Here is a 71,758-nt window from a genome sequence, read left to right as displayed (position 1 = left end):
GATTATTCTTTCTCTCTCTAGCAAATCAGCCGCACTTAAAAGAGTGCATGCATGCCTACCTCTTCCCATTCCCAGTGTCTCATCAGACCCACAATGCCACAGAGTATGACTCTGCTATAAGTAAGTGCCTGTGTCCTTGTTTACATTTACCTCTTTTCACAAACTGAGGCTGTGCTCCTCTGTGATGTCATGGCTTTTTGTACAACTTGCTAACAACTGTCGTCCAGTCTACAGAGGCTTCTGGAGCATCTTCATGCTCATTGGCGTGGCAGCTGTTGTGCTCGGTGGATTCATCATCATCTGTGCGGCTCCATTCGCAAGCCACCGTCTGTACAAAGCAGGGGGCGGCCTCTTCCTGGCATCTGGTGAGGTTTTGAAATGGTTAAATCAATTCAGTTTATTTATTCAACTTCATTTCAGAGGGAAATATTGTACTTTTCACTCCACTACATTTGACAGCTCCGGTTACTCTTCAGATTAAGATGTTACATTAAGAACATTTTATATGTTGATGAAATACTGTGCATTGCATTGCCAAGGATTAAACCTGCCTTGGCTTGTGACCCTTGACACTCTTGACAAACTGCTCCTTGTCACATTTCAGATGTTAGTGTATTGTCAGCAGTTCCACCAAAGAGACATCTCCCTGCTAAGCTCCTCAGGTTTTCATTCAATTAAATGTTTGAGGTGCAAAAAGATAAGACTGGACAGATTATTATTATTATTATTTTTTAGATTTCTTTTCCCTTTAATCATCTCATTATTCCTCATATTTATCTAACGACCATTTGAAGGTGGTGAGAACCCTACAATGGGAACTATTAGGAACCTACTGGAATAAATAACTCAGACTATGTATATCAAGTTGTTAAAAGAACTTCCATCTTGATCTTCTAATGGCATATATAAGGACACATCAGTCACAAGGGCCAGTTTTCTGCAGAACAAGTGCTTTTGATTTTGCTTTCGACTTCATTTAGTTTATGATACACCTGTACTTTAACTGAAGTAAATGCATGACTTTTACTCATCGTGGTGTAATTATACAATAGTGTGTTTGTACTCTTACTCAAGTAAAGGATCTGAATTCTCCACCACACATTTAACCACTGGTTATTAAATATTTATTTTAAATATAGTTGTGGATCATCACAGTCTTACATTTCAACTTGTGTTGCTCTTCTCTACAACAGGCATTTTCCTGCTTTGTGTGGTGGTGATGTACGTACTGTGGGTGCAGGTGTTGGATGTGGTGAATGTTTACATAGACCACCAACGCTCAACGGTGTGTCCAGACTTCCAGCTGTCCCTCAGCTATGGTCTGTCTTTCATGTTTGCCCCCATTGGCATCTTCTTCTGCCTCCTGGCTGGCCTTCTCTTCCTCCTCATTGGCCGAACCATCCAGATTCACTATCACTGATTCTAACCAGCAGTAGTTTAGAGGAAGAATGGGGTCTCGAGATGTTTGGAATAACAGTGTTTTTTTCTCTTTTCTTTTGCTCTTCTTCTTTTTTTTTTTGTTACCAGATTATATTTGATATCAATGTCTGCCTTGTAAAAGCAGGAGTCTGTAGATACAAAGTGGCAGCTTTATACTATAAATGATGTGACAGGCCTGGACACTTTGTTCCAGGATAAAAACATTGCAGTCACTGTTGAGCTCAGAAATATAATAAGATTATCATAATCACTCCACCCTGAGCCACATTCAACTGAGCTTTGTTACATACAGGTCTGTGTTCTCTGTTGGTAGTAGACTATATGAGGATCTCAACAAACCTGATCACACACAGTACATATACCTGTGGTGTGTAACATTTTTTTGTTCAAATCTTGTGCATCGATGGTTATGAGGCTTATGAGTGTATATTTTTGAAATGCAAAATTAACAGAAATTGACTAATGATGAGGAAAATTTTTATTAATTGAAGCATCATTTGCATGGGAACATGTTCCCCAGTAGAACTTTGTATAGTGTTTTAAAACAACAAAACAACAACAAAAATGTGTGCCTGGTGAAAAGCTTGTAACGTGTCATGATCATTTTTATATTGTATATATACAGCAGTGGGAGTCAGTGTTTTTGCAAAGAACACAGGCCCAGCAGCCTTTTCTCTATTCACTTTAAAGGATTAGGCTGATGATACTCTGTATTTTTGTTACTGTCAGCAAAACAGTTTGTTAATCTCTCTGTACTTTATGACTTCCCTTCTTTATTTATGGCATTCAGCTCCAGGTCCATCCATTTACACTGAAAATGTAACTCTTTAGAAACAGATACAGTTTCATGTTTTTTTTTTTGTTTTGTTTTGTTTAGGAAAATTAGGTCCCTGAAATGGGTGGCCAATGTAATATTTAGCAAACAGGAATAACTAGAACATGTGTTGGGGACAATTTTTAGCTGTGGATTAGAAGACATTTGCTACTTTGAGTATTTATGACAGCAGAACAATCTACGTGCACCAGCTAAGTATAAGCTACAGAGCCATGTCAACATGTGCAACAGTGTGACACAGTTATGTGTTTTTAATAGCTTCTGGACAACAGCAGAGCTCTATGGCACAGAGGAATAAACTATATCAGTGATTGGCTGCACAAATAATATTTGTTAGTGATTGTTAGTTTTGTTCTTTTTGTGGATTTTTTGACACCAAGAAAAATCAGGAATATCATCAGACTTATCCTTTAATATCATCAAATATTCACATTTCACTGAATGTATCATGCTTAATTTTTTCTGCAGTATCATTTTACTATTTCTGTACATAGCTTGACATTGTGCTGTTTTTTGGTTGCCTTGTTCCAGTTTGACCAGTTTATGGTTCAGCACTTTTAATTCTAAGTTCATCTTGAAGCATGGATGAATTAATTTTTTTGAATGTTGCTTTTCTGTAACTGTTCTGTGTCCATGTTGTTTTGTGATTGTCCATTTTCTCTGTTAGTTGTTAAGGGCTGCGTTGTGAGATTCTGACATGACATCAATCGGTCTGTGATCCATTTGCCAATAAAATGACAAGGTGAAGATGAGCTTTGATGCCTGAAATCAATCAAAAGTTTTGTCGCTGTAACAAAGCCAAAGAATTGTCAAAGGGATTGTGGGATAGTGGAGGATGTGTTTTGCTAAGTAGAGTATCAGGCAGACACCAGCGACTAATTGGGAAAACATTGTTTCCACATGGAATAAATTATCTTTTTGCATCTTAAATGATTTTTTTCCTAATAGGATAATTGTATCAAAAGTTTGGACAAATACAAAAGAATCGACCTAACTACCACAAGATGGCACTGTTGTTTCACTTGCTCTGCATATCTACTTACACCCTGAGAGGCAGAAATCCCATTTTGCTTATCTACAGTCAATGTGGAGTGTATGTGGCATTATGCATTTAATCACAACTTCAGAGGTAGGATCTGTAGATGAAAGAATTCACACCTTGGCTGACAGACGGATGGTAATTTCACTCATGAATGGAGCATTTGATCAGGATCTGAATGGACTCCTGTGTCGGTTCTCATGTGTCTGTATCAACTCTCTGCCTTTCGAGATTTATAATATACCTATCATACATAAGGAAATGCATCTGAGGTTTGCCTTAGAATGCAGGAGAGAGTGTCACAATGTAAGGCACTGATTACTTTGTGAGATTTATTTTGCCTTCAGGGTAGACTTGTATGATGGAGATTCATACTTCCAAATTTCTGAAATTTTTATTGCTGTCCTTGTGAGAGTAGCCACAGCAAACTTCAGCTCAGAAGCTGAGAAGCTACACTGCAGTAAACCACTGCAGGTCATGAGAAGAGGCCACAGAGGTTGGCAGATGCTAATAACTTGTAAGATAAGATCACAGGCTTTGTCCTGATTCACGTTGGAGCTGTCTTTTTAGACAAGCCTACCTTAGGAAAGAGAGTTCCTGGTTTAAATGAAATCCTAATAAGATAATAAAAAATGTTTAGTAATTTCTCTACCCATATCCAAGTGAGAGTGTGTGTGAGAAAGAAAGAGTGTGTGTGTGTGTGTGCATGAGAGAGAGAGAGGGAGGTTTAATGCAGGTGAGGAGCAAGCTACCTCCAGAAGAAGCCCAGGCCGTGCAGTCAGTAATGTCATCAGAGTGGGAGTCCCAGCTGAATTCAGCACTGTTCTGCATGATTGCCCATGATAATTGTGTGTTGATAGGGAGCGCCGGAGATGGAGTATAATTTCCACCGAGAGATTCCTAAACAAATACCTGTGCTCAGCAGAGGGATGGAGTGCAGCAGGAGGTGAGGAGGAGAATAGCGGATGAGGGGAGATAGAGGATGAGAGGGTAACACTTCCAGGGGAGGAGGAGGAGGAGGAGGAGGTGGAGGAGGAGAAGGAGAAGGGGGGATAGGAAGCAGTGGTCTCACTGCAGGTCCTTATGGTCTGCACATAATGCAACCAAAGCAGGACCTTTGAAGATACTGTCCTTTATAAAAACAAGATGGAAATTCTCTGCACTCTGATAAGGAGACTAAAAAAAGAATAGAACAAATAGAACAGAGTAGACACCAACATAGTCTGTAATATTACTCATGCCAATGATCTGTCATTATCCAACAGATTCTTCATGTCCAAAGCCAAATAAAGCTATGATAAAATGCCATATGCCTCAAAATGGAAACAAATCTATTTTATCTATCTATTCTATCTATGCCAGTTTGAGCAAATGTGTTGCTTGTCGAGGAATCGTAAAAACAAAGTTGAGGGAGAAGCAGAGAGACACTGTGGGACATGTTGAAGTCCTTCACTCGTCTGGTCGAGAAAAGAGGATAAGTTCGACTCTCAGTCAACACTTGTATATTTAACCTTGAGGGAGGTTTAAGTTAATTGGAAGACACTCTTTGCCTGAGTGCTCTCACCTCATGGCACGTAGCGTAGTTATCATAGCTTATCTTCCAAATGTATCATAATCCCACATGACATGCAAGTCAGATTGCATTTAAATCTGATTACTTTCAACTCTCAGAAAAAGCAAAGTATTTGAATTGCATGAACAATATGGCAAGTCATATTACACGCTGCTTTCCTCTTTAGAGATAGTTTTACATAATTTCCCATTCGTTTTGAAATAATGAATAGACAATGGGCTGTATAATTGTGAGAATTTACAATTCAGAGGACTACGTCGTATAATCACCATGCATAATTCAGAGAGTGGAGCTCATAGGTCACCGGTGGCAGTGGCACAAAAAGTAACTCAGGTCTTCAAACAAACTGTAGAAAATCAACACTTTTATTGTCACTCAGCTTGAAACATCTCTTTGATGAGGCAACATATCCCTTCAAGATTATGGAGGAAATATAAAGTAGTACAAGCAGGGCATCCAATTATCTATATACCTCATATACTTTCTTTTCAGCAGTGAGATTGTTTCAGTGGTGTCTGTAAGTTCAGAGGAACTACTGATGTGTAAAGAGGCAGTGGTATTAAAAAGAATGGTCATTACATTGTTGGCCAGTGAAAACTACACCTGTACTGAGTGGATCCTTTCTGCCCCTTTAACGTCCTCTGGCCTCACACCTCAGTTTGTGCATATAAATTACATTCCAAAGTGTGTATGGATGGCCCTTGTTCATACTCAAGGTCTCTTGTTTCAAAGGCATGCTAATGTCTTTCACAGTGAAACTCCTCTCAGCGGCTCTCTTTTAACTGCCAGGGCAACTGTGTAGGAGATGATTGGGACTCTTCAACCGTCTCTCCTCTTGAATATTCATACATTTTTTAATGGAACATATATACTGTATCCACAAGTCCTAAACAAAGAGACGTTTCGTACAAGTCTGGGCTACCCATCAGAGATTATTTCAATTCAGAGAATTTTTATGCCATTTTTTTGTGCACTTAAAACATTGTCAAGTGTGTCTGTTAAATATTAAATGAATGAGTAAAATCTTTCAGTACTGACATACTGTGCTTTCTGAAAGATCCATACTGTGTTAGCACCCACCAGTCACAAATTTCTCACTTTTTAATTCTTTCTTTGGGATTGCCACATTTCAACACCAAGCACTTCAGCTTCTTATTTGGGTTTAGCTCCCCCTCAAGCAACTAATTAATGCTACAGTACAAACAGCCTTTGGATTTGGTCATGAATATTCAAATATACCGCTTGCATATCATTTCTTATGCAGTGTTGTAACGCAGGGCGTTGATGAGGAAGGAATCTGGGGTTCAAAGCCATTTGAGGTTTTCTGTATCACTGGTATCTGTCCCAATCTGAACAGCAAGTCTGTCCCCACCTTTATCTGACAAAGTGAGACTTGACAAGGTCTCATGCTGAAATGTGACATATTAGACACAATGTCATCACTGTGACAGTTAAAAAGGTCTTTGCTTCACTTTCTTGTTTTGTTATCTTATAGTTTTAAATATTTTTTTGTTTATATTACTTTTATATTTTCTTTTAAATCATGCAGTCATCATTTATAAAACATCTTTGATGCAAACATCTTAAACTGTCTCTAAGGATTACCAAACTATAATTAATTGTCATTTTCTCAGCAAAAGATGCATGTGACTATTCATTTAGGATAAACAGCCAGTATATTTAAAACACCAACAATTGTTAAAACACATTTACACTATTAGTTGGAGTTTTAATAATTTTGATCATTGTTAATCTGATTTTGAGGTTTATTTCCCTTTTGTAAACCTTTTCTTTTTCACAAAATGGAAAAAAAATAAAATGTATTAATTTATCATTTCCCCCCTCAATATAAATTTTAACTAATTCATACATCCATATTCATTATCAAATAATATATATGTCTCACAATCTGACCAGAAACTAATAATTTCTACTAAATTTAAAGGGAATAAAGAAACTCCTCGTTCACAGGTTCACTTCATGCTACAGCATGTCTCAACGGTACAATAGAAATATTTGTTGTTCCGTTCTGCTGGAACCACAATCCCTCACATGTTTATTAATGCCATTTTACAAGAGGGCATTGTCAAATTTGTTAGCCTTAAACATGTCAACATGCAAAAAAATAAACAGGCACAAGCACTGTTTATCATATTTAATAGAAACGAATATACAATTCTAATGTAAGTATTCAAATGATTTGTTCTCTCTTTGTTTCACTCTTCATGTGAATTCATAAGAGTTGCTTAATATGCAACCTCACTTCATTAGAGTAACATTTATGAAAATGATGTATTATGTATTGAAATTACAGCAAAGCAAACATGGGCCTATTATTAACACTTGAACTACATCTGTACAGACATTAGAATCACATCGCCTGGTTATTAACAAAGGTGACGTCTCGCTAAAGTTTCAGCAGCACAAGCAGACTTCTCGTGCTCAGATTTGAACAAAAAACCACCACAGCACAGACAAGAACAGGAAATTTTTCAGTGGCTTGAGGTAATATATGTACAGTGCAGTAATGTGGCTCTGATTAGGAGAGGAAATACTTTGAAAAAAGTAAAGAAACAAATGAAAAAACAGAAAAATTCCAAAATAAAAGATTACTTTTGCAGTGTTCTGCCTGCAGTTTAAGAATTATCATTGAAAACACTGTTAAACATATTTGCAAAATTTGAGGTGTGCTGTACAGTTCACAGGCATGCAGCAAATCTGATACAGAAACAGACAGTGAATGTCAAATTAAAAGACACAGAAAGCAACACAATAGAAGCCAAGAGAAAAGGAACTACAATACAGAAACAAATCATCTGTTCAGACACAGATTGAATGTTTTACCTGCTGATTTCCTTTGAAATTTTGCAGCAGCTTTGACGACAAACAATCCCTTTTTTTCAAATCAAATTAAAGCCTACTGTAAGGAAGAGTAATGTTACAGTCCTTTTTATTCAGCCTTGCTTTACGTGTGTCTTCATCCTGTGGCTGCCTCTGTGCTTTTATACTAACTTGCAAAATTATACCTTTGACCCCAAGTAGGGCTGACATTCCTTGAAAGTAAAATCCTGTGTGAGGAGACTGTGGCGTTTGGTTTTGCAATGGTAAAAGTAGACTTTATATTAATTGAAGTATAATGATATCTGTAGCTCGGATGTTGGGGAAAGAGGAAAGCAGTGAATAATGTATCTCCATGCAGATGATAAATGAATATGTTCATATATTCATTTATTAATTTATACATTTGAATTGCAATTTGCCTTTATACTTTACATTACTAAAGAACTTTTTAAGTCTATCATTAAATGCACTCTCTGCAATATATGTTTAGTTGTTTTCAGTTGTTTAGTGTGACACTTTCGAATAGGATCTCTTAAAAATTGTATTTTCCACTCTTCACTTTGTCCTTTACTTTTTCCCGTTTGTGTGTGTACAACCATATGTCTCCTTTCTTTAAGTATTCCCCTCTCCGTTTCTTTCTTGTTCATATCTGAAGAAGAACAGAGGAGGAAAGAAGCACCCTGACAGACAGACAGCAAAGTTCTGCGAAGTTTCACAAAGTAAAAAGGAAATGCCAGCTGAAAGAGACACAGCCGGGCTTCAGGCGATTGAAGTCACCCGCCAGAGGGACCATACAAGGGCTGGTAAATGTTACCGTTGATAAATAAACATTATTTAAAAGATCTGTCAGCTCTTGTTAGAACGTAGCCGTGGTTCATTTGTTTCACTGCTCTGAGGGTATAAGGAATATTTAATCACTCCTCTGAATGACATGAATAATCACTGATACCATTTTCCGGAAGCCACAAGCACACACACTGATGATGACTTGAGCTCTGAAGTTTAAGATTTACATACAAACAATCTGAATTTGAAAAACAATATGAAGTTTGCATGTTACATGAGTGATTATCTGCACAAAGCATCATAAGCATCAGGCTGAATTATAGACTGTGCAGCTTTCAGTAGGGTTTCAGAAAACCAGATTTAATACATTTCTAACCTTAAAATGATTCTAATATTCAATTTTAAAATGATACATACAGACTCAAAGTATTTTGTGTTTTCCGTTGCTCTGACCTAATAAATCTGGACATTGCAAAAGATGCTATACAGAAGATAACAAAGTGAAACTGAAAATATAGAGGACAGGATGTCAATGTTTTTCCTCAAGCAAATTCATTCTGCACTCATTCCATTAACTTAGACATCTGCTGTAAAGAATGCTTTTATCAACTATTCATTTGATAGTTAGTAACATTTTATGGAGAAATATTTTAAAGATATCTGCATTTAAAGCTGTTATAATCGCTATTCTAAATGAATCACATGATGCACTTATGTGCAAGGGACTGTCTGTCGTGACAATTCCACAGTTAATTATCACCTGACTCTCTCCGTACTTAAGACATTTTTAGCATCATCTAAGCTCATTGTTTTGGTTTTTTACACCCAAATCTTTTCTGTTTTGGTTCACTCTCATAATGAGCTAAGATGCTTTGACAACCTCTCTGTACACAACCAGCTCAGCTCCAAACAGAAGATAGACAACGTCAGCAACTGGCTGATGAACATAGCAGAGCATTTATCCACAGATATTTCTCTGGTGATAGTGGAGAGAAAAAACAGAGTTAAAAGATGAATGAATATTGGAAAGTCTAGATTACATTTATTCCCTACTGAAATGACCTACCAGCCCAGGACTGACCTCAGCCCTGGTAAGTCCTGTTGCAAGTTGCTGTACTGGGTATATTATATATGTTTTACGATACAAGAAATTGATGGCTGTTTGTAAAACTGAAGCATCCCTTCTGAGTTGTTGTTTCGTTGTTGAATCTATTTTTTCCCTGATTTGGTGTTTGTGTCTGTTGTGTGCCATTACTGCACACAACAGACACTGTGTGCAGAGGTGGTAGACCTATTGTTTTTCCTTAAAGGTCCAGTGTATAATATGTACAGGGATCTTTTGGCAGAAATGGAATATAATATACAAAAACATGTTTTTATTAGTGTGTAACCATGTAAAACTGATCATTGTTGATTGCTTTGTACCTTTATGTGTTAAATGTCGGTTGTGTTATCTGTTCTATCTATCTATCTATCTATCTATCTATCTATCTATCTATCTATCTATCTATCTATCTATCTGTTATGGGGTGGTGGGTTGTCCTGCGGGGTGTGTTGACATGGTTGTATAATAATGAATGATAATTACTAATCTTGACTTTATAGATACTTAATAATGCCTGTCTCTCCTCCTCCTCTGCTCTGTGTGTGTGGAGGAGCTATACATGCACACATGTGAAACATGACGACGGGAGATACGTACATAAGTGACAATAAAAACGTAAAAAGTATATGTGATAGACTCTCAACACTGAGCTGAAATGAAACAAGTGTGCATAAATCAGGTAAATAACATAATAACATAAATAACATAATATTTAGTTTAGCTTGACAGAGTTGCCTAGCCAATGCGGTCGTTGACGCCATTTTATCACCTGATGGCCACCATAGACTCTCCAACATGCTACCACATGATACCACTGAGAATCAACAACTCTGCCAACAATGTATAGAAAAATAGCAAAAATGACTCCAGACTTTACAGGGCAGTAGACATACTTAGTTACTTTGCTGCTCTGTTTGTATCGATCTGTGTCTCTGTTTGTTTTAGCCAGTGTGTAACCGCGGTCCAGTCCCTCCCTTGCCCCTCCACGCTCAGCAGAAGATGTCATGCTAGTCTCTGGCATATTGGCACATAGGACACCTGCTTGTTGGCATGGCGACATTTGTGCCTCTGGGACGAGCAAAGGGGCATCTGTTCAGCAGACAGAGGGGCTGAACGGGTTGCCCTTAGCAACAGGCTTCAGAGCAGGCCTTGGCATCTGCACATACATTGGATAAATGAGGAGGGTTTTCACACTGTGATTGGAAAATTATTAGATGTTACAGGGCTGCCATAATGCAACATTATCTATCTATCTATCTATCTATCTATCTATCTATCTATCTATCTATCTATCTATCTATCTATCTATCTATCTATCTGTGTATAACTGGGGTTAATCCAATATGCAGTACATCAGTCTAGATTTGACCTGTAATTAAATGAACTATACCTGTGGTTTTCATCACACATTTCATCTCACATTTCATTGATTCATAAATTGTTTGGTTGTGTGTTTGACGTAAATTAAATCTTGAACACAACTCTGAGGCATTCAAGACAATTCTCTGCTCCTGCTGTTGAACTGATGGCGTTTTTCACCCTGATAACTCACATAAAAGAATTTAATTAATACAAATTTAATGAAGCGTTTCAGTGAGATGTGATGGTTGAAATCCTGCTTCGGAAGCTCTTACACCCTGCTGAGGAAAACAATCCATAATGATCAGATTACAGTAAAAAATTATAGAGTGCCGGTGTAACTTGACAACATCTGTCTGAAAACATCTGTATTTGTACTGGCCTGGAAAAAAACCCCAACATCTCAGGCAAGCTCTGTTCTACACGTTGTCTGAGACTGCAAACACACCCACCAGTATTTTGTGCATGTGCTGTGAAGAGATTCTCATTCTGCGTCTGATCTTTCTGTGGCTTTTCTTGCCCCTTTTCATTCCTTCTTGTTTGAACTCTTCCTTTCCCGTCTTTCCATCTGTTTCCTCAACACGTTCCTGTTGCTTATAATGACTTAACAGCCTTGAACTTTGCAGAACATATTATATCAGTTTAATTTGTTTCATTTTATTTTGGAATTGATGTTGCTGTCAGTGTGGATTTTGCTCATGTTGATCTTCATGCCAAGATACAGACTGAGATTTACAGTGACTATTTAAAACCATGTGCGTGTTGTATTTATTTGTGGAACCAGCGCATACTGAAAAAAACAAGCTGACATCATTATACATTTAACATTCACCTGCTTTATTGCTAATAATGATTTGCATGTCATTTTCCATTGCAATGTGCCATCTTTTTGGACAAATTCACACACATGCACCTCGCCTAGGTCTAATGAAGTCAAAGTCCATCAGAATATGAATGAATATTTATTCCAATTGTCAGGTTTGAGGATGCATCTTCTCCTTTTCTAACCTTCACTACCTGTAAATGCTTAAGCAGCATTTTACTCTCATTTCAGTCCCTGGGAATACATTTTCTCAGAGTGAGTTTAATATCTTTTTTTGCATTATGTGCCACAATGATGGATTATCCTGATTGTAGATCCAAGCATTGACATGACAGAGGGGGTGAAGAAGCAGGATAAACCGTCATTTGGTGGCGTTTGTCCAGCTACACAGACCTGTCAGTGCAGGACAATAAATCTTCTGAATGCATATTTAACATTGAATCAATGTACAGTGTAGCTTGAAGGTTAACCTGCTATTTTTTTTTTTCTTTTTTCATCAGATTTGTTATTCAAATGCAGCCTGCCTGACATGGTAGCATTGTCCATTCACAGCACTTATTCATGGTTCACTGATTGTCTTCTCTTACATCAACAGCTTCTCTATTCTCTGAAACAGTAATACCAAGCACCTCCATTTGTGTCTAAACATGAAGATCATTATAGAAAATTCCTTGACAAAGACTGAGCTGAGACTGCAAAGCCACTTAATGAACAATAAAGGACTAAAGGAAAAAATGCAGGAAAATAGGCTGAAATGAGGTGTTAGAAAATAAAATTCACTAGAGAGAACGACGTATTCCTTTAACACTGTCGGACTCACGGTGCAGCACAACCAGATATATTGTCTTTTTGGTCTCTTCTGCCATGTCAAAACCTGCAAACGCCTACATTACCCACAGTACAGCTGGACTGCTGACAGCCGGTTCCAACAGTTCAGATGCGTTATGCTAGTAGCGGTTAATGAGGCCTCGCGACGCTAGCTACAAGCAAAGATGAAGGGCGAGAAACAGAGGTCTGTTAACTCTTCACCCTCCGATTTTTTTCACTCACAAACTTGTAGTCTTCAGCTCCAGCCGACACTGACGCCAGGTGACACGACTGGAGGTAATTTATTAGTTTTTACGCAGCTTCGTCTGTAGGCGCAAAGGGCACAGCACAACTTCTGTTGTTTTTTTTCCCGTTTTTTCTAAATATGCAGTGGTGCAGTGGTGCTCCCCAAGAAATGTAAACATACTCTAATGTAAATTCCTTTATGTTGGTCATCCATTCACATATTGTTTTAAAAACCAGTAACTACAGGAAACTTTACCTTTTAAGACTTTTTTATAGCATTTAAAAGACTGACATTAATCTGACATCCTATGAGTAATATTTAAGGGGTTAGAGACTATGGTTTTATTTTTTATCAGAAACAGGATGAACAACAACCTTACACAACACAAAAACTAAAAGCCTGTTTTCCTAAGCAGCACATACAAGAACTACTTTGAGGATGAAAATGGAACCTTGCGACTTCTTTCCTTTTATAAGGAACACTGACTCTAGGTAAAAGTGTTTTTCTCATATTGACTTTTTATTTTTAAATCGACCAGAGGCAGATAAACATGAATGGCACTGGTATTCCACTTTGAACTGGAGGACCTGCTCCACAAGCACCACAAGTGTCTTGTCTTGGGATTATGAGCCCCCTGTTCTGTTAACAAGGTGCTGTGGTTATGAATCAGAGCTGCTAATGACTTAAAGAGCATATCAGCTATGGCTCGTTTGCTGAACAGCAGAGGAGCACTGTGCTTTGAGTTTCTGCTTTAATTAGGGATTGGCCAATACTCCTGTGCTCGGGGCTATTAGTGCTTTAAACAGCTCCACAAGGACTGCAGGTTATCCCACTGTCCAATAAGTAATGTATGAAAGCGTAATGTATCTTAAGTATTCTGTTGACAGTGCCTGTCTGTGTGCATGACAGAAGAGGTGTGTAATGCATTTCCTGTACTTTGTATTCGATGTATGCGGGTATTGACCAAGTTCTGTGTGGAGGTCAGAAGTTCATCTTCATTCCTGAGCAGACGTTCATATTCTTATGTGGGGGGAAAAAAACAGTCACAGCCTCTCTCAATCAATCCCTGATCAAGCACAAAGGCAGATCCGACTCTAAATAATACATGACTTGCCTTCCCATACACACTCCCCACTGATACACTGAAAAGAGGGTGTAGGTTCAAACATCTTTCCTCATCTTCAAACATTCCCCCTTCATCTCAGCTACTGCCAGATTCTCCGACATGACTTAGTCCTGGAAATATCAGGAAGGAACACCCGTTAAAGGGCAATACCGTTCATTTCAGGGCATGACTGTTTTTGACTGGAAGACCACTCAGTAACATGCTGATTTGAGAAGAAATGCAAGATGGACAAACTAAATGTTGGAACATATTTTGATCATTTTAGGGGGTTAGATTTTCATGTTCAGATTTATTCCTTGACAAAAAAGGACAACTGGCCACCATGTCAGCAGAGCTGTGCCATTCCTTTGTTATAAAGTTAAGCATCTTAGAAAATATGAGCTCCTGTAGACCTTCAGGGACTGTTAAAAATAAGAAATATTCCCTCATCGTGGGCTAAAGTAAAATGAGATCTTGCCGGTTCTCTTTCAGAAGTAAGAAAACCTTATTCAAAGTCACATGTACATTTGTGATAAGTCAAATTACTTAAACTCCTACCCTCAAGCATATATCTCAGATTTTATTTCTTTTGTCCAGGCATTTATTTAATTTGTTGTTTATTTTTTCTCTCTGTTTGAATCAGCCTCTAACAAACCCTATTTCCCATACGGCCTAGACAACTGCAGTAAATTCTGCATTTGCACAATGTCAGCAGAATTTGACAAACGCTGAAAGCTTTTGTTAATATTACTTGGGAGTGTGCAGTACTCCAACATGTCCAGCCCTAACCCTGTTTTCATATCATTAAAAAAATATTCTGATCCTGGTTTGTTAACAGTGAAAACCAGATACAAATAAACTGTGCATAGCTCCTTTTTAAGGCTGAATCGATTGCATTAGTATTAATATTGGGTTTTATTTTGATGTACAGAAGCTGCTGATGCTGACACTCTTTTCGCCACATGGGATACGTCCCCACCTGCAGAAATTCCTGATTCTGGCTTCCTGAAGAAGCAAGTCCACAGGTGAGTCAAGTGGCTGCGGCTCTTTCAGGCAAGAATAATAGCAGGGCAGACAGACATGAATGGTGTAGAAAATTTCTACAGTCATGTCATACAAAATGGATTTAGAAGAGAGTTTTTGTGGATACCATAAAAGGAAGTTATGATGACTGCATGCTGTAGTTTTTTATTAAGTTAATGATTGTTAAACTTTAGTGAAATCAAACAATTTCTGTAGCATGTATAGTAGTAGGTGGTAATTTATCTTAGAATATGGATAGTAAAACCCAAGAATATGTTTCACTTTTTCAGAAAGACTGATAAAGAAACGCTCAGTGAGAGATTTCACTGACTGAAAAGCTAATGGAACAGAGGCTAAACCAGAGGTGGTGTCAGGACTCAGGTTTCTATTGTTCTCGTCATTGTCACTCTTCATGTTTTTTATGCATAGCTATTGGGTGATGTTACTGAACCTAAGGTAAAACTTGCAGTGACTTGCAATGAATAATTATCTCTGCTCTTTCAGTGGTGTGATTTTGCACAGAATGCAAAATGCTAATTGAGGTCTCTGTTAACTTTTCTTGTCCGATTCCCAGTCATTTGATTGGAACAAAATAATATTCCCTCTTCTTTTACTTGGGATTGCACTGACACAGACGCAGAAGGCAGGCGGCTCAGTGTTGCTGCTCTTTGGCTGGTGATAAAGATTCAGCCTGTTCCTTTAGCTCCAAGTGTAGTCATGTGTATAATTGCTCTGGGACTGGAAATGCACCATGTGTGAATATAAAAGAAGGGCCATCTAATAGGAGACACTGTTCAAACAACATAGCTTCAGTTTGTCTAAATGTCCCATGTCACAGAGAAGCTGCAGAGGATGGAGAAGGATTCAGGATAGCAGCAGCGGGCGGTGAGAGTGCACAGAACTAACAGGGAAGAACAAGAAACCAGATAAAAAGTGACAGAAAGCTGCTAATCACCACAGATTATTAAAACAAAACAAAGAACTACAAAAAAGGATGGAATTAACTTGACAGGTGGAGGTGGGGAAAAAATGTCACTGTTCTCCTCTGTAATCTAGCTCATCGTTTGGATGACATTTCACTAGGACATTACATTATAGACATTCAGCAGGACTAGCCAAAAGAGAATACCAGTATATATCTGTAGCTGACATCACAACAGCTCACCTGATGGCTTTAATTTCTTCTGTCATCACATTGGCTCCCAAATAGACCTATATGTTGGTGTTAACAAGCTCCCATATTACCAAAATTTCACTCTGAGCTTATAAATCAAATAGAAGATAAAGCAGCTCTACACACACACTTTAAAAATAAAAAGATTTCACTCCAGACAGGATCTAAATTACTGGAGGACCAGTTGGTTCACCAAAAAACAGTAATTGTGGCACTAATAAAATTACCCACATACACACCCAAGGAGATTAAAGTCACTGACCATCACAGGTAATGTTGCAATCATCCACCTTCCCATATATCCAAGTCAAATAAGGCATTTGCTAATTTAAACCTGCATTAAGTGATTTTCTGGTCGCTCTGGAGCAGAATAAACATGCTGTAAACAAAGTACTGACATATTTTCACCTTTTTAATTTGATGTAACGAAGCTGTTAGCAAACAGTTGTTTTTACACATCCAGCCGTTACAGAGAAATTTAGCACTCATTAGGACTTTTAGTGTTTTTTTGGTTTCCACCAAGTCCCTTCTTTTGCTGCTAAATGTTTCATCATGTTGACCAGCCAGTTGATGACTGTGTTTGTCTGTTGTCTGCTTGGCAGGCAGTGTACAGGTCCATCAGAGCTTTCATTGAGAATAGCTGCTTTCAGAGGCTGGAAATGACACTAAGAGTAAACTTAAACAGTTAAGTTGCTGGCAATAAAACCAAATCCCGGTTTTTAGCTGCTCCGTTATGTTCACCAGCTGAGTTTCTCTGTTTCTGTTTGGTTTTCAATAGTGCGCAGTGGGTTTCAGAGCTTTTCCTGTTGAAATAAGTTGCTGCTCCGGTTTATTTCCGCTTATCAGGACTGTCTGCTCCTGCTGCGTCCAAAGCTGGTGAGACTTGACCTAAACAGTAAAAATGTAGGACGGAAAACTGAAACAATTAGCTCAAAGAAGAGGGAAAAGTGACTGAGAGAATAGTTGTTGTGAGAAAATAGGCAACATAAAGTGGGGGTTGGGGAAATATAGGGGTATTGGGGCATGCACTCGAGTGACCAAGCGAAATGTAAATGTCTCATTGATTGTTTGGCTGAGGTGCAGAGACCCTGCTCCTATTGATCAGCTCAAGGCCAAGGGCAGGATGAGGCTGACAACTCAGACACTGACCTCTGCCACCTTGACCTTGGCCTAAAGCCAAGAAACTGCCCTTTAACCTTCATCATATGACCTCTGGCCTTCAGGGGGCCCCAGATGTGACCTGAGCAGAGTGTTTTGGTGTCCTGCCTACACTTCCTCTCTCCTAGACCGATGACCCTGAGCCACAGGAACATCTCCAGAGAGAACATGAGGAAGGGGGAGTGAATGCAACTACACCTGAAAGCTGTGGGGGTTAGAGAGAGAGAGAGAGAGAGAAAGAGAGAGAGAGAGAGATAGAGAGAGAGAGAGAGAGAGAGAGAGAGAGAGAACAGAAGGGGAGAGGGACAAAGTCAAATGTTTTCTGTACACTTAAGAGGCAGTTGTAAGGTTAGTAGCTGCCCTGTTGTATTGATCAGGTAATTTAATTACATGAGCCTGCATTAAACACACATACAAAAGCAGAAACAGAGAGGTGATGGATCACAGCATCAGACAGCTTTTACTTTATTTGTTTTAATATACCTCAGGGGAGGAGTTAACAGAGTCAAAAACGCTAAATACTACCCTTAATTTAAGAGTAAAAGGTTTTTAGGGAGTTTTTCCTTGTCTGAAATGAGAGTTTGAGGATAGAGGGTGCATTGTACAAACAGTAAGCCCATCAAATGTCCTTTTTGTCTCTCGTGCTGTGATGTGGTGTGGTGGTACCAGGCTAAACCAGATGCAATCAATAGACCATCAGAGAGGTTAAAGGTGAGAGGTCACTGCCAGTCAGGAAGCACTGTTGATTCAGCATACCAAAGACAAAGCAAATATCTGTTTTCCCGAAATTTCTTTTTCTCCGAGTAGAGGACGTGTGCGTGTGTGTGTGGGGCGGGGTGGGGCGTTTGGCGGATTGTGTGGGTTATTGATCACTACCACCACCCACCTTATCCAATTGGAGGGAACACCTGAGCCTCTAATAAATCCATAATGACTTTAATAGTGGATGAATCAGTGAGGAAAAAAATAGATGATAGCCGTGTTATAAGAGGAAATTTATTTCAGTTAGTGAAATTACACACTAACAGTCTGCACTTTGATTATGCTAAGGCTCTCTGCATGGGGTATAAGGCAATAATGACTAAAGCAATTAACTCAACTGATCTTTTCAGTAACACCTGCAGCACAGGGGGCTCAATCACATGTTTTTTCAGAACAAAACAAGGAACAATTTCCATACTGCTAATTGTCTTGTTATGTGGTCCTGGTGTGTTCAAGTCTTCGTACTGTAAGTTCACAGCCCCGTCCCATCTCCAGTCGCTCCACATTGTGTACTTATTGCCTTTATCAATCTACTGGAGCCCAGAACAAAGACCTTCGTGTTCAAACAGCAATTACTCTCTCATCTCCTGAGGCATCAGCACAGGCCTAATTGGATTTAAATGAACCCCCAAATTTCCCTTTGTTACAGCAAATAATATGCAAAGCTTTTTAATTAAGATCCGATACAAGCCCATGTGGAGGGTCCATAGTTGCTTTCATGTCCTGCGCTTCAAATAGAGGTTTGGGCTTGCGTGGTGGACAGTCAAGTGCAGAGTTTGGCTCAGTGGGAGGTTGCATGTGGTGGAAGTGTTGGTGTGTGTGTGTATGTTGTGGGGCGTTGCTGTCAAGACAGGTGGATGCAGTTAATTAAAGGAGCTCTAATGTAATTGATCAACTTCTTTCAGAACTCTGAAGACACAAGATTTTTTTTGTCTCTTGTATATTTGTTTAGTCTGTCATCTTAAAAATTTATCTATAATATTGTCATTTACTATTCTTACTTGAGTCTATTCTGTAGGCTACGTGCGACATCTTTTGCATGTCTGCCCACTCTGTAAGAGGGATGCCTCCTCTGTAGCTCCTTTTTTCTCAGTGAATGGTTTTTATTTTACCTTTTATTTAATTTTTTGAGGGCCGATGGATAGAGGGTGGTGTATGCTGTACAGATTGCAAAGCTCTTTGAGACAAATGTGTGATTAAAGATTTTGGATGACTGTATATTAATAGAATTAATAGAGTTAATAGAAAACATTATTTGGTCACAATTACAAAAAATTCTTGTTGCAGTTTAGTTGTATGTAAAAGTTATTTTTAGGAGACAAAGTTGTTATTTTTGACTTCTCAGTCCCTGTCTTTGAAACTCACTTTAAAGCCCATTTGTTCCTCCTAAAGACAAATATGTAGTTTTATTTATTTTTGTGTTTATTTTATTTTTAAAGGACTAAAGGAAGTAAAGGAAGTGCAGTGACTGTCTTCATAGAAATTAAAGTAAATGTTAGTCAGTACAGCGCTCATTTACATTCATTGTTCCCTTCAGACTTAGGTCAAACTTTTTGACAGTGTTGAATATTTCCTTATTCTTTACAGTATTCAATTCCAGCAATTGCATCCCATCGACATTAAAAGCTTCCACAGTACATCTCATGGTGGCAACTGCATCTCTTTCTATCTTATTGTTGGAAAAGTGTTCAGGTTCATCATCATGTGTACCACAGGCATAATTTTAAGTTGCGGCAAATGTTCAACAGATGCTTAAGCACACAAAGAGTCCTTTGCCTTTGGCAGAGGTGTACAGACAGAGTGAAAGAGTCTGGAAGCAGAGGTGTCAGGCTTTACACTTGAACTCGACAATGGCAGTGATCATTTGCTGCTTTCCAAGTAATTTGACTGCAGCTAAACAGCGTTCTCTCAATGGATCAATATTGTATGATTGATCGATTGATCTGCTGCTCATGTAGAGTACGCAGGAAGTCATCAGTCAGCCAGTTGCTGTCACGAATCATTCTCCTTTGACTTCATTACTTTGTTGAGCCAGCTTTGGCCAATCTCACTGGATGATTCAGCGGAAGACAAATGTGACACTAAATTTTGGATTACATTTTGGGATTTTTCTTTTGCTGTTTTTATCAAGCATTCTTCAGTTTAATCTGTAAAATTGGGTTAAATGCTACTATACTATATAAAACCACACAGAGTTCACGAAAGTATGGAGTTTAAAGTATGGATTGGATTTTCCTATGCTTCAGTGAATTAGCAGAGGGCGTAATGATGGATGATTGAAGAGAGGGGAAATCATCTTTTCATTTGCTGATAGCAGAACCTCCTTTTTCTGTAACTGCATACAGTTTAGGTCATTTCCATTACCTCGGCAGAGACTTTGGAAGATAATGATAAAGTGCTGAATGGAATACATATCCACTTACCACTCTCCTAATGTATGATTGCTCATTTTCTTTTTTATTTTTGAGAAAGAGGAAATATTAAGTTGAACTAGGAAAATATTAGCCTGGCTGCACATTGTGAAAAACTGCTGTTTTTCTATGCAGTTGCGTTACTTCATTATATGCGCAAGCAAATTTATATTCACAGCTTAAGTCTGTGTTAACATTATAGGTTTTAAGAGCAAACCCAATTACAAACGTCACTGCATAATCATGGACTGTGGTTATGTGGGTATAAGTGCATAGAAGTGTTTGTAGTGAAAAAGATGGAGCTTTAGGTTTGTGGTTGCAATACTGTTACAAAGAGGAGTGTGGAGTTACAGCTGAAACCGTGTACATATTGAAAGGCTGATCAAGAGTGAATGGAGCTGTGAGACTTTCAGTCCTTCTCATTTCTCCCTCTTTTCAAGTCTGGAAAATTTGGCTCCTATTCCATAAGGTAAAGTCAAACAGTTCCATGTGGTTTGTGAGTGAATTAATCATGATGATTAATTGGCTTTCAAGTTAAATATCCAGTGAGTGATGTCAGGCTGCCAGACATCAGGGCTAAATTGACAGGCCTTTAAGGAGAAGCAGATTGATTTACACAGCAGCTAATGAATCCCCCTCCACCCAGAAGGGGAGGAAAGGTAAACAAGTCTTTTCTTTTCCTTCCTCCCATCTGCCTTGTTCAAGTACACTTTGCTCTCTCTATTGAACTCTAACCTGGTTTTGAGACTCTGGGACTATTGATAAATTCCCTTCTCCTATTGCTTTTCCAACACAATAACAGGACAGCTGAGTGGAAATGTGTTTGTTAAAGTTACACAATAAAATACTTTGTGTTTACTTCAGTTGGATAGCTGTCAGGAGTTATACTGGAGCCGTTGGTCGGTCCATCTGCCACTTTGGTCCCGACTGAAAAACCTCAGCAGTTACTAGATAGATCGCCATGAAATTTTGCAGATATTCATGATCTCAAGATGATGGAATTGATTGAATGAAATAATACTAGAACAATTACATGGATTACCTTGACATTTGGTACATACAATATATTCATGGTGCCCAGAGGATGAATCATTGGAATGACTGACTTTTCCTCTTGTGCCATCAGCAGATCAAAGTTTTCAATTTTTCAATAAAACAACTTGTACTAGCTGGAATTGGCACCAAATCCCATACATTCTTGGTTTTTAAAGGATGAATCCTGTGACTTTGGTTACTCACTGACTGACTCTGTTGTGCCACTATGTGGTTGACTTGGTAAACATTGATGGATTGCCACTGAAGTTGATACAGTCATTCATGTCCCTCTTACAATGAGCTGCAAAACTTTTGTTGACCCAAAGTTCAATACACCATCATTATCATAATTAGCAAAAGTTAGCATGCTAACATAAGATGAGGAACATGGTAGATATTAATATTTAAGGTGTAATGTAATTACAGTTTCAACTAGAGTACTCTCTCTTTAAATGAAATGGATGTCATGGAAGTTGGATTCACAGATTCTACTAGAGACAACATGGCAGAGCTGAGTAAACTGCAGATGTTTGCAGAAAAATAAGTTGCAGCTGGAAATCAACCCATTCAGGTGTTGGTGCATCTATTCTTCACTATGAATCAGTTTATGGAGACAGACAAGACAAAGGTTCCTCATCAGTGCTGGTGTCTTGTTGTCTCATCTCATTATACAGATGGTCATGAGATGCTCATAAACTTTCATCACAGCGGGAGGTCATACAACAAGATCTCAGTCTGCAGGAGGATGAGGGTAATGTCTGGCTGTTGTGAGGACAGACTCACCTACAGTAATCTGACTGAACATCTCAGGAAAAATGCTCCAAAAGTTGGGGACAGTGTTCACCTACACTGAAATAATTGTTGGAGCAACTGTAGAAAGCAGCTGTCTGAAGAAACTTTCACTCTTCTTTGACAAAACGTAGCAACAATAACATTTTCTGATGTAACAACGAGCTCTAAATGTTCAGACACCCCAGTCGGTTCAGGTTTATATATTGTCATCTTTTGTCCAAAAGCTTTGCATAATTGTCACAGTCTGTGATAACATTATTTCTAAAAGATTTGCTTGTTTGGTATAAAAACAATCTGTCTGTATATTTGCTTATGAGTGATTGTTATTGTACACTGTCCTTGAGGGAGCATTAAGTTAACTTTGTCACTTTCATGAGAGATTTCATGAGATACTGTAGACTGTATAACACAGACCAGGTCAGGTAAGACTGTGGTCAGTGCATGGCCGTATTAACCTGCCAGGGGCCTGTGGGGAAAAACATGAGCTTTTGGTTCCTTCTCAACCCCCCTGTACTTCCAACTCCCCATGCAATAGTTAGTAATATGTTAGAATAACACCCGTTTGCTGTGTGGTAGTTAGATGAAACCCAATATTTTAGGATTACGTGACATGTGAGCACAAGGCTAAAATAATCAAAATGGGGGTTAAAATGAGTGTCAAGATTAGGTAGGAAAGAAGGAGGATTTAAAAACACATTGTTCAGTTAAATTAGCTCAAAACACAGAGATTCTGGACTTTTTGGGGGTCCCTGGAGTTCTGGGGACCCACTGAGGTCAGCTGACCTTTTGGCCGGCTGGGAGTCTAGCTTTGGATCAGGGGCAGGTGAGTTCCACCCTCTGCTGCTAAGAATATTCCAGGTGGGAATAGCTGTTGATTGGATTGTGGATATTAATGGTGGTGGCCAAAGTAAATGATATCCTCTCCTACAGTTATTTTTTCATTATTTAACACACATCTGTATTGTTTTCAGTTTTATTTTGCAGTACAAATTCATAATTTCCATGTTCTATCCTCTAGCTGGTGTTGAAAGGTCATGGCTGGTGAAAAGCAGAAGTACTAGATGTGTTTTGATGTTCAGCGCTACCTATTCCCTCTCTCTAACCCTCCTGAGCCCCTCTGATCTACTCTGCAGCTCATTAAAACACCCTCTCCACCTCCACATTAGCATTAGAGTCATGGTCAGACTGCTTTGTGTTGTAAGGGTGGAAAACAATATCAATAACAACAACAAAAACAATAGTAGCCTTTGGTCCAGGGAGGAGAGGAGGAAAAAAGGTCTTTGATAATGTACATCAAAGAGAGACGCTGAAGTAGGCTGTGTTTTCATTGCGTGCATGCCAAGGTCGTCTCTGATCCTGCCCATGTGGTGTTGGCGCTCGGGGCCAGGCTGATGACACAAGGTGAGTTGCTTGGTCTGCAGGACATTTCCTCAAGGATGGGGAGTCAAAACACTGCAACCAACAAAGCCCCGTCACAGGTTAAAGTTCAGCCCCCTGATTGACATTGATTTCTTCTCTCTGCCTCTGTGGGCATGTGAGAGTGTTTATGTGCGTTTGAAAGCCTTGGAATCTAGAAATGTCTGCAGTTAGCTAACACAAAGTTCGAGACTACAACCACCAATATAACTCTGAATGTCTGTACAGTGTGAGACTCGGGACTGTAGACTGCAGAAGTACAGCAGGCCCCAGGACTTTGGTGCATTCTCACATACAGATGTAAAGTGTGTGTGTGCACGTAGGGTTGTAATTTACATTCACTGTTCTGACTAGACAGTTCATTTGCATAGTGTGGAGTAGGTCCGTTTCGGCTGGAATCTAAATGATTGTGATTGGCTCTCGTTGGCTCACCCCCTAGTTTTGGGGGATTGTGTTTGCTTGCATACAAAAAGGCAAAAATTATACCTCCCTTTGGTTTGATAATGAATGGCAACCGTCTCTCCAAGAAAGTACGCTGATATAAACCAGATCTGTTTTTTAATTAATTAAATGCTGCATTTATTTGGTTTTTTGTTTTGGTTAAATATTGATAAACACATTATGTCTGAGGTCACTATAAACTTTAATTGTAAAACCACAATCTTTCCCTAACCATGTCCAAGTGCTGTGAGTGTCTAAACATAATCATGAAATGTTTAATAACACTGTAGTCAACACAAGTGGACATTGTACTGCAAGATTGGATATTTTAACAGAAAATAAATACCTTGTCTGTGAAGATTTTACTCATGCATTCTATATTAATATTTTAGCAATTTTCCAAATATGTATAGAGAAAAATATTGAAAATGTAATCTGGTTGCACTTCTGTTGCAAAAACATTTCTTTCAAAACATATTTGCTGTTTCAAATTAGTTGCATTTAAATGTAATTTCTAAGGTACAGGATTGGAAATGGTAATATAACCGTAGTTCTTTCTAATAAAGAATTCTTTATGAGGCGTTTATAAATTGTAATTTATTGCTTTAGTAATGGCTAAAAATGTTATGACTGCTCAGGAACAATTCATTTGTTAAGAAATAATTCCTGGGTTTCCAAGTTATGAAAAATCCACTTAACTTGTATATTTAATGTGCACTTTCTTTGACTTCTTAGCTAGCTCTTTAATATTTCATCAGGAAGACCTCTCATCCAACTTGAAGTCGCAGTTGTAAATTCTAATATGATGTTAATAAATGTTCTTTGCTCCAGATGCTCTGCAGCTGTCTGCCCCACTGGAGAAGTCCTCTGATGAATCTAAGAGCAAACTAGAGATAAAGAACAGATTATACCAGTCTGCAACTCATTGCCCATTTACTTGCTTTTTCTAGAGCTTTCAACCATATATAATGTGGTCCTCCTCAGCAGATAGTTTCCTCAGTTGTCATGGAGATGGACCTATAGACATGTGAGCAGTTATGATTTCATCCACAGCATTTTGGGGATTTTTCATCTGCTGTTGCTGTAAAAGAGAAGAAATTGTAGTAGAATAGTAATTTGACCAAACAATCCCAAATCAATGTTCTTTTTCCAAAGTTATAAAGTGAAACCAGTATAACTGAACAAAGAAGGCTACATTCAGTGTAGCACAGTATGGCACTGAAACAGGGTGGATGGTTCATTCTCCACTTGAGCTGCTGTACATGACAGTGTGTGCATGATGGGCTTTGCACTAACACATTCATGCAAAGAAATGTGATGCTATCTTTCATATTCCAAATCTCATCAGCACTGAATGCAATCAGTCAGTCTGTATTGTTGTCAATATACAGACTGTGTGTGTCTATAACAGGAATTTGGTGCAATTTTAAAGTTACTTTAAAATAAAAATAGCTTTTTCCTCCTTTGAGGTTGCATGCGGTGGGACTTGTAACTCTTGAAGTGTCGGCGTGAAACACTCCTCACTGTGCGGTGAAAGAAGTGTTAATTCCAAAGCTGCATGGCATCATTAACCTGCCGTGTTTTAAAGGTATTCACTGTATTTATTTAATTAGATTCCACTGTAAAGTGTCTTGATTGACGTCCCAGCTGATCCACACAGCATTACTTGGTGTTGATACATTAACGGGAACACCGACATGTTCACCAGTTTTCTTTTGTTATACTTTTCTCAAATTTCCCAAACATAAATTTAACAACAAAAAAATTCATTCACCTCTTATCTCCCTGCTGAATAGTCACAGGTTGGTTTTTTAATTATAATTTATGTACAAACACCATGTGCCTTTTTGCACATTGTCATTAATAGTAGGAAGACAAAGGGTAAATATTACTGTGATCATCCAGAATTGGATTTAACTAATAAATTGACAAACTCTATATACTGTTCAATTATGATCCATTCTGCTTGTATGCAGAAGTCACTTAATATTTCAGTATCTGATACTTCCCTCTTTCCTCCCAAACCCACCTGAGAAATCATCTCAACTACAGAGAGCCTTTATAACCACGTGGACCTCAGAGAAATCTGTCCATTCATGAAAGGCTCAGGACCAGCCAGACTCAGCCAGACCAGCCCTTCAGGGACACCCGCTGTTTGACTTGGCTCTCGACTGGGCCTGGGTACAGGGCTACAGTTGTCCGTAGCCACAGGCTGCAGAGCTGCAGGTATTTCCTGACTAAATTTCTCTGTCATAGTGTTTGCAGTCGCATTCGTAGGGACGGCAGGGGAACTTTTGAGAAAATATGGATAAAATCTCATTAGATGCCAGTATGGGAAGACACATATACAACCACAAATGTAGGCAAACTATTTCTATTCTATAAAGATCATAAGCTTTAGTAAAAGCTAAGAGGAAATGAAAAACTCAAAGACTTCCTTTCCTTTAATCCTACTTCCATGTCTTATTTTATTTATTTTATTTTTTTTGCAGATATATATAAGCACCATATTTTTTGTATAGGCCGTGGCTTTATCTGAATACACTAAAGCCACAGAGTCTAATCTTTTCTGAATTTCCCCTGTTTTTCTTCTGTGATGGCCCAGATGTTGCTCTCCTGTGTTTAGTTTAGCATAAATATTCATTATAGACTTCTATGCCATCATTCCAAGAACATCTTTCACCATTATGTTAATGCACATAGACACTCGGAAATGGGCACATTTCAGCCTCTGCACACACCTGCAAGCACCTGGATGCAGACACAAACACACACCAAAAACACATGCACGCGCACACACACACAATGAAGACGAGAGACGAGTGATGTCTTTGTACCATTTCCCCGCTGTATTTTCTCTGCGCTCTTCCTTGTCACTTTGGCCCCTTTCAAATTATCCGTTGGGATTAATAAATGTAATTTTCACACATTAACTTCCCCGCGCTCATACATAATGGGCCGGCCCACAACAGTGTTTAATCAGTGCATCTGTCCATTGGGTGTCATCATTTAAGTCACAGCAGGGGTTTGTAATTGACGATTGTTCCAGTGCAGTAAACACAACTGCCCCCCTTCCTTTCCTCTCCCTCTACCATCCCTCTGCTATGAGTAATTCCACCACTTCAAGAAATGGGTGTCTGTCCCAGAGAACTTTTCATGCCTGATGAATCATCTTTAAACTCAGTTATTGACAGTGGAGCAATTTAAAATGTCACATCACAGTGCATTAAGACACATGTTCAAACCTCAGAGATGTCATCTGCCTTTAAATTTGAATATAATTGGTCATGTTTGTCTCATATTTTTCACTCTATGTGAATGGGGACTTTGGAGATGGATGTACTTTGATCATTTCGCCTCCATATCCTCTGTTTCCCACTCTCTCTCTCTGTAGCCCATCAACCATACTTTGTCTCTCCTTCTCTCTCTCTCTCTCTCTCTCTCTGCCTCTGCTTCTGATTTAAACACGCAGCAGGGGGTTGTGGGCAGAGACTCACGCTGCGAAGGATCCCTCTGACTCAGGGAGAGCTGAAGGTCAAACACACTCATGATCAGAACCACAGGATGACACCGAAGAGGTGGAATATAAAGAGTACAGGGATGAAAGCCATGGAGATCGTTTCTGTTCTCCCAGCAGTGCTTTCAGTGTAGACAGGCAGTTCGGTACAATTCATTCTGTAAACACCACACCGTATGGCTCGCAGCGGAGGGAGGCGACGACTTGCCTGGTCTTAAGGTTTCTACAGCAGACATAAAATGAATCAATCAAAGAGAGCAAGATTTCAGATGTTCAGTATGACCTGATAACAGCCAAAACCCATACAAAGGAAGATCTCACTATAGTCTCTACAGAAACCATACCAGCAAAAACACTGTCATCCTCGCAACTTAATTTTTGTTTTGTCTGCCTGGTTTTTATTTCTCTCTTTTCTTAATTAGACAGACCCATGACTGACAAAGCAAACAGGGCAAGAACAAGAGCATGAACAAGACAATATGATCTGTTTCTTTGAATGGAAAACTCCTGGAGCCCAGATGAAGGTTTTTCCTTTTCTTCTCCGCAATTTTTGTTGGAAGCATTTGCATATTTCAAAAGTCTACCAAAGAAAATAGCCTGGGGGCAGAAATGGCCGATCTGCATATTGAAGACTCAACAGAGGGCGAGGAGTGGGAGACGGGGGAGAGAGAGAGAGGGAGAGAGGGAGAGCGAAAGAGAGAGAGAGAGAGAACATCTCTGTGAGAGTGATTTGAAGATGATCTAAAAGAAACAATAATGTCAATTAGCTGATGGTGTCATGCTCATTATACTGGATTAATTGCAGGATTCACTACAACTAAAACCACTTATTCGCTTAGTTGTCAAGCAGCTCCATGGAGGGAGAGAGAGAGAGGGAGAGAGAGGGAGTGAGCAGAGAGAAAAATGTGCATCATAAGAAGGCCTCTTCACCCAGCTTCCTTCATGAATAACAAATAGAGGACCCAGAGCTGTGACCAGCCAGCACAACACATGAAAAACATTACTGCATTCCCTGAGTCGTCTGGTTTTCTCTACACAGCGTTAGTAGGCTGGAAACATTAGAAAACACTGTGCTGCTTTTGTGCAGCCATTTTTACTTTGTGTTAACTGAATGCAGCGCAACAATAAACAGGTTTTAAAAGCTGTAGAGTAAATAACCACTTAGTAATGAGACATAAGGATGTTGCTTTCTGAAGGACTTGTGCCAAGTTTTATCACTTTCTATCAACTAAAGGGTTCATAAGTTGTAACCATACTTATTAACAATAAGTAAATAATGTACTAATACTTTACAGGCCTCGTAAAAGCTGTTAATTGGGATAATGTTTGTCTGTGAAAAATCCATCTACCTGATGTGTATCTTCCTCCTACTTGAACTTGTTCATGACAAATGATAATTAGTCATTGATGAACAGTTACTACAGTAATCAGTCTGCAGATGTGAATGTAGTGTTTGTAAATTGAAGCTAATGTCTGCGATAAATTACTTACTAATGTCTTACAGACCTGTAACAAGCCATTAATGAATCTGCATATATAGAGATATTGACAGTGGAGTTATATGTAACTATAAGATCAATGGGCCAAGGGAGGGAGCACTTAGAACAGCAAACTCTTCACAATGACAACCATCATGATATCTGGTGATATGTTATCTGTACAGTGATATGGTGCAAATTTCTAGTTCAACTTAAATGTTGATGCACTCCTCTCAGTTGTCATGATCTCTGTATAATGTACATGTAGTAACTCAAAAATTTTGGGGGAAATGCTGTCATAAAAAAATTCATGAACTGAACATTTTGGGGCCTCCAGGTCATAAAAAGACCTCTGGCTTACCTTGCTTTGATTACTTACCCTCAAGAAAGGGACTGCAGAGCATCTTGACCAAAATCAATGTATTAACAAATTAATACTAATATTCTCAAATGCAGACTTGGATTATTCTAAAACTCCTTTCCTTAATTTCAAATCAACATTTATAACCCACATGTCATGCTGGAGGAGGATGTACACCAGAAGGGACCGACTTGCAGCCCAATAGTTGTTCTTACAAATGGCTAAAAACTGATCTGTAAAGTGTCAGAAAATAATTTTTTCACCATTTATAAAGCGGTTTGAAGCTGGTGTCTGCCTGGTGTTGCAGAGGTTAAAGCCTTGTGCAGCTGAATTTCAGCATTTTAAACATAGCAGATTTACTGTCATGCAAACATTTTTCTCCTGAAAATGACTGTCCTACACAGCACATGATGCTACCTAGAATTGAGTTGAATGAGTGAGTATGTCATTGTACTCTCTGGAGATGAACCGCTGAGTGCCATCCTGCCAACCTGAAAAGGTCACTGGACTCTTGAAACCCTGACCCTCACTGGTATCTATGATTCACTGCAGGATTAAACGGACAAAAACAATATGAAAAACTACCTTGTTTTAAAATTCCTGAAAGGTCTCTGTTGAAGCTGCCTGTTGACTGTCCCTGCATTACTCACTAAGTTTATTGTGACCTTAAAGTACTTTAATACAGTTTATAACTTTTATACTTTTAGAACTCCACAGCTCCATAGTTTTGCATATTTCTGTAGCTACAGAATTGTAGTTACTATTTACTTTTTTCCAACCTTAACTATTTCCCAAAATCGGATAAATCTAAATGTAATTCAGAACATAATAACTGAACATAATGGTGGGTGTGTTAGTGGTTAACTGTTGGGACAAAAGGCTCAGTTTATGTTGCAGGTGGGGCAAATTCATATTTGTGTCTATTTATCTTTTACCTTTTGGATAAGATCCAAGACAAATCCGCTGAAAAACATAAATTAGCACATTTACTTGGCTGCACCTGGCTCTCTCCTCCTGTCACAGAACTCCATGCGTCTCAATTGATGCTTTAGACCCGTGAAAACCGAGGCAAAGCAGAGGTAGAAAATTCCCCACGACATGCGTATTTAGCAGGCCATCCATAAACTGACCCAGCGTAGAAACATCCCACCAGAGCTGGTTTGTGTTTATGAGGATGGAGGGGGGGGGAATCGGACTGCAGGCTGGTTTTTGTGCACCTTCAGCTCTCAACAGAGCGGCGCGTCACGCCACCGTGGCCTTTTCCTTTACCATATGAAAAGGAGAGAACATTAAGATGCAAGAGGCGTACAAACCCCCCTGTTTACCCAAAAGCTGACTTGAGTATCCTTGACACAGGCCGCGCTGCATTGCGTTTTTATAAAAGTGATAATTCACAACTGTGCGGCATTTACTTTTTTTTTAATAACGTCAGAATTGGTTAAAGAAGTGCAATAATAATAATTAACCTAATTATGATAATATTACATTCTTTATTTTTATGTTTTAGAGGACGTCCTGTTTTGCTGCAGGTTTTCTTGCTCCTTTTCTTCAGATAATTTATTCTTAGGCCACTTTGTTCGTCCTTAAAGACACAACGAGACTGCTCAGCGTCTGTCTTTTTTCCCTGTTGTAATATTTTGTAGCATACTGTTGCTTATTCCTTCCGCAAGAACTTTGTGCACCCCAGGCTCGACCGTGAGACGCACCAACTCCTCTCTGGCTGCGCGTCCAATCAGCGGGAGCTTTGCAGAGTCTTCCAGTTGTAATTGGATGGAGACGGAAGAGGAATACGCAGCCTTGGCACAACGTAAACACATGCTCGTCTCCCTCGCTCCGCAGAGGACGCGCCGGATAGATGCAGATGGGAGAGAGCGAAACAACCGAGAGGACCGCGGATGCTTTTCAAGTTTTTTTTTCTCTTTATCATTTAATCGCAGTGAAAAGCGCTGATATCAGAGAGTCGAGTGAAAAGTGAGCGGTCCAGCTGCTCCTCGGTCTGGCACGGATAGAAGAATCTCTTCTCACACATCGTCAGGTCTGTGGATTACGCACGGCGGAGCTCGCGGGACAGAGAAAAGTTTTTGACAACTATCGTTTTGTCGCACAGGAATGCGTAACAAAGTGCGTTTTGCCACACAGGTCTGAGCACGCACAAGCTGCTATATAACTAAAATTGTCACCGAAGTCTCCATGGAGTGATTTGACACTTTTTTTTTAACCACTCGCGCAAAAATTTCGCTCATGCTGACATAGACTGAATTTATTTATGGATTAGAATAAAGTGGTACTTTAACCAAACATCAGAAGAGAGAAATACATATCAAGATATATGCTTTGGGGGATGGCAACAGCCACCTCAAGTCCATACCTAGCCAGCAGCAGGATTTTATCCGCCCCGGTCCTTCACTCTGATCGGAGGGGTGGTGGCATGCAGCCGGGCAGCACCGCTGTGACCACGGTTTCTAGTGGATACAGAGGGGACCCTTCAGTTAAGATGGTGCAGAGTGACTTCATGCAGGGAGCCATGGTGGCGAGCAACGGGGGCCACATGCTAAGCCATGCTCACCAGTGGGTGACATCGTTGCCTCACGCAGCAGCCGCGGCAGCCGCAGCCGCGGTGGCTGCGGTCGAGGCCGGCTCTCCGTGGCCCCCCAGCTCCCAGCAGCAAGACGCGAAGAGAAACGCCGGCAGGGAGGAGCTCCACTCAGGCTCCGCTCTGCACCACAGGTCCCCACATCTGGGACCCCATCAGACGCACCCGGGAAGTTGGGGAGGCACGTCCGCTGCGCACATCAGCATCACAGAGGGGCAGCAGCAGCAGCAGTCCCTCATTTACTCTCAGCCAGGCGGGTTTACAGTCAACGGGATGCTCAGCTCACACGCCGGGCAGAGCCTCATGCACCCGGGGCTGGTGCGCGGGGAGTCCCCGGAGCTGGACCACGGCAGCCAGCATCATCACCCTCAACACCACCACCACAATCACCACACGCACCTCCACCAGCATCACGCTGTGAGCCACGAGTCGCACTCAGACGAGGACACCCCGACGTCCGACGACTTGGAGCATTTCGCCAAGCAGTTCAAACAGCGGCGAATCAAACTCGGTTTCACACAGGCAGATGTGGGCTTAGCTCTGGGCACCCTGTACGGCAACGTGTTCTCACAGACCACCATCTGCAGGTTCGAAGCGCTTCAGCTGAGCTTCAAGAACATGTGCAAGCTGAAACCTCTGCTCAACAAATGGCTGGAGGAAGCCGATTCCACCACCGGGAGCCCGACCAGCATCGATAAGATCGCCACCCAGGGCAGGAAGAGGAAAAAGCGCACGTCCATCGAGGTGAGCGTAAAAGGCGCGTTGGAGAGCCACTTCCTCAAGTGTCCCAAACCTTCCGCGCAGGAGATCAACTCTCTGGCGGACACTCTGCAGCTGGAGAAGGAGGTGGTCAGGGTTTGGTTCTGCAACCGCAGGCAGAAGGAGAAGCGCATGACGCCACCTGGACTCCCGCGTACCCCGGAGGACGCTTACTCACAGGTGGGCAGCATCGGTCCTGACACACCGTCTCCCTCCATAGACTGCAAGAGGATGTACAGCGACACGTGAAAATAACTTAACCAAATTGACGGATAAGAAATCTGAACAGGGTTAAGTGTTTGAATAGATTTTTAGAGAAACATTTCCCCGAACGACTGAATATTTGGTTAACTTTTCTTACAGTACATGTGTCTTTTGATCCACAATAATGTTATCCAGTGTGTGTTCATTTCAGAGCAGGACAGATGTCTACGTTTATGAATCGTCGGGTATTTTTCTGCACTATATGAATCAGCCTTTGGGACAGAAAATGAGTCTGAATAGAAAACAATTTTTAAGGCAATTTTTTCACCTGAAGATCACAGGCAACAGAAAAATAAAGATTTTTCAGAGACTTTAAAGCCAAGACGCCCAAACAGAAAAACGCTCTTTACATATCTTTGTGCGGTTAAAAATCAAAGTTCCCTTGTAATGCTGCAGATTTTAATGTCCCCACAGGCTAGACTGGGCTATAATCGACGTTTTTTTTTTTTTTTTTTTTTTTTAATGAAAGTCATTGATTTAATGCGCTTTATTCAGCATTAAGTTGCTTTTTTTAAATAAGCAATAATTTATCTTCTTTTAAAGGTGTTTCTCTCCTTTGTGTTGTCAGTGGCTTTATGTTGTGACACAGTTTAAGATGGTCAAAGAGCAGAAATAATTCCAGTAATGTGTTTTCCTTCATAGGAAACTACTACTACTTCTTTTTTTTTTTTCTTTTTTTTTTTTGAATTAGTAAGCACTCCCTTAAGTTAATGTACAACTAAGTCTGCTGTGTATTCTTGTGTGATGATTTGGACTATTTATTTTTTCCACTGTGTTTATTTCCATGGAACAGACTAATTATTTAATAAATCTGACATAAGGGAAAATTGTGTGAAGATATCTGAGGTTAAAGTCCCACTTTATTCAAATCCACACACGCGTGCACACACACACACACACACACACACACACACACACACCACCACCACCTATCATTTGAGTTCAGCCTTTTATATATTATATGTAGTACATAATATTAAACTCACAGTCTCCTGCTTTTTTGAATGGATATATTCCAGTAAACCAACAAGGCTCTACCTGTCAAAATGGCAAATTTCGACTTTCATGAGAATTAAAGACAGTATACAGAGATTATCAGAGTTATATACAGAATAAAATTAAAGTCTCTTTTAAATACACACATCATTCTCTTTGGGCTTTCTTGTTAATAGCAGCATCTAGAACAGAAATGTCCTGTCAGTGAATCAATTAGTTGACCGACTGAGAATCCCTCAGCAACTACTCGATCAACCACTTAATCTAAAATGCCAAACTTTTGCCTGTTTCTATCTTCTCAGATGCAAAGATTTGATGATTTCCTTTGCCATATATAATAATAACTGAGTGAATGTCTTTTGAGTTTAAGCAATTTGACTTCACCTCCTTGATCTGTGGGAAATCATAAAAGGCATTTTTCTGTCACTTTGTAGACAAAATGAGGAATCGAGAATTATTGGCAGATTTGTCGATAATTAAAATATTTAGTAGTAGGAGCCCCAGCAGCTTTGTAGCTATCCAACACCATTTCCCAGTTTTTATACCTCCTGCTTGTATGAAGCTATGGTGACTTGATTGAAACTGATTGAACACATCGCATCAGTCTGTTCTAGGAATTTGCTTTTACATTTTGTTGTGATATACTCCATATCAGTCCAGCCACATACATCCTGTGGCGGTGCTATGGACTGCAGCTCTGTGGAACGCAGCCAACGGAGGTCGGCTATCCCAGCTGGCAGTTCACCTCGGCAGCGGTTGCCAAGGTGACAGCGAGATGGAGTGACACAAGGCAGCAGATCTTTTGCCACAGATGATGGGTTTGGCAGATAGGCAGCAAGAAGCTTGGGACCCTGGCTCTGAAAAACAGTCTGTGTTTCCTCTCTCCGTCTCTGATCCATGCCCACAAATGCACAATGATGCAAAATAATAAATGCATGCAGAAACATAAACATACATGTGCTGATGTTACAAATAAAAGAAATCTTATTAATAACATCAGAGGGAGTCAGAGAAACAGGAAAAGGATTATAGGAAACTCACATTATAGGAAACTCTGTCACTCTTAATGCGAGTCCTGATTAAATTGTTCTTATGAGTTCATTCATGCAACATGCTTCTAAAAACTTTTAAAAAATCTTATCCCTGTCGAAACACATGTAGACAGTCAGACAAATATGTAAAAAGTGTGCAAGGTGTGCATTTGCCTGTGTGTGTTTCTTAGCTGAACATTGGCAGGACTTAAGGGAGACTTGGGCCTTGTGGTTATAAATAGCAGTCTTCCTGTATGAATGGGCGATTTGAATGGGTCTTTATACGTCAGCCAAGGCAATTATCCTCAGTCAATTTTCAATCTCTGAAGAATGTGTTAATGGTTCTTTGGTAAAATTCAAAAGCAATTAAATTAAACTTAAGTTCTCCAACTCACTTGGGTGAACACAAAGATGCACAGTGAATGTGGGGATATATTTTTCTTAGCTCCAGACAAGTTGAAACAATGCTTTTACCAGACAGTGATGCTATAGTAAAATGTAGAAACATATTGTTTCTTGCTTTGGAGAGATGCTCTGGACTTGTCAGCATCAAGCAACTTGAAGCAGATAAAAAACATACACAGTTTTATTCACATGAAAGCCAATCACAGTCTACATTACTGGACACACAGTGTTAATGTGATGGAAGACTTCTGTTTGCTCAGAGCTTGTACAGTAATAACACAACAGTATCGCACAGGGGTGGACAGGTGGCACCACAGCTCACTGTCAACATCCACCAACGGCTCTTAATGTGATGTATTCCCATCAAGCTGTAAAAGCCAAAGCTCACTGATAAAAACGAAGGCAAAGTCTAAGCCTCCAGGATTGCAGTATGATCCCCTCAACGCTTAGTGATGTAAAGACGAGAGATAAGGATGGAAATGGGGGTGGTGGTGGTGGTGGGGGGGGTTCATCACATGATGCTGGGTGTCCTCTCTGAATATCAATGATCGGATCTGAGGGTATGAGCTGATGATAGCACAGTATCCAAACCTGAGCCCCAAAACACCTCTGTCAGCTCAGCTCATATGAAAGTGCATCTCACATCTGTGCTTGTGATGACACCAAAATGTAGCTTTTTCCTTGTATGTGTATGTGATACTGAAATGAAGAGATAATTGTTTCTTGCGTCACTGACACAAGGACCGTTCGTGGTTCTCTTCCTATAACAACTGCTAATATAATTACCCATAATTGCTCTTAAAGCCTTTTCCAGGAGTACTTTACATGAGGCAATTATTGCTTGATAATCCTTTCCTTAATGATTGCTGTTTGTGTCCCACATTTGAGGCACAGTCTCACACAACAGACACACACCAGCACCTGCTCAACAACATTATTTAGCAACAGCAAAGTTTTTCACCTGTAACTATTTTACTGTGGTTTGCACATTATTGGCCCCCACTGTTTGGTGGTAATTATTTTCACATTGCTGAGACTGGTTAACAACTGAAGTCTAACACTGATTAACACATCATGGCTACCTCAGTGTGAAGCACAAACACATAACTCGCACCTTGAGTCAGACGCAGTGCTAGTGTGCCTCAATAAAAGACCTGAAAGGTGCATTTCAGGTGGATGTAATGTCAAACCTGTTAGTACCCCCCACCCCCCCAAATGTAACACAATTATCTGTACATGGCTCAGTCAATATTGTTATGCCTGTCCTCTGAATATTCTGATTTAGTGGTGAACATTTTCTACTTTGCCTGTGTTTTTTTCTTTTTTTGAGGGAGGAGGGTTGAAAGATGGAGTACTAAAGTCTCTTCATCAGGAGGAAATTAAAGCAAACATCTGTGGAATAATGGTCAGGGAAATGAATTCTCTCACCAGCAAGCTTGTTGTGTGGGTGCCACTGAACGTGACGAGCATGCATGTGCCAGACCGGTGGAGTGGAACTCGTTTGATGGGCATGTTCAACACACGGGCATGATGCCAATTTAGACAAGCATGCCCATGAAAAAGAACCTCAGCACGCATACTAAATGTGTGAACGAATTGTAAGCGTGCGAATATCACGAATACAACAAATTTTGTCTGTAAGTGAAGCACAATTGAATTACTTGCAGAGGAATAGCTCAACTCAGTGTCAGCATGTTTTTCTTGTACTTAATTATCATTATCAAGGATATCTGGTGCTCCAAAAAGAGGCACTGCAACTTTGATTAAGTCTGATTTAAAAAAAACAAAAACAAACCCTCAAGCCTATACCTACAAGTACCCTAACTGTAAAGGCCTAACATACCAACACAAATGCCTCACCAACTAAAGGCCGAGTTAATATAAGATATGATGCTGCCATCTCCTGGGCAAAATAATTAACGCATGTGTTCTGATCCTTTGTCAATTGAAAGAGCGTTTTTAATATATAATATTATTATTGTAAGATTCTTTTTGTGTGTGTGTGTTAATTTTCTTGTTTCGGTCAAAATACAGTAAATATGACAATTTGAACTGTTACTGATGTAAATGATCGGTACTCAAAACCTACGATTCCCTACGATATTGTCTTCTTAATGTGCATCTTCAATAATAAAAGAAAATAGTCGTGTAATCTGCTCTGTGTGTAAACTGTCCATTTTATTGGGGTGTATAGTAAATATAAAATTAGGGGATCGACTCTGAGTAAATTCTACCACATTCTGGTCGATGGTTTATGTTATAGTTGTCATGTATGTGGATCATTATTGTTGTGTCATACAGTTGAAGTACATTTTATAATATTAGGTTATTAGGTTAGGTTGCAGTTATGATTTTTGCGGTGCACATGGATTATCTTTCTTCCCCTTCCTCACTGCTCCTTTAAATCAGTGACCACTTGCTCCTCTGGCGTCAGCATCGCGCGGCACGATGGCGATCGATACGGCAGTGAAACGTTCAAAGTGAGGTATTTTAGGAAAACCTCGGCAATGAGGAGGAAGAGGAGCGCTGTCACCGGGCTGATCGACTCGCCGGCGGACGAGCACAAGACCTGGTCCCAAACGCAATCGAGGTAGGCCTTTATTTACACCCAAAGGTATATTGATGTATTGCTATAATCCCCTACTCGATGCTTTGAGAAGAATCGGGCATTTTAATGTTTCTGAAATTTTTTACATCGACCTGTTTTCCACTCAGTAGTGATGGAGACAGGTTGAGAGAGAGTCGTGAGACACAGGTGTAGGAGAGACACAGGCTCATGTGTGAATGTGAGAACACACTGTACAGACTCAGTGATGAAGCTGTGTAAAAACTCTTTAACTGTCAATACATGGAAGCCATGAATTATCAGTACAGGAAAACATGGGTAATGGTATCGCACAGACTACACAATGAACAGTAACAGCCTGCGTCGAGGAGGTGATACCAACAAAATCCTCTTAAAATGAATTACACTTGTATCTGATACTACATTAAATCTAGCAGGAAAATGAGGAAATCGGGAGGAGGCCTGTTTAAATTTATCTTCTGCATAAGGTGTTTTGATGTAGATTTTCTCAGGCTGTGATATCGCTCTGTTACTGTGTACACAAGTCTCTCATCACCTGATCAGTCAGCCCATGAGCTGAGCAGCAGCTGAGTAAAACCACCTGTTTTGGTTGAAATAAGAGGCTAAGGAGCCCCTGCAGTGCAAATCACACCATTAGCATTTCGAATTAATTTGCACCTGGTCATTAATGTCGAAAGGAAAGTGTATTGACACTCAAAATAAAGCATTTTATGCTTTCATTTCATTGTTTTATTTTCATGTAGGCTGCATGCAGGCTTAGTTTTGGACTGCAGGGTTTTTACTCCACCTACATTTGACTAGTTTTACTGATGATGTGGTAAGATGATGACTTGATACAAGAAACAAGCCTCTGGTGTTTCTCACCCTTATGTCTGACAGTGAATCATCCTTGCTTTAAGTTTCATAAAAATATTTTTCAGTGGTAGTCTGACTGTTTAATTCCCATGTCATGAGTCCTAAGTGTTAAAGTGACCCAGAAAAATATTTTGTCATAGATGCTTGTGCAGGGGATGAGAGTACAGGCTGCTTGTTGCCATGGAAGTGGTGACCTTGGCAACAACCAGCAACGCTATTTAGTGGCCTGTTTAGAATTTTGTGCAAGAATGTAGCTAAAATCACTAAAGAGACTATTTCCTTTTACATGTTTGGATGAATCTGTTTTACTTTATATATACATGTATGGCATTAGATATGTGTGACAGTAACTATGACTCTGACCCCTAAACACTACACAGCACAGTCACTGAATCAATAGCTATTACTTTTTCAAGACATTTTGACATGTTAGAGCAGAAAAACCACAGGTGTAAATAATTATAATATTATCATGACTTACTGAGGTATTTGAATAGAATGGAGCCATCATTAATTCCTGTGCTTTTCTCTCTATGAAAAGTCAGAATGTCTGCAGTTTAAAAATACCTGCTTCATCTAGTTGGTACAACTACAAGTTCACAAGGCATTAAACATGGTCTTAATTGGTCTCCTTGTCTCCCAGCTCCTGAGTACAAATCTAACTGGGAGGACTGTATCTGAGACCTGAGTAACCTCAACATGTTGTTAAGGTTTGCACTGTCCCACCACTAGGAGCATGAGGTGGAAACCATAGCAACGGACGTGTCCCTGTGTGTGTGTCCTGAAGATGCCTCTCTGTTTTATCAAGGTTGCATCAGAGTCTGAAGTAAAGGGAAGACAGGCGACTATAACATAGGTGTGTACTCTGCTGTGCTTGTGTAGTGTAATTGTGTGTATTTCTATTCATGTGTGAAACATTGCAGCCCAGCTGTTAATCATTGACTTCATTCAGGCCAGTGACTACACATCTCTGTCCTTTCTGACTGTATCTCACAGTGTGGTGTGTCTGTTGGTTGGTTGTGTGTTATAAAACTCCCTCAGCATCACTGGGATGTCATTCTTCCTCTCACTGTTTCATTTTTTTAAGTGTCAGTGAGTAATAGATCACTGAGCAGCTGAACTCCTCTGACTATCTAATGAGGCAGTCAGTTTTTTCTATGGTTATGCCATGTTTACTGCAGCTTTTTAAGAGACTGACAGCACATTAATATAATACACTGTTAATTCATGTCAACATCCATCAAACACCTTATTGTCAGTTTTTAATTCATTTTTTATTTCCAAAAAGTTACAGGTGCTTATGCTGTTTCACTAAGTATTGTTGAAAATGCCTTATGTGGATATTCTGTTGTCTCTGTCTCAGATATCACCATGGAAAACCAACTGCTCAACAACACCTTAATGTGTACACCACAGCAATAATCAACCATGTCCAGTTGCGTTTGGGTTGATATCCCCTGATAATTGCTGTTATGGCTTTTTGTAATGAAAGCCTGCTGGAGGAGTGTGACTTCATGGAGCCGGACAATGTTGAAGAAACAACAGAAAGCCTGCCATCAGAAACTGGGACTCCTCTCGTATCAGTCACTCTGCGTGTGACCCTGGCAGCCATAATGATCTTCATGATTACTATTGGTTTCCTCGGCAATGCGATCGTGTGTCTGATTGTTTACCAAAAACCTGCCATGCGCTCTGCCATCAACCTCCTCCTCGCTACGCTGGCCTTCTCGGACATCATGCTGTCTCTGCTCTGCATGCCCTTCACTGCAGTCACTGTGGCCACTGCCGACTGGAGCTTTGGGAGCGGCTTCTGCCGAGCCTCCATCATGCTGTATTGGCTGTTCGTCTTGGAGGGGGTGTCCATCCTCCTCATAATCAGTGTGGACCGATTCCTCATCATTGTGCAGCGGCAGGACAAGCTGACCCCACACAGAGCTAAACTGCTGATCGCAGGTTCATGGGTGTTGAGCCTGTGTGTGTCCCTGCCGTCTGTGGTCGGGTGGAGGACAGGTGCTGCAGGCATTGGGGGTGCCTGGGCACCGCAGTGTGTGCTGGGATATAGCGAGTCTCTGGCAGACCGTGGGTACACAGTGCTTTTGGCAGTTGCAGTATTCTTTGTACCATTTGCTGTAATGCTGTACTCTTACTTGTGCATCCTCAACACGGTGCGCCGCAACACCCTGCGCATCCACAACCACACCAGTGAGCATTCCTGTCTGCCAGCTCTCAACCAAGTCAGCAAAATGAGACTTCAGCGGCCCCCTCAGGTCAAAGTGGACATGAGCTTCAAGACCAGAGCCTTCACCACCATCCTCATCCTCTTTGTCGGCTTCTCAGTGTGCTGGTTGCCGCACACTGTGGTCAGCCTGCTGGCCGTGTTCAGCCGGCAGTTCTACTACAGCTCGGTCTTCTACCCGATAAGCATTGGCGCGCTGTGGCTCAGCTATCTGAAGACAGTCTTCAACCCTGTCATTTACTGCTGGAGGATCAGAAAGTTCAGGGAGGCCTGTCAGGAGTTCATTCCCAAAAGCTGCAGACTGTGTCCCAAAGTGCCAGGCAGGAGCCGCAGGAGAGTGAGGCCCAGTAACATCTATGTGTGCAGTGAGACTCAGTCAGCTGTGTGAACCAAGCAGGACCAATTTGGTAGGTGCACAACCCAGCAGCTTTTGACCTCGCAATCAATTGTCATCATCTGTAACTTCAGTCAGCAATGAGAGGCAACTAAAGTTCACCTTAATAGAATATGCTGGCTGTTGACCAAATAATCTCACCACATGAACTTTCAGTCTCAACTTTAAGGCAGTGTGGATGACAAGTTGTTAAAATGCTCAGAGAAATGTTAATTTGAACATCTACAGTTCCATGGCAACACCATCTGCTGAGGAAGGTCATGTGATATAGTGGAAAGCTCCAGAGTTGTTACTGAATGGACCTTGTGGTGAGGTGCTTTTGTGTGAAAGATGAATAATGAACAGTCTCAAGATATACTGGGTGATTTACCCTCGTGGCCGTAATGGCTTCTGAAACTTACTGCCTTTCAAACTGCTTCATATACTCCAGTGTCCATTTATGTCTCTGTTTCATATTTTGACCCTTGAGTGTTTCATCTGTGTTACTCTGTTGCCTCAGACTGTAAACTCGATGTTCAGTCTTTGAGTAGTAGTGGTGATTATTATTCCGTTGTTAGTGATGTGTTGAGATTCACACACACACAAAAAAACATACGTGGTATTAATGATGAGTGATGTTCTCAGAGGAAAGTCTGAGAGCTTTTTTTTTTTTTTTTTGAAAAAAAAAACAAACAATTTTAATGAAATTTGTGTAGAAACAAAACCTTTTGTCAGTTGAAAACTGTCACTTTGGACCAATTTTTGTGTCATCAAAGAAGAATCTCAGTTATTCTGTGAATGTTTACTTGAAACCGTGTAAATAAATATAGTTTTGACACAAAGCTACGCTGATAGACTGGAGTGCTTGAATGAAAAACATCTTTTAGCCGGCGGTGAGCTGCTTTTACAATGTACATAAAAGCAGTTCACTGCCAGCTAGTGAGCTGCATTAATAAATGGTAAATGTCTGTATTTATATTATACACACACTCACATACCAATGCAAGTTGCTGGTCTGACGAATAAGAGCTGTTGATAACTGACACTGACAGGAGGAGCAGGGGGTCATTCCATCAGCCCTGTGATTTGTGTATTAGCCGCTCTACCTCCTGAGTCACAGCTGCACCACGTATGGTTTATCTGCACACACAAAGCAATCCCAATAGAAGAGTGGGGCCTGCACAAAAACTCTAATTAGCTGAAGTAGTAGTTTTAGTGTACTGTAGTATTTTGATGTGTTTTAAATTTGACATTGATCAATTGTTACTGCATTCATTTTGAGATCTTTTCATAGATGCGATTAAGGCTGTCTTCCATTACACTGTCAGATTGCAGCCAAATAGAGGTGCTGTACAGCACAAAAAAGAAAGATGGTGCTCTTATTTCATTACAAATTACAGTAGCTCCATTTGTCACTGATTTCTCAGCCTAATTAGCAGACCAGATTGCCATTTTGTTTCACTGAATTCAGGCATTCATTGCCAAACAAATCAGAGATGTTGATGTGTTCGGAAGATCTGAAACCAGGTTACTAAACTCACTTAATATTTAAACACTTTAACATTTTTTATGGTTTCAACCTTAACTTAGCTAACACAGGGATCGTAGACGTTTTGCAGACATTATGATTTTTACCTAGACAAGAACTTAATTAGCAAAAATCTGTTAAGATATTCTCAGTATGTGAGATTTATGTCACAGAGGTGCAAATCTTCAGCAAACCATCTGCAAACCATTTTCACAATACTTATATAGAAAATCAAAAATCCCTTTCCAATACTTTTGGGAAGGAAGCTAAATTAAGGCACAGATAATGACACATGAATTTGTGCTCTGTACATTTACACATGTCAGCAACGTGACAACCAACCCATGGGTTCTCTACCTTAATTTAGATCTCATGTTTGCTGTTACATCACATTACTGTCCTAACTTAATCACTTGACTTAGAGCTGCATCTAACATGTCATCTGATTTAAAAGAAACCAGGAGAGGGAACTTTTTTCTGATCTGAGGCTGTGAGGACACCTTCTCTCACGCTGCAAAACGTTTCCTCAATAGACTTCATCATTACAACCTCAGGGCCATGGTTCTTTTTTTTAAGCTTTCATATGAGTCTGTAAACTTACCTAATGTAAAATTTCACAGCTGAGTTAGACTGTTTTGCAGCTGTGAAACACATTATTTCAGTTCTGTAAAAGCAAATTAGGCCTAGTGTTAAAATAAACTGTTGAAGAAATTATATGTTCCCGGTTACTTTTTGTGGAGAAAAGTAACCAGTGGTAACCAAGTCTTCAAATGGAGAAGTGGGGCCATGTGATGTCTACGTTGTCTGTAAACCTGGGCCAGTTTAATACACTTCAGTTCAGTGTTCTGTTCTCCTGGTTGTACTGAAAGTCTTAAGTCCTCTAGTCTGAAAAAAGCCATATTCTACTCTGGTCTTAGTTGTAGTTCTGATTGAAACCTGAAACCTGAATGACCTCTGCACCTCTAAGTGTTGTGATGGGTAGTATGTATATCTATCTAACTCTAATGTCCACCAGTTGGACATGGTTAAATCAATACTGAGAAGAGGGTCCTCCTGTTGTCAATCACTAACACAACGCGATTAAGACATGGAGACATGTGACTGATTGAGGTAAGCCTCTAAAACCTAAAGGGCCTCTTATTCCTTATAGCTACTGTAAAAGCATTCTGTAAAGTAGGCTCTTTTGAAGTACTGAAGCATGACTCCAATTGATAAAATAAGATAATCCTTTATTAGTCCCACAACAGGGAAATTTACAAGTGAGACAGAGCCATCGCAAAAAGTCTTTTGTGTTTAACAACCAGAAAAGATCAACCTGATGTAATGTTGCGAGACAATTCTGCCTGGGTCTTATTTTTATGGTTGTGGCCATGAGTTTTATCTGTGAAAAAAATAAGCAAATCTCTTCAGTTCAATTCAATGATTTGAACTGTGTCTAAATACATATGTATATATTTGTCTTTTAATGGTGTCCATATTTTTGCTTCATGTTTATATTTTACATTAAATATGCACATTTGTGAGATAGAACAAATTCTTTTGAGAAGCAAGTTATTTGATGGACTGCATCAAGCTGCATGTATCTTAAACATAAGGTGCAGTAATTCATTTAACTGTGTTAAATCAGCCAATACTGAGTAAACACTGATTAAAAAGTATATAAAAAGTTCATACACACTAAAGCTACCCCTTCCCACTACCCTTCTCCTGGGCTTGTTGTTTTGACGCGGTGCATGTCGGGAACAGATGAGCATCCAATATGGCGGCTTCCACGGGACAAGATGGAAAGGCTGTTTGTTCTTCAGATGTGGATCTTTTACTGCACCCTGAGCTGTTGTCTGAGGAGTTTATGCAGCTCATTTTAAGAGAGGTGAGTGAATGCTCCGAGAGAAACGTGGAAAGTGTCGTTCAAGGAGGAGATAAAAGACGATTACTGAAATGTTAGCATGCTGGCTAAACAGGCTGTGGGTTTCTGAGCATCAGACGCTGAGCAATGTCTGTCATGTCGGACAGAGTTAGCTGATAGTTTTTTGTGTCTGAATCAGAAAAATGTCAGTACCAGAGACTGTGGGAGTCGGGACCAGCTCACGGGGCTCTACCTCCGCCATGTCATCCCGCTTCCGCAGAGGACTTTGCCCAACACCCGCTGGGGCAGGAGAGTGGAGAAGACCCGAGGGAGGCAGACACCGGCCGGTCACAGGTCAGACAGCTAACATGCACCACTCAACGACAGCTTTCAAGATGAATATTACTGTGTTTTACCTGGCACTTAGTTAAACCCCATTGTGATCTCTGGACTCCATATTACTCTATGATTTGAACACAACTGTAAGACTTGTTTAGCCTGTTGTCCAGCATGTCCAAAGTTTTCTTATTTACTTATTTATTTGTGAATTTGGTGGATCCACCAAGATGTAAAACCAATATTTCCACAAACCGCATCCTATAGCTTAGTCAAAGATAAGCAGTCTGTTGAGATGCTGGATTCTCTGTCATATCATGTTGATTGTCAGTGGGACACATCTACCTGTAATGTAATTGAAAATGTGGTCCTACTTAGGCCAAACCACAAACATAATCATTGAATTGAACTGAAGAGATCTGGGGGTCTCATTCATGCATAACCATCACATATGCACAAAACAGGGCTTCAAACATGCATGTGTCACTTCTCATGGGAAAGAAACAACAATTTACAGAAACAAACTTGACGGATGAATGTGTGAGGCAGTAGAAACTGGCAATGTGATGATAAATTTTATTTCACTTTATACTAAATTATGATTAATATAAAATGTTTATCTGGTGATTGATTCTGTTTAGATTTTAGACATGTGCCAACCATAATCCTGATTATTTACATCTGTGATTTATTATCAAACTATTAGTCATAGTCTGCTGTGCAGCTGACAGTGCTGCTTCCATCAGCTGCTGGTTCATCAACACCCTCCCAGTCCTAATCAGTGTAGGGAGTGTCGAGATCAGTTGGGGAGCTCATCATAACGTGGCTCAAATGCTTAGGATGATGCCAGGGTGAGTCAGGTGGCAGTCTTAACTCCTGACTCACTATCCCATCAGCCACGTTTAATCATCAGTTATGCATAAAAAATCTGAGACTGTATCAAATAAGATTCCAAAACTGGAGAGCAGTGTGTCAGTATATTTTAGAGAAATCCTTTAATACCACTGTGCGTCAAGTTTCATCAAGTGTAATTCAAATGAGTTTTCAACAGTTTTTTGTACAAACTTATTTCAGTAAACTCGTAGTCACCAGGGGGAAAGCTCATGGAAAGCACTGGATAGCTGCCACACACTGTGTACCTGTCTCCACCACCTGTGTTCATATGTTGACTATGAAAATGAGAGAAACACTTGGCTGCAGTGAGGATGTAAATACAATGTTTATTTTTTGCCAGATGTTGAGTGCATGGTGTCATCAGATGTGTAGGTCTTGATAGATGCTTTACAAACATCAAGCAATGAGCTCCGGTGTGTTTTTGCCAACACAGTTCATACTCTCCATGTTCTCCTGCAGTTCACCTCTTGGTATCCTCCTCCACATCTGAGCACTTAAATTTCAGGACTTGTCAGATTTGTTGAACTGACTGCATTAACAGCAGCTGCAGCCATCGGCCTCTCAAACCTTCTTTTATTTGTCACACTGCTGCCATCTTCCCCAGGGAACATTATGTATGTCAGACCATTTATGGTGAACTGGGGAAGTGTAGTGGGTGGAATATGAGGCTTGTCCATGTGCACTCAATTTCAAGTTGATTAAGATTTAGAAATCTGATTATTTTTTGGCGCATGTGATTTCTGTCTTTTGTGCACATAAAATTTTTTCGCTAGGCATCTTACGCACAGTTTTATGAACAATGTCTCTGTTGTAGTTGTTCACACGGCTGTAGAGTCACTGGTGTAAAGGGCCTTCAGCAGAGGCTACCAGCTCAAATATTCAAGTTTCAAGAATACTTTATTGCAATTTCAACATAGCTGATAGGAATTTGGTTTAATTAGCTCACACAAACACATACAAATACTTCATGTCACATGTCAGTAACGACCTTTGGACATAAAATAAGAGATCTAAAAGCAGCTATGAAGTTAACTATAGTATGCATGCATTTATATAGGAATTAAGGGCGCGGACATCCTCTGGGTACTTGCTTCTGCAGTACCTGGCTGTGCTGGTTCTGATTATCATAAAATTACAAAGATGGTTAGCGTGGTGAGAGAAGTCACAGAGAATCTTGGGTCCTTTTTCCATTGCTGTTGTGAGAGTTACTCACAAGAATCGCCCATTACTCTTTATCCTGCCTCACTGGCATTATTACCTTCATTAAAGAAAATGTGTTTTCTCTGTTTGATCTAAAGTAAAACAGATGAGCAAAACATAAAGGTGCTTGTGTTATTATTATTTTTTTTTTTAGAGGAGTTTATGTGGAGTTGATATGCCCTCATCAACTCAAGGGATAAAAATAATATGGAACACAGGTGTGCTGAGCTGATGACCTGCTCCAAGGAGGTGGGCGGGAACCAGCATGAAACACAGTCAATCTTGGCACTAAGACTGCAGCGCCTTACTGGTTTGGCAATTGCCCTCCTCCATCCCACTGCAAAACACGTCAAGCCACTAAAATACCAAAGCAGTACAGGCGAGGGAATAATCCCAGTGTGCCTCTGAAAAGATGCCAGCACAGATCAGCACTTCTTACTGTGCATGAAAATAGAGACCTTAAGATCAACATGAGTTTAATCCATGTAAATGTAAACAACTGATTATTATTGTCATTTGGTAACTTACAGTTCCAGTAACGACCACAATAGGAAAAGGCCTCTGATCGTGTTTGAAGGCAGTTCTTCTAATTCTGGACCACTAAAGGTGAAGAAACCAGAGGGAACTACAGCGTCAGCAGGGATCACCGACAGGTTAAAACCTCCTCCGGCTGCGAACCTGTCCAATCCTATCCGCAAGCTATCAGGCAACAGCTCGTCCTCATCCATTCATCACAGCACTGACACTGCAAACCTCAAACGAGAAGCAAACAGTTCGGTAGGGAACTTTTTTCCTGTCAGCTCAGTTATGGACTACTTGGAAATTTAGGAGGAAAATTCAGTTGTATGACATTGCAGTATATGCTACACTGATTATCTGTCGAACCACTATTCATAATACCTTACGATGTTTCATCTTCCATCACTTCAGGGTGCTCTGAAGTCTCCAGAGGTGAAGAAAAAGATCCAGCATGTAACGTGGCCCTGACCTCTGACCTCTACTCACATAGACCTGATGGGAGCTCAGGCTCTCACAGACAGAGGCTCTCACAGCTGGACAGATCGCTCCCCTCCTGTCGCTGAACAACCAACCGTTGTTGCCCACTACCTCCCCATCACGATGTTCCCACTAACTGCGTCACAGAAAGAGGTGGAAACCCTTTTACCTGTGTGTCGAGGCCACCTCCCTGCTCCTGTTCAGTTCTGAGAGATGGCCGGATGGGGTTGTACTCCGAAGATTGTCCTGCTTTTGAAGTCACAGGCGTCCTTGTAGCTTTCCACAACCTCAAGTGCTCTTACCATCAGTGATCTGCAACTCCAGAGTGCTGTTTAGGGAATTATGGCTGTTCATATTATGTTTCTGCGGATGAATTGATTTTGGTAATAGGGCCTCGAGTACTGGTCTGCAAAAATAAATAGATAATAATAAACAGATGCTAAAGAATCTCATCGACTGAGACCCAGACTGTCAAAGCGCTGGACATGTGCAAGAGGCATTGTAAACACATTATGTGACAGTGTTAAACTAATTTCTAATTTCTCTGTTTTTATCTGGTTGATGCATACATATCTGAAAGAGGACACACCACAGTTTATGCTGAATACTGCATTAATATTGTGTGTGTGTGTGCTTGAAGATATTATGCATCATTTCCGTGCTCAATTAACTTTACTCCACTGACCTTTATTCAAACCTCAGTGCTGTTTCACAAGTTGTTCAGGGTTTTTAAATATCAGTGTAGTGTTGTGTACACCACACAGAGAAATAATGTACAGCTGGATCATAATCCACTGCTAAGCAGCCATTTTGACACAGACAAAGCAGGTAACTTACATTCATGTATGTAAAAATCACCTTTTAATAATGCAGGAAAAGAAAGGAATATGGACTAAACAGAGAATTTGCTTCTTTTGAAGTAGATTTATTTGAAATTGTGGATAAATTTGCGGTTACTGTCTTTGAAACTGATGTGTACAGAGTTCATCCAAAAAAAACAAAAAAACAAAACCCACACATTAACAAGATTCACAAAGCATTTTAAATCCACTGTCAAATCAAGTGTCATATTTGTATCAACAGCTTTTTAAAAAAATAAATTGCAATACAATAGGTCACTTTTGTTGGTTAATTACAGAAGAAGAGTCATCAGCTTTGTGACCCATGTTTGATATGCTGGTATTGTAACACATCGAACATTGTGGTAAAAAATAAATGAAATTAAATTCCTTTAAAGAGGTTTAAACCCAGCAATTTGCAATATATTTTAAGATTTCAACTGAATTTCTATTTTGTGCATTTTCTGCTCTAAAAGTGCCAATAGAAACATTTTTACTCCTTCATAAAGTTGTTTTTTGCGTTTTGAAATTTATGTAATTTCATGCAGTTACAATTGGTATTCATATGAGTTAAGTTACAGTATTAATATTATATTTAAGTGGTTATAGTGGAACTCATTCACAAAACCTCAGACTAATTACAGCATCAAGCTACTCCATGCACAAAGCAGTAATTCTTATTACACATCAAAGTCAAAGCATTAATATGGTAGATTTATTTCAAAATGCTTCATACAGTGTTTATCTGCCAACATGTTGCTGTTTCATAAGCAAATGTCTTCACATTCATGCCAACAGTTATTTTGTTAGTAATAACTTTTTTTTTTCAGAGTGAACATTTAACTTAAATAAACTTTCTAAATTCAAATAACACTGTTAGTAGTTTGTATTTCGTGTCATAAAACAATGTACATTCATAGTAATGCTGGGTAGTAAAGATGCTATGGATGCAATCATCTGTGCTCAGATATTATTTATTGCATGTGTCTCATTCCTCGATCATAATATTGGCGTCCAATCCAATGTGTCTTATCTTCCCACAGATTGAATTAGATGTCCTTGCCGCACTCTGGGCACAAGATATCGTCGCGTTCAGTGAGGAAACCACGGCCAACCAGGGACACAGAGCACTTCTTACAGTTGAAGCAGTCGTTGTGCCACTGGCGCTCCTCAAAGGAAATGTACTTGCTGCCTCCAAGACCTGAGAGAGGAAATCAAGTTTAAGTCAAGACATCAGAGAAAAGCTAGAGATCGTTTTTAGATTTCAGGGGGAAACTAGCGATTATTCATTACCACTAATAGGAGTGGTGCAGGAAGCGCACTTCTTGGCGTAAAGGTTGCAGAAGCAGTTGAGACAATAGGCAAAGTCATCTCTAGAGGTAAACCTCTGACCAGACAGCTGCTGCTTGCAGCTGGTGCACAGGAAGCAGTCCTTGTGCCAGGGCTGGTCACGGTAGGTCACCCCGCCAGTGGTGATGGGCTAATAGGAGGAAATTGTTGCACACACAGGTGTAAGCATGGTTCTTTGAGTGAAGATGGGAGAGTTAAACTTGACTTCATGATATCCACAATCGGGGCGTCCTACCTTCTTGCAGTGCACACACTGCATGGCAAACTGCTTCTCATAGCAGGGCACACAGAAGTTGTGGTTATCCTTAGGGATGAAGCTCTTAGTGCCAATAGGCTGCTGGCATCTCTGGCAAGTAAAGCAGGTCTCATGCCAGCTGTTCCCCTTGTGCTCCATTTTCCTGGAGCCTTCAGAAAAACATAAAGTTAGGGGATGGATGGAGTTGTAAGGATGTAAAGAATGTCTGTATGATCTTGTAATGAAATTTTACATATAGGACAACACAACCAAGTTGAGCTTTAATGGTTACACCCAAAGAATTATTGGGAATGTTCAAAATAGTAGCCTTGCTCCTTTACTGTCTGTTATGATCCATTTAGTCCTTAGAGCTCATCATAAGATGTGCTGGTAATCTGCAGTAGTCTGTATTGCTACTTCATAATGTATAATTATTTATTTATGATGGTAAAATGTGGATTAAGTCTTGGAAGACTAAGTACATTGTGATATCAACAGTCTTTATTTACTAAGATATTTATTACTAAATTTCAATAACCTGACCTGTGTTTTTAAACTGTATTATTATCATAAAACTACAACTATCTAACTGGCCATCAGTCAAATTGTTATTTATTTTAACCCAACTCACATGAATTGCAATATTCCAGTGGATGAAGTAAAGACTGACTCCTACTCATAGTTAAGGTTTTCAGAACTCAAAAGTACTATTTGAAATTGAGAAAACAGAAACTGCGTTTTGCTATCTGTTATATTTGTACTGGCTCAACTTCAACTGGTCGCTCTCTTTGAGGCTTTCTTCCTACCTGGCATGATAGTTTTCTTGCATTCATGGCACTTGGATGAATACTCGTTTGAGTAGCACTCAGTGCAGAGGAGCTGTTCATCCTTGGTGGAGAAGGGCTTGTCCACCAGCGAGCGCTTGCACTGGAAGCACTTGAAACAGTCCTCATGCCAGTGACGGTCTTTGTAGGACAGATCCTTCAAGAACATCAGATAGACAGTGAGATAGACAGAAACGTGCAGAGAGAGTTAATGTTACAACGTATTGAGTGAAATCTCCTACCCTAGTGTTGCAGCCAATGGGTTTCTTGCACTCCTCACAGGTGTTGGAGTACAGGCTCTCATAACACTTCACACAGTAGGGATTCTCCTCTCTCAGAACATACTTCTTCCCAAACAGGGACTCCTTGCAGTAATGGCAGTCGTAGCGCTCTGTCATTTTGACTCAGAGTCACTCACCTGAGAGACAGAAAGTGAAGAGAAAAATATTTTTTCAGAATATGTGGCTTTATGCAAACAGCATGGAAGCTCAGGAAGACCATTTCATACATGAAACGGTATAATCTGGATAACTACAAAAGATATTCTGCATCCTATTACCTAACAAGGTTAAGTCTTATAGACAGTTTTATCTATTTGCTTCTCTGTCCAAACACATCTTTGCAGTGACACTGACACTCAGCAGAGCGCAGTTTCTTGGAGATCATAAATTCCTAGCAATAAATGTTTTCCAGGACACAGTATCATTACGCAGCATCAAGATCCCTTACATTACAGGGTTTTTCCACATTGCATTTTCCCCCCTTTCATCTCCCTGACCCATCTCTCAGCAGTCCTTCATTTTGTTCTCTGTGTCAGAAGTAGAAGGTGACAGATGAGGAGGATATAAATAACTCCTATCAGTGCTGCTTAGAGACAGTCAACTTTTGACCTGATGCATTCCAACGCCCGCCATGCCACTGAACACCGACCCATCCATCACCTCACCTCCAGTTGTCAGCACCAGATCACACAGTATCCCTTGTCATCGTGCATGAGTGCATACGTGAGTGTGTGTGTGTGTTTGTGTATAAGTAGGTTTGAATGGCGCATGTAATAATGACTACTCACAATTTGCAGCTGTTTGTGGTCTGGCTGTTAAGCCCTCTGGTTATCCCACCTGTGCCTAAATACTCTTAAACCCTGTGGACCAAGGGTAGAGAAGGCTATATATTTGAGCGAGTGCGTCCGTGAGAGTGATAGAGATGAGAAAAATGAGAAAGAACAGAGGGAGAGAAGATGCAGTTGTGCAGCGTCCTTGCAGCTTCCAGTATCACCAAGGCTTTTAGTTTGTCACTCATAAACGTTCTCTACTATTCATATGACCATGTGTCCATAGATTCCTCAGTAAAGCTTTGACCATATAAGGAGGCTGAGGAAAAAAAAGCTGGAAAACTTCAGTTTTATTTCCCCTTGCACACTCCCCCCGTCACCCACTGTTTAATAAAGCTTTCCTTAATTTTGGGGGATTTTTGGTTTTAATTGAGCTGCTCTTCTGTTATTATTGTCTTTATCTGCCTGTTTTAATGTGGTTAGGCTGTCAGCTTTTCTCGCCCTTGATCTATTTATGACTGTTGTGTATTCCCACCTTGGTGCTTCAACATGAGACATGCGAGTGATTTGTGATGTTCCTGACATTCAAAAGGTTACTATCTTTTATCTGGTTAAAGCTGAAGCGTTTAATCTGCGTGTCCTCTCTGCTCTGAGCATTCTCAACCCCTCCCACATTCCCTCATTGTCTGTTGCTCCCACCATGACTCACCTAGCTTATATAAGGATTTATCTGACTCCTAAAAATAAAAAAAGGATAATCTGAACTGCCGCAAATAAAACCTCTAGCTATTCCAACATGCCATGCAGCTGTTTCCCCAGCTTCTGGGGTCTCTTTGATGCTTCCCATCTGGGAGTCTCCCAGAACTGAACTACAGCCAATTTCAGTGTAAGTGTTTGACTACTGTACACCTGATCTACCTCCAGAAAGTTCCAGTGCTTAAAGGCACCTTGTCTGTCTTTAAAGGTGAAGAACTGATTGTATGCAATACTGTTTTTACATGGATAACCCACTCTTTGTGCACATGTTGCCGTGAAAATTGGGTTTAAATTTAGTTTTTACAAGTATTTCTAGTTTGAAAAGGAATTCCACTGTCTCATATATTTAAGTGCCTTATAGGCCTCTTAAGTTCTTAATTTCAGATATTTTAAAAATGTACAAGACTGTCTTTAAAATGTCACCCAGCCATCTCAAAAGATGCAAACTGTAAGCACTATCTTTGATAGTGAGACCTCTGAACAGCACTTAGTCTAGTCTACCAAAGCAACAATTCAGGATGAATTTCTATTTTTACAAACTATGTCTGAACAACAGCCACTAATATTAGCCTTGTAAGTGGCTAATGGAATGAAATGTTAAATCAAATTAAGCTCTAAACTGAAAATTCTCCTGTTAAATCTAGAGTCACAGTTCAGTAAACGTGGTACAAATAAAAGTTTGAAGTTCAGTCTGACCCTTGCCATCCCCTGTGACAAGCTACCATATATATACATATATTTTCAGAAATCTCTTAAGTTCCTTAGTAGCTGTTGTAGTAATAGGTATTTCTTATGTTGAACTGCATAACTGAAAAAAAGAACAGACCATTCTGCCAAAATAGAAGTCACAACTGTGTAATACAGTACCTACTAAGTTGACACCTTCATCAACACAGAAAAGTCTGAGGTTGATGAGGAGAGAAGAGAGAAAGGTGGAGGGTGGAAATGAACTCTGCCAACAGGGGTCAACAGGGGCTGCACATTTTTTTGGATAGTAGTCAATAATATAAATGGTTTGAGAAAACAGGAAGTCGGGCTGTCTCTGAGGCAGACGGGAGGACAGACAGTGAGAAGAGGTGGTTAAATAGTGAGGATACTTTGCAGGTGGAAAGAGGGAGAACATGAGCAGGTGGGTGGGGAGGCAGATAGGAGGATGCCAGAGCACAGTGAGCAGCTGTGTCCCGAGGAATGGAAGACATGGTGAATGAAGACCAGTGAAAAGGATGAATGGGTGTGAAGATGGATGAGTGAAGGGATGGATAGTGGAGCAGCTGAACAGAATTGGGTCTTACCTTCCTGTCTGAGGAGTGTGTGCCTGTGCGGAGTCTGTGGCAGACTGAGAGAGCAGGCTGTGGCTGAGCTGTAGTTACTCCTGATTGCATTACTCCACCCATCAGGGGCTAATTGAAAATGGGGGAGGGGCGATAGAAGTCGGAAGGGGCGGGCGGGGGGGGCACCAACGGGGCAGGGAATCTTTTTTGAGATGATCTATAAATATAGCGGCTTCACAGAGATAACCCCGAGGCCCCCTTTCACTTGCCCATTCAGTCACTAGCGAGACCATGTGGCCTTTTAAGGTCACTCACTTGTTGTTCACTCACTCAGTGGTTCATTTTCTCTCTCACTTAGATTTTCCAATATTTTTGTTTCTCCCCACAACAGACATATCATATCATCTCTCCCTATCCTGCTTTATCAAGAAAAGCAAGTCATTCTTCTCAGCTGCTGTTGTTGTTTTTTCTTCAGAGTTATCTCTGGTTATCATTATCATAACATTGCACACACACACACACATTCTGTTACATAACGCCTCAATATTCCTATGGTCTTTGGTACGTGATGGAAAAGATGCCGTGGGTCAAATGTCAAAGATTGTTATCCTGTGAGAGTTGTCCCTACTCGTGTGTCTCATCTGTCTCTACCTCCCTATATTTCTTCACACAGGGGAATACGCACTCAGTCCCAAACGTCCAACGTGTTGGGTACAGTATCCAGGCCTGGTAATGACAGACGCCCACATGGTTTCTAAGAAAATTCTAGCACTATTTTCTGCAACCCCAATCTCTTGTTCACACTGCTACACCACCCACCATCATCCCCATTGCTCTTCCCAACTCTTTCTTTCCTCATCCCCTCTCTCTCTCTCTGTTCCTCTTTCTCTCTCTCTCTCTAAAGAAGGTTTTCCTGACCCGGTGGTCCCTGGACACTCTCCAGTGAGAAAATGCGTCAGCAGTGCCCCACTAAGGTTTAAGTGCTCTATTTGTAGCAAGCAATAAAGAGCTTAGTGCTTTGCAAAAGTGTTAAATCGGTTGCATGTGAAGGTGTAAGCATGTTTTTATCTTTAACTTACAAATAAAGGAAAAGATTCTTTTTCAGCCACACTAGTGGCAAGGCTACCAGTTGGTTTACCACAGACTAAAATATTTCAACAAGAACTCACCGAATTGCCTTGAAATTGTGTGGAGACACTTTATAGAGAACCCCAATACATGAATCCTACAAACTTTGGTTGGACTCTGATTTTTCCTCTACGACAGAAGCCAGTTGAGACTTGTGGCTTTGAGTGAAATGTCTTAACAACTATTGGCTAGATTGACATGAAATTTGGTACAGATACTCATCTCCCACTCCTCCCATTCCTGCAAATGCCAGCAGCTCTGTGTGTGTGGTAATAGTAAATAGTAAATACGTAAATGTTAGCATGGTGAATGCATTATTACAGCTGCTAAACATCAGGGTGGTAGTATGCTAAAATTAGCGTTAAACTCCTGTGTTTAAGTACAGGATCACAGGGAGGCTAGCATGGCCGTAGACTGATATAACTGATGCAAGGATGAGTAGTTTGCAGCTTTCATACGAAAAAACAATGTATTTCTCTTAGTTAGACTTACTTTATCAGCTGTTTCAGATAATCAGAACAATCTTTCATGAGCTCTGCAGCCACAGGTCAAATACTGGACAGACCTTTGTCCTTTGTTACTGCTCTCACATGCAAGGCACTCCAAATGCCAACTGACATCGAATTATAATAACCAGGAACAGTATATAATTGCTTAGCAGTGTTTTCATGAATGCCACTCTAAACAGGTTTGAAATGGACATCTGGAGCAAACAGGAAGCTGGACTTGTAGGCGAAATTAAAGTCAGATGACAGATGTCAGACAGAAGACAGAAGAAGATGTTGTATTAGTTCAGAGGACAAGACTGGGAATAGATTTGATTTAATTACTCTGCCTGTAACAGACATGTGGCATCTTTCATGCATCCAATGTGCCTTTTGAAAAAAAGAAAATACATTTTCGTCATGAATCTTGAGCACATATAAAAATCACATATGACTACCATGTTCCTCTTATATGACCAAGTTATACTATAGTGTTATACTATAGTGTTTAAACCAGGCATGGGAAATCATTTCAATTCAGTTCACTTAATTTTAGCTGCACGGTCTGATTAATAGCTCAAGGGACAAATCAGTTTTTATGACCATTTGAAACGTTGCCCAAGATTGGTCTAGCATGCCCTCAGTCCTTGCCCCTCCAGCCCCCAGCCATTGCTATTTCCCTGCCTTCAGTTGGCACACAGTTTTCCCTCCCCCACCCTGCAGCCCCCAGACTGAGGCCTCCAACTCAGCTGCTAACGCCAGCGGATAAAGATGCAGCTGTCTGGGCACTGCGAGGCTATCGTGATGCTAAAGCCCGGTGCTTACTTCTGTTGCAAATACAGCCATGTTGAAAGGTCAAACCAGGCAGACCCCATCATCACTAGTGGACTGTTAATCATTAATGCCACAGCAACCAATTGGATTGGAATTTCTCTGGGTCATCCAAGATCCAATATGAGCCTCTGGAAGAGCTTCACCACACTGCCTGTCAAACCGGTTGAAATGGATCCCAGTAACTGATTTTAAAGAATGAGCAGAGTCATAATGAAGGTCTCAAATGGGCAATTAGAACTGCTGAAGAGGGACAGAATCATTTTTGGCTCCCACAGTGGGAATAGGGTATACTTGCAGCTTAGCAAGTGTAGAGCAGGATTCACTTTAAGACTAGCATAGAGTTTTAATTTGATGTGTACCAGATACTTGACCCGATTACCTGCATGAAGAGAAATTTTTGAAGATATTTTTTACTTGATTTCTTGCTGGGAGTTAGATGAGAAGATCATTATTCTATGTTTGCATGCATCTGTTCAATGTAAAGCTACAGCTAGCAGCCACTTAGCTTAGCATAAACAGGTGGAGACAGCTAGCCTCTGTTTAAAGATAGGCATTTGGAGGAACTTCAGGAAGTTTCTTCCCCCAGCCAGGAAATAGCTCCCCCAATAAAACTATAACTTGTCATGTTTACATTATTTGTACAGATAAAACACTATAACACTATATAGCATGTTATTAAGTGCGCTTTTGAGGTGGGTTTACTACTTTTTGGACAGAGTGAGATTAGCTGTTTCTATTCTATCCTATTCTATTTTCTTCTTAAGCTAACCTCCTGATATTTAATGCACGGGCATGAGAGTCAATCTCTTAATCTAATTCTCTGCAAAATATTGATCAGATGTGAGGGAGGTAATGAGCATCATCTGTACAGAGACTTAATTTTTTTTTTTTTTTTTTTTAAAGTATAATTTTTGTATAATGCTGTTATTCTTCTGTTACTGATGAGTACCAGACATAATTTGCAGCAATTTTAAGGCCAGTGTAAGGCAAACTGTATGAATGAAATCAGATGTGAGGGTATGGTGCCTATTGTTCTTTCCTGAATGTCCTGAGACCTTGGTGAGCGAAAAAGTACTAAAATCACTGGGAAATGAGAAGACTTCTCTCTTTTGTGTGCTCTCTTTTATTATTTTTGCAGTACATCAAAAAGCTCAAATAATGACAGCATGTGACTCTTTTATGAATACACATGAGTGCTCCAACAAGAAAATGGAGATTCATGGAATGCATCAAGCTAATGGTTGTAGTAATTTCCTAAATGATATGGAGTGTGATCATGTGGTAGATGGTAGAGAGGTGTGTAGAGGAATGTTTCTCCTTTCAAAACTGGGACATCACATCATAATGACACAGTTAAAATTTGAGAGAAATTAGAATGTCAGCAAAAGCAATATTGCCATTGTGTTACTGGGCATGTGTGACTATGATAATGTCCATGCTGATTAATTTTTGGCATCATGTCTGGTTTATCATGTTTATCAGTAAACAATACACTCAGATACATATGCTTTCTGTATCCATATTAGGCAGTAAGCCAAAGATATATATTCAGAATGTCAAAGATTTAAAGTTATTTCTATATTTATCCCTTATAGATGGACTGTAGAGCCCGAGGTCCCATTATTCATCATGAAGACAGAGATGAGTGGGATTACTTTGCATGATATCTGACCACTGTGTCTGTGTCTGTGGGCAGATTTTATATTTGAACTTTTTTCCTGTGTCCCTGTGACTGATGTATGACATATGTCATATGTTCCTGTGACATATGATATTATTAAACTGTTAATGATGCATCAACTCATAAATAGTGTTTTACTGTTAAAACTGGTCGAGTTGGAACAACTTTGAACAGCTTCGTATACGGTGAGTAGTTTAGTCCAGTGGTAGGGGTCAGCCCCCCCTTAAAGGGCCACAAGATAAAGCTGAGGGGTTGTAAATGAGCAAGAGGGCAGAAAACAAAGTTATGCTAATTAAATTAGTATCATTTTTTTTGGACTTCTCTCAAATATTATAATATAATATATATAAAAGGGATCACTTGACTGTTTTGGGGCCTTGGATGCTCTTTTAAATAAAACCATCTGACAAATTTATGAGGCTCACATGCCAAAATGGTTGAGAACCTCTGGTTTAATTTTTAACAATATGCTGTATTTTATAAGCTTATAAAAGCATATGCTGTTATTCATTATCCCAGTTTTGTAAAGTGCCCAGCAGTTAGCTGTCAAATTGTTGTAGTGGAATATAGAGTACAAATTTACCACTGAAATATAGGTACAAATGGTGCTCAAAGTGTTCAAGTTAAGAAACTACAGAATGACATTTTTCCCCCCAAACTAAAGCACCTGTCTCCTGAGCACCTTTCTCTGGCCAGTGAAGCTGCTTTGTCACCTGACATTGAATTTATGATGATGATTAAAAGCCTCCTGCACTCATTTCCACTCTTTCTTCTCTTGGTGCCATTGCACTGATGTGGGTCTATATCTGACACAGCAAATCCTCAGTCATTTAGCCTGGTGTTGTGTTCCCAGACTTCTAAATCCCTACTGAGATTGGTGAGATGTTTCAACCCCAGCAGTCACTGTACGCTTTATTTAGATGCTGAAGTTCCTCTTTTCTCTTTTTGCCCATACAATGTCCTCACACATACTGTATATACAGTGTGACAGTCAACCCAGCATGCTTTCCTCTGGAATCATCTGGATGTTAGAGGGACATTCAACAGTTTGACCAGGTTTTTGGAGGTTCTGCGATTAATATGGAGAAAAGTAGAGCATAGATGATCCTTATAACAGTGTTTGCAGTGTTTTAATGTGGAATCATTTCTCAACTTAGGATCTGAAACTGTGTTACTCTCTTCCCACACAAAAGTTTGGAAAAACGAGTATATGGACATTTGAGGATTTTATTGTGCCTCTTCTTAAAGGTTAATTACAATCCCCTCTCCCTTCTGATGATACCCCATAATAAAATCCAGTTCTTCTAAATGAGTTTCAGTGAAAAGTCCCAGTCCTAATAACTTTGTTGTTTCTCTCGTGTTCTCATTCACTAAGCGGGTAAAAAAAAAAAGCTGTTGCAGTCTCATCTGACCTCACTTATCTGGACAACAACTGGGCCCCTCTGTCTCTGGTTGCGTTTATCTTACTAATTCTGTCTGTTGCAAAGCAAGGACAGCTGTCATGGTGGCACTCTGGCAGCAAGTACCAAGCCCCACAATATGGATCCAAAAGATCTGGGGGTGAGAGGAGAGATCGAGGTGTGGTGGCAGCTGGCGGCCAAATGTGCCCAACGATCCCCACTTTGTAATGCTGTTAGGCTTTTAGTTATGTGACTATTTTGACAGCAAAGACTATTGGTTAGGTGGAAAGTGAGAGGCCTGTAGACAATTTTGCAAAGAAACCAGGGCCAGTGGGCAGGCATATCTGATGAATAGTTAAACAAGCATTTTATCGTCCTCTGTGTCTTTGGTGTAGCCAATTAGCTCTGTCATTGTTGTAAATATTTATATGCTGTCTGCCATAAGAAGACAAGTCTCTGGCAGTCAGCCATATTGATTATTTACGTTTGGCATCTTGAGCTCAAGCGTGGAATTTGCAATTTCCATCTTGGAAATTTCAGACCTTGGATGCAGAATAAAGGGAAGAAAAGTCCAGAATTACAGAGAATAAACTATTATGACACTGACACCATCACAGTGACATACTGTTGGTTCCGACTGTTTTTGGTTCAGCAGTACCTCCTATTTTTAAACTATTTCATTAATTTCGGGGCAAAACCAGGCCCATTCTGCAACAGAGTCGTGACAACATGATGGGATTTTTCTAGTCTCTCTGTTAACTTTGAACCGGGAGGTAACAGGTACTTTTTCACAGCTGCACAAACAATAGGGTTTTTGACACTGGTGAAGAGACCTCCCATGCAAAATGCTATCAATTTGGTTAGTGACCAAGGTGATTGAGTATATTCATTTTAGCTTAAGATGTGTTTGTATATGCACTGAACAGAGCAGAGTCTCTCTACAATTAAGAAGAATATTCTCTCAGACTCAGGTCTCGATAGGTCGATATCTATACATTTTAGTTTGCTTCTCTGCATGGCAAAGAGTTGGAAGCTGATCTGAATCCATCAAATTATTCTATCTGTGCTCTCAGTGCCAGAGTTACAACACATAACTCTCTGTATGTAGTCAAAATTGTTGCAAATGTTTTAGTCAGCTTCGCTCATCTTGCACTTCCCATTTTCTGCTGGTTAATATGAAGCAACCCTGTGGTTTCTGGCCCATATTTTGAAATGATATGGGCCAGTTAACCGTACCACATTTGAAATCAACAGTTTTTGCAGATTTGTTCGACTGACCTCTGTGGTAGTAATAGATAAAGCTAAGAACAGTCTTAACTTCAGTTTTAATTCACTGTTGTGTTCTAAATATTTGCAACCTTTAAAATGTAGTCGTTTTAAATTCATAATTTAGAATAATCTTGATGCCATAATCCGCTATACAGAGTTAACATTAAGTTCTTACATAGAGAGCTTTTTTAATGTGGTGGGATCAACTACCTTAAAGGACCTTGCAGTGGCATGGAGTCATGTGAGGCTGTGTGTGATTTCCATTATATGTCTGAAAGGATCTTATTCAAACATCCACATACATGCCTTTAAAAGTCCAGACAGTTTTTCAACTCTCTAAATTAATTATGCCCATGATGCTGTGCCACACAGTTGTACCAGTGTGTAACTGAAAACATTTTCAGTGTTTTGACTATGAAACAAGACTAATGAAAGAACATTTTGAAAGGGGCTGTGACATATGCACATCATAAGCAACACAGTGACACATAGTTAATTTGCTGTAATGGATAAAGCCAATATCTTGATACACATTAGGTGCATTTGATTTTCTTTTTCTTTATCAAAGGTGTAAGTTTATTCAAAAAATTCACAGGGCTGATTAAATTTCGTGTTTATAACATAACTTTGTTAAGAAAATCTAATATACCTTTAATATTGCACTTAATTGACCCAAATGAATAAGATTTTGTGCAAAAGTAATCATTCACACTCTATCCATAGGCCTCCTTATCTTTCTCTATCCTCCCCATCTTAGTGTACAATATGTGTTAAATTTAATCAGTAAAAAGACAGATGTGACAGTTGTATTGATCTTCTCATCTAACTCTTGGCAAAAAAAAAGAAAAAGAAAACAACTATCCAACTATTCTTTAACATGGACTCTTGTCAGTTTACTTGATCCTACAGCTAACCTGAGCGTCAGTTGAACGAAAGTCTCCAAAAAACAATTAAATTGAATCATCACCTCTCTAAAACAATTTCAACCAAAGCTGAACATTATAATCTTCAAACCTGTGGGTTTTAGGTTTAGCTTGATGTACCTAATAAACTGGATACTGGGTGCATCTTAACACATACAAATACATTAGCTATTATTACAATAGCTTTTTATTTGCGAATTACAGTCTTGTTTTATTATGCTGCCACAAAAAAAAAACACAAAAAAAAACACACACACACACATGACCGTACTTTACATAAACATAATCTACATTTATTGTGATTCACATTACACTGGGCCTGCAGGCCGCAGAATAGTGAACATAGCACGGGAGCCACAGCTTCATCACATACATCATCACGTCCAGTCAGGTGGACTTGAAGACGGGCGCCTTTCTCTGCCAAAATAAACATCCAGTTTCATCAGCGTTGTAACTATAGCTCCTCTCAGCTCTCAGAAATCACTCAGTGAGATTGTTTGGTGTAGCTGGTGAAAATATGAGGGGCGTGGACCTAAAATGGAAGACCTCCTGGTTATAGCAGTGGCAGATTGAGTGTTGACAAGTGTTACTTAGCCTTGACTGATCAGTCAAGCCCTCCTTCGGCTTGAGAGAGGTTGAGTATGAGGGGCATTCCAACAGTTTAGCACTTTTGCAGCATCTTTGAATCTCTTACAAGGCTGTAATAGTCTGATATAATGTTACCTCTCAGTCACACACCACCAGATTTCTACGTTGTTAGGTTAAATGAAATCAACCATTGAATCTAATTACCAAGTGTACATCTTGTAGTGTAAACATGCACGACCCCAGCTCTTTCCAATTATCCTTGAGTCAGCTGTGTTAAAACAGGCAGAACTGTAAAAGAAGATCTTCTTCTTCAGTAAGCACGTGCTTGCACTTATTTATCTAATTGCTTTCTAATTAAATTGATTTGTCAGGGTAAGAAAGTCTTTGTCTGTGTTGAATGGGAGAGGGAAGATCAGTGAAAAGTTCATCACTGGGTCGGTCACTTTAACATCCTGATACTACAGTGATGAGCTGGTAAAGGTTTGTAGGTGTGACGTGCACGTTTGCTGACGGAGACAGCGTTTAGCCTCTCTGCCAGGGATGCTCTGCCCCCTTGTGATTGGATATTAAACACTTCAAGAGCAAGACGCCTTGCCAAAAAAAAAAAAGAAGTTTTTAATTGATATGATTTTGCTCATGTTTTACCTCAGAAATAAAAGCTGTTTCAGTGTCATAGAAAAAAAGGTGAGTATCAAAAAAATTTACAGGCATAGTTTTAATCACTCCCCTTTCCAGTGTAGGAATAAAGAACAGACATGTGGAGGTGCTGTGGCGCCAGGAATAAGTGATCATCAAATCTACATCGGTGTCCTTGTCCGAAGTGAACTGTTAAATAGATGAAAATGAAATGAATCTTGTGTCTACTTAATGAACTGAATTCAGTTTGTGTAGACTAATTTTAGATGTGTGTGGTAGGTGAGGAGGCAGGCATAGACTTTCAGTGTATTTATGTGACTAGGGCAGGATATGATGTAATCCTCTGGTTTACACTTGAAATCTAGATGTATTCTTAATCTCCATTTTATGTTAACACATATGCCATGAACAAGAGTGGGAAATGAGTCAAAATCATGTATGTAAAAACATTTATGTAATCTTAAATCACTTGTATCTTTTTAGACAAACAGCACAATCACTTCCACTTACATTTTACTGATTCAGTTAGTGCCTCATGAGGCAGTGAGAAACTTCAAACTTAAAATGAGTAAAGAAAATTATAGACAAGTGACAAAAGCCATTAATACACAAACATCTATCAGATACACACTGTTATACACAATTTACACAAGCTGTATTGCTTAAAATCAGGCCTTTTTCTCACTTATTTAAAACTGTAGGGAGTTGTTTGCTGTTTAACCAACCTATTTGGATAATACTTTGGCAGTGACAGCCTCTCAGAGTCAGCTCAACTTACGTTGTTATTCAGTACAGTTTCCTGTGTGATGATGTCGATGTTGACTTTATTTAAATACCAAAATAGGACTGACTCATTTTTACCAAGTTGCAAACTGTAACCTGTTGTCGTGTAATCAGCCACCAGTATCCCACTGTTACTGGCTACATACTCGAGGTTTATATGAATCTCTATGAGAAGCTCTCAATGTCAAAGTCATCCTGCATTGTATTTCAGACAAGAGGAAATGAAGGGCTGCACACACCCCACTAATTCTTATCTCTCTCTCTCTGATTCTAAACTTTCAGGATTGTTCAATGTAAGGCCTACTTATTTAACCCATCTTCACAGTTCAACAACATTAAAGCCTTCTGTGTGTATTACAGCCTGAAGCTTTGAGTGTGAGAGTGCAGGCTGTAAGTGTAACACCCTTTTCATGCTACCATCCATTTAACTTAATTTTTCATGCTGCTAGCAAAGCAGGCTGCTGACATAACTCACTTTATCCACCATTTTCTATATATACTCTATGTTTCTCTATAGTACTCTAGTTTTATTAGGTTACGTCCTTTATCTATACAAGCATCTATGTTTGCTTTTCCTTTCGTATGCTGTGACAATTTTATTTTCCTGTGTGGAAACAATAAAGCTGATCTTGTCTAGTGTGAATATCTAGCAGTTATGCAATGTGAAGTGAAGTACAGCTGAAACCAGGCTTTTGTTTAATATTGCTACTTGGTCATATACAGTATGTGTGTGTCTGAGTAGGACTGAACAGTTGATGGCCAAGTGCTGTATCCAAATGTATCCATTTTTTTTTTTTTCATAAATTTAAATTGTATTACAACATAACATTATAAATGAAGCACTGAGGTGCTACAGAGATGCCCTGGCCAACAAATCATACTCTCCAGATGTAATGGAACATGCCTGTTTGGTACAGACCCAAGCAAAACTCACATTATCATCATTTTTATATTAGTTTTCAGTGAAAATTACATTCAAAGTTTCTCACTAAAATCATAGCTCATTTCTCAATATCTGACCAAATAATTGCAATGTGATATTTTTGCTTTCAGCCATATGTATGTAATATGACCTTTTTCATACAATTTATCACATAAGATAAGATAAGACATCCTTTAAAAATTCCACAACAGGGAAATTTACAAAAGTATTTTTAAGTTGGCCCGTAGAATTAATCAGTCAAGATATTCATAAGCGAGGAAGACAGAAACTGTCTTTAGATGAATGAACTTTCTGTATTACTTTATTAATCACTGAGTAAAGTATGTTTGTCATTTATTGAATTCATGAATGGGAGGAATGTGTTGACTGAGGCGGGCTGACCTCACAAGACTCCTCAATCACTTGTATTATCAAAATGTTAGAAATAAGTGATGAACATAAAAAAGGAATATAAAGCACATTTCCCACTGTCATCAGCATGGGGCGATATAGTCCCCCAGAGTTTGTCCCTTATTTCTTTAGCGTTGTCCTGTACTGGTCCCGGCGTTGGTGACGTCACTAACCGGACCGGCGATCAAGTCCACGGAAAACAGCAGGCTCAAACCGGAAACATATGATGTTCCTTCAAAATGAAAGTGTCTTTTGTCACCAGTGACTTCTTGTTCAGTGTAATGATAAAAATAAATCCTGCTCCTTAGTTAAATGCTATAGAGGAAGCAAACGGCAAAGTACAGAGGAAATCGATAGGATATTAAAATAGTCAAGTACAAATATTAATGGATAAATAATAAAATATTGTTAATAAATGATAAAATTACAGAGGGTAGAGATATCAGAAGCAACACTGAACCTTAAAGTCTGTACAGCTTTCTTACTACAGTTAAAGGACTTAAAGTGTTGCCCATATTCTTTATGGAAAACCTTTGTTTGTGAATTTTACATTTCTGTCTGTAAAATGTAGCTGATGATTCAAAGATTTTCATTTTATCTGTTAAAAATCAAATTTGTATACATATTCATTATTATATAAAAGTATATTTTCCCAATAAAATATTGTACATAGTTATTGATTGCTGTAAAGTAACAAAAAGTATGTTAAATTAACTCAACCTCAACAAGCTGCAACATTGAAGCAGCTATGTTTATACACAACTGCATTTGTATTTATAATCCAGTAAGAAAATAATAATATAATACTTACATCACTTCAACACAAGGAGCTATTCAATGTGGTAACGTCTTTTAAATCACATCTTAAAACTGTCTTGTATTTTGTATTTTTGCCCTTTTATTCAATTTTGTTCTAGAAAAGCACTTTGTAGCATTGTTTTCATAAGTGTTGTATAAATAAAGTTTAGTATTGCCTGCATTATAGGTATTTTTATTTAAATACATCATGTATATGTTTTGCTAATAATTACTTAAGGTTTCCCAATGGGTCAAACGGGCAACTGCCCCAGGGGCCTCATAAGTCCCAGGTTTTAATACATATCATCTGGATCTACATAATTTGATTAATAAGAAATCTGTTAGAAACTTGCTGCACTAAAGTACAATATCAACTTACTTATGGAAGGTCTCTGTGTCAAAATCTACTTTTAAGACCTTAACTGTTTTAGTTTATATTGTGTGTAACTGTAAGGCTGCAACCAATAACTATTGTCATACATGGGAGAAGCATCATTCCCTGAAGCCAAAGTTAACATATTCAAAATGCTTTTGTTGTCTGACAAACAGTCAAAAACCCAACAATGTTGAATTTATTATCATAGAAAACTGGATAACTAATATGAGAAGCTGTTACCAGTGAGTTAAGGGCATTTTGCTTGAAAAATGATTAATGAATGACTCATGTACAGCTGAGGGCCAATAGAGGCCAAACAACAAGTTCTCTGCAGTATGGGAACTGCGGCGGTCAGCGCCACTGCCACTTAAATATTTTATTGTACAACACAGCTGCCCAGACGAGATTTTATTTTGATAGTCAAAAACGGAAATCCTCTGGTTTTTTGTGACTGGCTTGAACGGAGTGATTGAGGTGGAGGCAGCCAGCCTGCGACAGAAAAACATTCGAGGATAGGTCGAGCAGTACATGGTCAGCCCGTGATTTAAAAAGAAAGAAATAGGGAAACCCAAGAATATGTGGATTTAAACGTCATTTTTTGGTCGCTTTAGTCACTTACTGTTTGCTACACAGGTTTTCATTTAGGCGTGTTGAGTGTGTCGCCCTTTGCCCATTCTCACTGGAGTGAACACTAAGGTAAGCCCTGCAACCGAAAATGAACTGTGTTAAGTTGGTGCAGTTGGACGGGCTGCTTCGCCCAGTCAAGCGCTGGTCAAGTGTCTTTTTCACTTGTGTTGTCTCACAAAAAAAATTTACCCGCAAACAGTCGTAAAAGTTGGGACAAAAATGGAAGCTTTACTCGTGTCACTTTCTAGATTTGACGCTGGGTCTTTGTCCACTCAGATGTGGTGCGTTAACTAGACATTGTGCTAGTACCTCGGTTTGCCTTGCGTTTGTGCCTGTTGTGGTTTAATAGCACACTTTGAATGGCTTCGTTCCTCGTTCTTACAACTAAAGCAGGTAGTTTAAAGGTATCACCTCACCTATTTTGCAATGTTTTTACAGGGGCACTTCTTAAAGGCCTGTAAGCGCAGGCTGCTGTAGCAACACACAGGCAAGTCTCTATAGACATCTCTGATTTCTAAGACATCTGTTCTGTTTCAGGGATTTCCCACATTTGCGTTCTTTACTTCTCTATTCAAAAAAATTACATTTACTCGTTTTTCCATTACTAGAGAGCATGTCGTTTGTCAGAGCTTCTGTTAAAAGCGCAATAGCTCAAACAATGAACCACATTTGCCAAAACACCATAGACTGGCGACTGGTGCCACATGCAGAAATTGTCAATGTTTCTAGTGGCTCTTCATGGTTACTGCACCGTGTATCCATCCCATCAACCCAAATACATGATAGGATCTTGCTTGTCTGGAGTAGCTGCACACTCATTGTCCCTAAATTCCTCCTCTTTTTTTTCTCGAGGAGAGCGTTGTGTTGGCAGTGTGATGATTCAGGTTACTTGAAGGCACAGAAAGCAGGTTTTTTATAACACTTTCTTGGCACACCTATTCTGCAGACACACCCTCTGGAACCATGGTAACACAGAGTCTAGGACAAGGTTCGTTCAGCATGACAGGTATGTGGAAGGCAGGTGCAGAAATAGACTGCTTGGCCTGTGTTACAGAAACCTTTTATCTTGCGTCATAAGTTCACAAACCTCAAGGCTATAAAAATGAGTCTAAATGCAAATGTCACATTTTCTACATTTTAAAAACTAGACTAGCACCCACTATATAAGAGAACTAGAAGTTTTAGTAAGCCAGCCCTTGATATCAGTGATGAAAAGTAACTTATGTGCACTTTTTAAAAACTACTTTGAGTATTTCTATTTCATACCACTTTATACTTTTACTTCACTGCACTTAAGAGAGAAACTCCTAGTTTTTACTCTACTACATTTATCTGAAAGCTAGACATGTAGGTTACTTTGCAAATTATGATTTTACATTTTAAGTGAAATTTTGATTTCAGGGCTTTTACTTTTAACAGAGTACTTTTACAGAGGGTCACTTCTAGTTTTACTTAAGTAAAAGTACATGAAGTTGACCCCTGTTGTAGGGCTGAAATGAAAAGTCAAAATTAATCAGCAGCAATTATGATGGCTGGTTAATTGTCATTTTTAAAGTAACAACAAAAAAAGTTCCAGCTTCTCATGAGTCGATATTTGCTGGATCTTCTTAGTCTTCTCTGATATTAAGCTGAATATTGTTGAGTTTTTGATAAACTACATGAATGTGTAATCTTGGGCTTTGGGACTTGTGCTGATTATTTTCTGACCATTTTAGAGACCAGTTTATCAAGAAAGTAACCAACTCAGTAATAAAAATGTTATTTGCAGCCCTACCCTGTACTACTTGACAGTAATGTTTAGTCTTACGCATGGTATTTATCAAGAGGTCAAGGGTCGTTCAGCTGTCAACCATTTAGTCCTTACTGCGTGTAAATATTAAGACTCCTGAATGTCAAACATATGTGAAAACATAAATCATTTACTGCTTCTTGAAATAAAACTAGATAAGAAAAGATGTTTTGAACATACGCTCATTCATCCAGGCAATATATCATGAACAGTGTAAGCACTTCTCTTCAAGATGTACTTGCTGCTGTATGTTGGTTTGATTTGTGTCTGCTCACAGGAATACTTCTGCTTATTGTAAATCTCCATAGTTTTCTGTTGAAAAGAATGATGAGTCATGCTAACCACATGTATATACAAGCTGATTGACAAAAAAAATATTAGTAACAGTTTTGATAATCATGTTTAAAAAAACACATACTCTGTCTCTAGCGTTTGCAGTGTTAGGATTTGCTGCTTCTCTTTCTTTAATATCACTATAACTATGAGTGTTTTGCAGTTTTGGACAAAATCAACAACAAACAAACAAACATATGAAGACATTTTAAAATGTTGACCTGGTCTTTACGAATTTTCTGTTTACTATTTTTCATTATTTCCTTACTTTTGATAGACAAAACCATTATTGAGATAATAATTGACAGATGAATGAATAATAAAAAATAATTGTTAGTTGCAGCCTACAGTTGCTGTGCAGTCAATACAGAGCTTATAAAAGTTTAGTCCTCAGAGGACTCATAGAGGAACCTTTTCCAAATGAGTCACTGTGAATTGCCTTCCTTGTCCTCACAGAGACTAAAACTAGTGGTGCATTCAGGCGTCTCCTTATTAATTAAAAAAGTAAAGAAAATTCAAAAGGTAACCTCCAGGAAGTTTCTCTCCCACAGCCAGTTAAGTGTTAAATACCATAGATAAAGACAAACAAGTTTTGTAATAATTTACAGCATGAGTTACTTTGTTAATTCCAAGACACAATGGAAAATTGGCAAACAACACTCAGTACATATGGATAAACCCTCACATTGTGTGTAAGTAATTAGTTTCCCAGTTCTCTAACTTGATATGGGTCATGTGAATGCACCATCTAACAGTGCAATGGATACTGAAAAACTGAAGGCAAAGGAAACTCTGCTGGTGATCTAAGGTGCCACTGCAGACTTGGGCTCAATGTCACTTGCTGGTAGATGATGAACTTTCATAACGCTGTCCTGAGTTTTGTGAGAGTGTAAATATCGCCCTATTTCCATTTTTGGTTTTGTTGTGGTTTTTGCTGACACTGCTTGCATAAAAAAATGATTTTCTTCTCTTTCATTGCTTGGCATTTTTTGTCACTTCATACACTAATTTGCCATTTGGGCCTCATCTTTACAGAGATAAAAAGCCAAATCCTCGGTCCTCTTTATACTTGATTGCACAGTTATGAGCTGAGACTAATTACTCTGCTTGTCCTCCTCTCATATGATGCTTAATGGGCCTAAAATGTCCTGGCACAGTGTAAGTGATTAAACATCACACTGTGCCTACACAGTGTTTTGTTCATCCGTTGTTTTGTGTGGGAGATGCTGGAAAAAGATGACGTTGTAAACAAGAAATGTTTTTATAGATCTGTCCTGTTTTGTGTAATGTGAACTTGACACCATTTTGACTTATATAAACTAAAATATGATTAAAATATGAGTACACTATAAGGACTGCACATAGTGCTATGTAATTTTTATAAATTTAATAGTCTATGATAAGTAACAATAAAAAATTCATACTTTAATCATGTAATTAGTAGTTAAATAATTTAAGATGGCAAATTTAAGAGCAGAGGAAATATCTGTCTTTTTATTTGAATGTGCACGCTGTGAGAAAAGGGTTTTAAAGCTGATTGCATCATCCTCTGTGAACTCTAAATAGATTTATATGTCATGTTAAAACACTTCATTACGTTATAGGAGTCATGGCTTGATATTTAGTGTGCTTAGACTGATCACTTTATCATGTTTGTGTCCTCGGCTCATTTTTTTATTCATGTCTTGACATCCCAAACAAAATAACACAACTTTTTTATATATCTATGACAGTGTGCCTCTGCTGTGTACATGACAAAATACTTTAAAGTTTTGGGACTTATCCTTGACTTTAAGCGTCTCCAGTTATTCTCCAGAAAACTAAAGCACATCAGGGGAAATCATGCTGGGAATAGAGATGATTGTCAAAAATGGTATTTTGGCTTTTGTGGAAAGTGTCTTATTTGCGTCCCCCAGGAAATCTTAATCTCTCTCAGAGAGGAAAAGGAATTAGTGAGTGCAGGCACAGATGGGCAGTCTGGAGACATGGAGCAGGACTCATGACAGAGCATCATGTTGGTAG

At 39.5% G+C, this 71,758-nt stretch overlaps 6 protein-coding genes across 12 annotated transcripts in view; 5 read left to right on the top strand and 1 right to left on the bottom strand.

The window, feature by feature from the left end:
- tmem182a (transmembrane protein 182a) overlaps positions 1-3,027 on the top strand; it is a 6,360-nt gene extending 3,333 nt beyond the window's left edge. Inside the window, exons 3-5 of the mRNA XM_018702299.2 lie at positions 22-120; positions 228-365; positions 1,194-3,027. Of these exons, the coding sequence (XP_018557815.1) occupies positions 22-120; positions 228-365; positions 1,194-1,420 (464 nt within the window). The 3' untranslated portion in view covers positions 1,421-3,027. The remainder of the gene's footprint in view (positions 1-21; positions 121-227; positions 366-1,193) is intronic.
- Positions 3,028-31,360: 28,333 nt separating this feature from the next.
- On the top strand, positions 31,361-33,975 carry pou3f3a (POU class 3 homeobox 3a). The gene has a single exon (XM_051070802.1). The coding sequence runs from the start codon at positions 31,858-31,860 to the stop codon at positions 33,127-33,129; it is 1,272 nt and encodes a 423-aa protein (XP_050926759.1). The 5' UTR covers positions 31,361-31,857; the 3' UTR covers positions 33,130-33,975.
- A 4,006-nt stretch (positions 33,976-37,981) lies between these two features.
- gpr45 (G protein-coupled receptor 45) lies at positions 37,982-42,301 on the top strand. 4 transcript variants are annotated; one of them, XM_018702271.2, is made up of 3 exons: positions 37,982-38,166; positions 39,827-39,874; positions 40,382-42,301. In XM_018702271.2, the coding sequence occupies exon 3, from the start codon at positions 40,491-40,493 to the stop codon at positions 41,640-41,642; it is 1,152 nt and encodes a 383-aa protein (XP_018557787.1). In that variant the 5' UTR covers positions 37,982-38,166; positions 39,827-39,874; positions 40,382-40,490; the 3' UTR covers positions 41,643-42,301. The 4 variants fall into 4 exon arrangements, with proteins under 4 accessions (XP_018557787.1, XP_018557786.1, XP_018557785.1 ...); XM_018702270.2 differs by having other exon boundaries at positions 39,751-39,874; XM_018702269.2 differs by having other exon boundaries at positions 39,662-39,874.
- Positions 42,302-44,864: 2,563 nt separating this feature from the next.
- lg1h2orf49 (linkage group 1 C2orf49 homolog) lies at positions 44,865-49,545 on the top strand. Its single transcript, XM_018702308.2, has 4 exons — positions 44,865-45,025; positions 45,201-45,355; positions 47,962-48,208; positions 48,362-49,545. Exons 1-4 carry the CDS (start codon positions 44,915-44,917, stop codon positions 48,416-48,418), a joined length of 570 nt encoding a protein of 189 aa, XP_018557824.1. The 5' UTR covers positions 44,865-44,914; the 3' UTR covers positions 48,419-49,545.
- Positions 49,332-54,882, bottom strand: fhl2a (four and a half LIM domains 2a). The gene is made up of 6 exons (XM_018702307.2): positions 54,775-54,882; positions 51,918-52,093; positions 51,658-51,832; positions 50,852-51,021; positions 50,560-50,746; positions 49,332-50,467 (listed from the first exon to the last, which is right to left on the bottom strand). The coding sequence occupies exons 2-6, from the start codon at positions 52,071-52,073 to the stop codon at positions 50,316-50,318; spliced, it is 840 nt and encodes a 279-aa protein (XP_018557823.1). The 5' UTR covers positions 52,074-52,093; positions 54,775-54,882; the 3' UTR covers positions 49,332-50,315.
- A 12,560-nt stretch (positions 54,883-67,442) lies between these two features.
- Positions 67,443-71,758, top strand: part of nck2a (NCK adaptor protein 2a) — a 59,932-nt gene continuing 55,616 nt past the window's right edge. For 2 of the 4 annotated variants that reach the window (XM_051072003.1, XM_018702300.2), the window contains exon 1: positions 67,445-67,683. The gene's annotated coding sequence lies outside the window, so the exon portion shown is untranslated. Of the gene's footprint in view, positions 67,684-68,560; positions 68,621-71,758 lie in introns of all 4 variants that reach the window. The other 2 variants (XM_018702304.2, XM_018702303.2) reach the window with 2 other exon arrangements.

The sequence above is a fragment of the Lates calcarifer genome, linkage group LG1 (genome assembly GCF_001640805.2).
Source record: "Lates calcarifer isolate ASB-BC8 linkage group LG1, TLL_Latcal_v3, whole genome shotgun sequence".
In the NCBI taxonomy this organism is placed as follows: domain Eukaryota; kingdom Metazoa; phylum Chordata; class Actinopteri; family Centropomidae; genus Lates; species Lates calcarifer.
The sequence above is the reverse complement of the archived record's forward strand: the minus strand, read 5'-3'. Positions and strand labels throughout refer to the sequence as shown.

Coding starts and splice junctions, on each gene's coding strand:
- lg1h2orf49 (XM_018702308.2), top strand. CDS start 44,915: ATGGCGGCTTCCACGGGACAAGATGGAAAGGCTGTTTGTTCTTCAGAT. Junction 45,356..47,961: donor CAGACACCGGCCGGTCACAG/GTCAGACAGCTA, acceptor GGTAACTTACAG/TTCCAGTAACGACCACAATA. Junction 48,209..48,361: donor AACGAGAAGCAAACAGTTCG/GTAGGGAACTTT, acceptor CCATCACTTCAG/GGTGCTCTGAAGTCTCCAGA.
- gpr45 (XM_018702272.2), top strand. CDS start 40,491: ATGGCTTTTTGTAATGAAAGCCTGCTGGAGGAGTGTGACTTCATGGAG.
- fhl2a (XM_018702307.2), bottom strand. CDS start 52,073: ATGACAGAGCGCTACGACTGCCATTACTGCAAGGAGTCCCTGTTTGGG. Junction 51,833..51,917: donor CCATTGGCTGCAACACTAGG/GTAGGAGATTTC, acceptor ATGTTCTTGAAG/GATCTGTCCTACAAAGACCG. Junction 51,022..51,657: donor CAAGAAAACTATCATGCCAG/GTAGGAAGAAAG, acceptor GTTTTTCTGAAG/GCTCCAGGAAAATGGAGCAC.
- pou3f3a (XM_051070802.1), top strand. CDS start 31,858: ATGCTTTGGGGGATGGCAACAGCCACCTCAAGTCCATACCTAGCCAGC.